The sequence below is a fragment of the Hydra viridissima genome, unplaced genomic scaffold (genome assembly GCF_058129835.1).
Source record: "Hydra viridissima isolate aposymbiotic clone 2 unplaced genomic scaffold, HvirCarnegie_v1 scaffold_7, whole genome shotgun sequence".
Classification (NCBI taxonomy): domain Eukaryota; kingdom Metazoa; phylum Cnidaria; class Hydrozoa; order Anthoathecata; family Hydridae; genus Hydra; species Hydra viridissima.
The window spans coordinates 13,975,428-14,040,144 of record NW_028324306.1 but is presented as its reverse complement, the minus strand read 5'-3'; the positions used below and the strand labels follow the sequence as shown (position 1 = coordinate 14,040,144).

The window sequence follows — 64,717 nt, the reverse complement described above, 5'->3', positions numbered from 1 at the left end:
TTAGTAGCGTAGTTAATTCAGACTCAACCTTCCATCTATTATAGTAACATCAACTCTGTGAAGAACAGTTAAATTTAAAGACTTTGGCACAGCCGTTTTAATTAAGTTCGCATTAGCATTTTACAAATTTTTTTGCGCTGCATTAAACACATTTATTTTCTATTTATGAACCTAAACCGCACAATCTGGCAGTATTATGTTGATGATAGGTGTGTAATTTTTCAAATTATTTTCTTAACTTCACCAGAGAATCCAGCCAACTCAAGTCGTACAAAGCAGGTAAGACACAAACTATTCTCTTGAACAAAGCTTCTGTTTTCCAACTCATCAGAACTTTTGTATAAATGATTTGCCCTTTTGACCCATTATAGCCAACTTAGGATTGCATAAAACACCTATCAAAAGCTATTGAGTTTACAATACCATGTTGTACTTTCAACAGACGAAACACAGTGTAATCAATCAAAGCCTGGAAATTGACTGCAGCAGAGTAATCTGTTGCCATCCATGTTTTACGGCTCGGCAAAAACCCTTTTTTTACCTGACGTAAAAGATTTTATGGTGGATATAAATTGCAGTGTTTGTCTTTTACATTATTTCTTAAGTACTGGTATAATCATTTGCTCATCTCAATATCTGACAAAAAAGTAAATCCTTCATCTGATGTAATGGCACTGTGACCTAGTTCAGTATTTTGGTTATTAGCGATCCTCTTTACTATTTTAGTATCTTTTCTTTTACCATCTTTCCAGAGGTGTGTGCCACCATCATGCAAAAGTTCACTTGAATTTGAAGCTGACAAAGATGTAAGTTTTCTTTTCTTCGTTTGTTGTGATGAATCTTCAAATGATATGTAGGCCTGCCAAGTTGCTTATTATTCTTCTCCTCTTTTGATATGTAAATAAAATCATTTTCCAGTTATGTTGAATTATTCTGAATAAACTTTTCGTTAAACTCATCAACATGAAATTTCAGATCTTGTTCTTTAATAAAACTATGCACTAGTATACGGTCCTCTTTTTTACATATTAGTAGATTGTTGAGGCTAATAAATTAATGAGTTATACATCTTGGGACACTCATTTATTAACTAAAACATAAAAACTGTAAACTAACAATTAACTCCTTGAAAAAATGTCATGTTTATAACAAATTAGGTCTACTTTTTAGTGTAGCATACTTAAGTTTAACAGAAATAAGACTCAGAGAAACAAAAAATTGTGCGCAGAATTAAAGACATTTTTCAGATTTCAGAATTAAAGTAAAAATGTAAAAAAAGTGATGGCCTGATGTTACTCCCAAATGGAAATAAAGAAAAAGAAACTGGCCCAACGAACAACGCACTATTGCAAAGCCGTCTGCGGCCGATAATAGATTTAAGGAAACTCTCAATTGGAAGTATTCATTTTCGGATGTTGAACGTAAGTTGCTCTCTAAGTATAATTCACAGCAAATATTAATTTACTTCATCTTTAAAGCAATGTTCTACAAATGGCTGAAACCAATCAGCCCAACACAACTTTCATCTTTTATTGGGAAAAACGTCATTCTAAAATCTGGAGAAGATTTTCATACGCATGATGAAATATGGAATGAATCATTTGAAGCAATTAAAACAGCTCTCGCTTGTTTGTTCAGATGCTGATGGCTTTTGAAAGCAACTGTCTCCGATATTATTTTATAAACAAAATATTTGTTATTGAGACCATAGATCCAGAAGCAAAAAAGAAGTTATAGAGAAAACTAAATGGATAATAGACAACATTCGAGAACACATACCATCAAATGCAAATGATGGTATCGTTTTTGTAGAGGATATGATTCAGAAGTTAACTTCTTTTGATGGGATTGTATCAAATGTGCGAGAAAAAAACTATTCGGACTTCTTAATGTAAAAATTCTTGAATCAAATTTAGACTTTCTTTTTGACAAATTCGATTTAAGTTTCCTTAAAGACTCAATGGAAATAAAAAAAGTCGAAGAAAGGATTTCCAATTATGTAACAGGAATTAAATCATTCTGAAGAATTTAAAATTGAAAATTATGTGTCCGAAAAATTAAAACTTTTTACAAACAAGTTAGCAACCGTGGTTGCCAATTTGGATCCTGCTGTCCCAAATGCAATTCATTAAACGTCTGCCTCTCGGATCCGTTTTCTCGAAATAAACCGGAGCAAGCGTAACGAGACGAGAAAATTCCCGGAAAAAGACAACGATACAAAAGAAAAGGTCCTGGAATAAAGTTAAAAAATCGGAAAATAAATTTTGTCTCGGAATTTAAAAATTGTGTCCCGGATAACTATAAAACGTTGCGAGAGAGATTAATGACATTAACAATATACCGTGGTGTGACCTAAGAAAGTCCAATGCTTTAAGAAAGTCCTAATTTAAGAAATGACAAATTTCGTATATATAAAATAAACATTTGGAGGAAATAACCAAGTTGTTTTAACTAAATATCTAGTTCGTTAAAATAACTAAATCATAAAATTAAAATAACTAAGTCATACAATTAAAAAACTCAAATTCAAGAAATACAAATGTCAATAAACCCATAAAAACCTTGTTTTCCACCATTTTTCACAGTAGTTCATTATATCAAAACAAATGAAAATGTTAAAAAACAAGGTTTTTATGGAAACATTGACATTTCTATTTCTTGTATTTGAGTTTTTTAATTGTATGACTTGTTTTAACATATCAACTATATTTTCAAGAAACATATTTCTGTCATCATATGCTACTTACAAATTTGTTAAAATGATTTTTTTTGAATAATGATTTATTATTCGAGAAGTACTATATATTTCAAATAGCATTACTGAACAATTTCAGTATTTCCTGCAATATACAAATAACATTATTTACTTAAATATTATGGGAAACTTTATGTAATATTTGTCAAAGAAATAATAACATAAAATTTTAAACTGTGTAAAGTGAAAAATTATATAAAGTACTCAAAAATGTTTCTAATATATATTAATAAAATTGAGATTAGATCTTATTCCGAATATCCGTGAGTAAGGAGTGGATAAATTTCGATTTTGGAAGGATTTATTTAACGAAATCATTTAAAACTGAAGAAATTAGCAAAGAGAACATAAATAAAGGCTATTTTAGATACATTTATTTCAAAAGTAAAAAAAACTAAAACAATATGGTAGAAATTATGATTCTTTAATAGAAAAAGAATGCAAATTGCTTCAAGAAAACTTTATGACCAACAAAAGTAGCCATTTTGGTTCTGGAAAACCCCACAAACAATCGGTCGTTTTTGGAGAGCAAAGCAAAAGAGAAAAAATAAATGTACTAGGTGTTGAACATCATGCTATATTTTTAATCTTCGCAAGAAGTACACTTTTTAAAATGAGTCAAATGTTTTATAGATTAAGAAAGTTAAAGATATTTTGGACGGTAGCGTATCTAGGGTAGGGCAGGCAGGGCACGTGCCATCGGCGCAAACCTGAAAGGGGCACAAATGAGGCTTGGCGTACATGCGGCTAAAGAAGAAGTAATGATGGTTAATTTTTTTGGAACCATCGCTGCGCTTTACGTTTTTTTCTCAAGATCAACTCAACGATGGCAAAAACTTAAAGATGCTGTGCCTATTACTTTGAAGTCCGATTCCGATACCAGGTGGAGCACCAAAACAGAATTAGTAAAACCTGTACACACCTAGATTGATGAAATAGTGGAAGTTCTTCAGAACTTAATGGTAGACGAAAGCACGTCAAATGAAACGAAAAGCGATGCAAAGCAGCTTTAAAATAAAATTTTAACGTATGACTTTCTCACATTGCTAGGGTTTTGGAACAAGATTCTTGGCCGAATTGACCGTGTTCAAAAGAGGTTGCAGGACCCTAAAATGAACTTTCATAATGCAGCTTTAGATTTGAAATCACTCCAAGATTATTTCCAATGTGAGAGAGAAGTCTTAGTTAATGACTCAATAAAAGAAGAAGTTCAAATTTGTAACAAATGGGGTGTTGAATTTGAAAGACGTCAAAGGAGAAAAAAAAGAATGGATGGCGAAGTGTATAGAGATGTTGGGTTAACAGCAAAAGAAGAAATGAAAAGGGTAATAAAAGGGACTGTCGACCGTCTTTTCAATGAAAACAAGAAGCGTTCGATTATTGGAAATTGATGAAAAATTTAGATTTCTTCTTGATGTGTATGGGTTGTGTTTCAATACGGAAATCAGTCACTTAGAAAATCGATGTAAAAAATTTGGCGAAGTCTAAAGTTCTGATGTGGATGGACGAGAACTGTACGAAGAAATTATGGACTGTAGAGTGCTGCTTGCTAGCCGTAAGGAAAAAATATCAAGTCCCGAGCAACTACTTATGTTTATAGTTGAATATGGAGACGAAGACGTTTTCCCTAAAATGCGTATAGCATTGCAATTATTGCTAACAATAGCTGTGTCTGTAGTTAGTTGTGAAAGATCATTCAGTAAACTTAAACTGATTAACTCTTACTTGAGAGCTTCGATGGGCCAAAGCCGTCTCTGTGATCTTGCTTTACTAAGCATAGAGCGAGAAATTACAGAAGAAATTGATTTTGACAATGTTATTAAGAAATTTGCAGCAATTAAAGCTAGAAAAATAAATTTGTAATATATGTTACATAAACAAATTGCTTATTTATAATGAATAATAAAGTTTTATTAAAATTTGTGTTATCATTTGTTAAAAAATTGTAATTAAGCACTTTATGTGAGGGAGGAGGGGCGCGAGATCGGTGTTTGCCCCAGGCGCTATTTACCCTAGGTACGCCATTGATTTTGGATAAAACCTTTCCTTTAACTACGAGTATAAAACAAACTCTTGCATTAAAAGTTAATACTGGCCTCAGCGGTAAACAATACCAAATGATCAGAAACTTAGCTCTGGGATGCATATTTATCCCCTTCTTGCACGACATTTTAGTGGAAAAAGTTAAATAGTATCCAAATACTACTTTTTTTCTCTGATTTCAGCTTCTACCATTAATATTGCTAAATAGCTGCTAATATTGCTACGTTTGTATAGATGGTATAACAATTTTAATTTCAGCAGCTGAAATAAATAATGGTGATTGAGCCAGAATTTCATTACTTAAATTTAACATTAAGGATTAACTAGTATGTGTCGTTATGTCTCGTTATGTCCCGTTAAAAAGATGTAAATTCCGGGAAATTGTAAAGCTCCTACTTTGTCCGGGACATCTCGTCTCTACTCGGTATCGTCCCGGATTTCGACTGAAAGTTGAAAATTGTCTCGATTTTTCTCGCTAATTAAGGGGTTAAACTTTTAGGATTGTCTCGTCTTGTTTCAAATAAAAAAATAACGAGACGCAGACGCTTATTGAAAACTTCTCATGGCCGCCATTTTAAAACAATAGGAAAGTGATTGCTGATAGTTAAATTTTTCAAATGAAATTAAATCTAGCTTTTGTTTATTCAATTCACGTCTGATAAAGGGGGGCTGAAACAACATTTCAATGTTATTTTTTTCAGACGATGACAGAATGTTTCCAAAACAAAATGAATAAAATTGAAAATGGAATGGTGCTAAAACATACTTATAGTAAGAACTTAGAAAAAAAATTTTTTTTTTGCATCATTTATGCATGCGCATTTGGTGCAAAAATACGCAAAGATCACAGCCCATCTATTTGCATACAGAACTGTACGTTAGGAGCTTTGAATAAAGTGTTTTACTGCACTTCATAACACCTGTTTGAAGATACTCCTTAATATAGCCTCAATTCTAAACTTTAACTCAGCACGACTAGTTTACTTGATAGAACAACAGTTTAACAGATTCTATAACTACAAAAGCAGTTGTAACTTATACAAACAGCGTGCGGAGTATTTGGTGGAGACAACCACTTTTTCTTTTTCAAGCTCCTTTTAGGTCGGCAAAACAATAAAGATTATTTTCAGGGAAATTTACTTCTGTATAAGAAGACCTAACACCCTAGTCATAGCTTATACGATTTATGCCAAATTTTTATAATTATATGAAGGTACTATATGCAGGTAAAATACCCAAGTAGCAACGTTTGTATGGCCCGACAATGGTCTGGTTCTGGCTGCGGAACATGAACGGGCCTGGCGTGCCAGACCTTGCGCAGTGCCGCCATGCACATTGACTTAATTATGGTCCAGGGCTGGCTAGCCGTTGCAGGCTATGGCGTTTCAACGGGCCACCACTGGCAAATGATTATAGGTCCTGTGCAAGCCCATAGATTAACCAGAGCTGAATCGCTGACGGGCCAAAAACAGTAAATCACTATTATTATAACGTTTCCCTTTATCAGTTTTATATATTGTATGTACATATCACTCAAATATGAAAACAAAGTTTTAGATTTCTAATTTATTTTAATTAAATTGTTAAAGCTTGCCATTTACATGCTCCTTGTTAATGGAATACAGAAAATAACATTAAGTTAAATCACTCTTTTTGATTTGTAGATTAAAAAAAAAAAATGAATATAAATTGCTTCATCAAAATAAAACCAAACTCAACAACAAATCCTATTTATAAACCTTATAAAGAAGAATTCGTTAACAAAAACAAACTATTTTTGACTTAATTATTATATTATACATAATGTAAATTATTAATATAATACATATGATGTAAATTATGACACAATTATAAAATATAATAAAAATTATTATATAAAAATATCAAAAAGATGTGATTTATATACATTTAAATTTCTTCAGAAATGTTTTATAAGGGTTTACTTATTTTACAATTTTTTTTAATAATTATTAATAAATTGTTTGTGTCATTATCAAATCCCTTTAAGAAACATTTAGAACTAAAATGCAAAATAAATCCATGTAAATAATTTAAGCCAGGTTGCAGTTGCAGCAATACTACCAACGATTGGTATTTAACAATGTTCAAAGCTATTTATCTCAGCAGACTTTTTTATGGCTCTTTGTTTTCTGCAACTGTTACGATCAGTTGCTCCTGCCAAATAGTGAACAATGGCTTTTTGGATGTCACTTTCGGATGGATCTTTGGCTGGACCATTTTTTCTTAATACTCCTGTGAACATACATCATCCTTCGTAATTGAATGAAACACATGATTGTCACTGGTGGAATTCAGCCGGTTTGCACCAGTACGGTAGAACCGGTTCCTAATATTTTTTGAGTTCGGTGAACCGGTTACAAACAAGTTAAAATTTAAAAATACCCGACATACTTCACTTATTGTAAACAAAAAATATGCATTTTTTTAAACTAATTAATAAACTGAACTATTATGTAACGAATGTAAATGTAACGAAAAGGTCTGATCTGATATTATTGTTATTTGTGTACTATATTATAAATATTTATATAATTCGTTTATTTTTGTTAATGTGTAATGTTCTGTTGCTGGAATTTTGGTCCGCAAACATTTTTTTATCCCTGACCAATATTATCGTTGAAATTTTTGGTCCGGCTGGATTAACTTTTGCGAAATATTTAAACCATCTACTGAACTTTTTTACTAATATTATATAGTGTTATACTTACTGTTATTCTTACTATTATTTGTGATTTCTGCACAAGCAATTAGTAAGTTACTATGTTGGCAGCTCCCAACAGCTGTAAGTTGGTTAGCAATTATCATTTTTAATGGCTTTGCAACATCTTCGCAAATGGCAGACGTGTTTTTTTAACGGCGAAGAAAAATAAAAAAGTTAAGTAGAAACTGATTAAGCTTTAATTAAAAAGTAGAAGATTGTTTGGAGAAAAAAAGATTATAAAAGAAAAGATCGTGTAAAGAAAAGAAAAAGGAAAGAGTAAAGAAAGTAAATAAGGTATTTCAAAAAGAACTTTTGTTTTAAAACGCTTCCGTGAAAATCTCAAAAATACCGGAATAAATATTTCTATTGCAAATCAAAAGATAAAATTGGCTGTAAGTTTAAAAATTAGAAGAGGAAGAGTAAAGGTATAAAACAAACAAGAAAATACACAAAAAACTGTTAAAATAGAAAAAATACAACTGCTATTAATGAAAAAGAAGTATGAAAAGTTTATCTAAAGATTGTATACTAGTTAAAATTATATCTTCTTATACAAACTTTGATAATAACTTATATATACATATTATACATATACTTTTTTCTTGATTTTCTTTTTTATGTTTAACTAACTTTTACAATAAGCAGTTAAGTACGAATAAAAATGATAGCTCTTGATCAAGAAGTAAATGTAATATATATATAACAAAATCAATACAAAGATCGCATGCTTTCGCTTCCCTATAATACAAGAAGCTGTTGCAAGAAACGCATTCTTCAAAAACAAAAAGCCATCACAAATAGTTCGTTGCATTAATAAGTAATGCAACACTGGCCCCCACTAAAGTGTCCTTATTCACTAAGGATATATTCTTTTCATCGATAAAGGTTTTATTTACATTGTTATTAATATCTGGAGCTTGAATAGGTTTATGTCCTTCTAATAGATATAATTTATTAAAAAAAGAAAACAATATTTTATATCTTACAATGACAGGATTTAAAAGTCCCAAAGGGTTGTAACAGCTAGCTATAAATTTTAGAATGTCTCTTTTTGTTGGGTTTAGAGTTAACAGTTGTAAGAAGTTCTTGAAACGAAAATATAAAGCAATCTTATGATTTATTCCATTTTAAGCCTAAAACTTATGATATATTGCGCGAAATAAAGTCATCCTCTTGAATCAAATCGCATAACTCTTTTGAGTTTGACTCAAACGTTCTCAGATTAAATCCACCTTCTTTTAAACATGATTTGGATTTTTTATAAAATCTAAGTCCTTCAGCAACAGAATCAGTACTTGTATTTAAATCATCTACATGAAGTGATTGAATAAGTTTTTTAACAAACTCAGGATCGCTATTTAGATAACGTTCTGCATGAGTTAGAAGTGTTGCAGACAATAAAAAGGGAGAAGATGTGACACCGAACAAAATTCTGCATAAACGATATGTACTTAATGCAGCTGAATTCAATTTAGTGTTATTTAAATCAAACACGTCATCATACCATATAAAACGTACAAAGTAACAGTGTTTTTTAGCAAATGATATGTTTAAAAATGCCTTTTCAATATCTGCAATGAAGGCAATTTGCTTTGAACGAAAACGTAATAACACTCCAAATAAAGTAGTTGTAAGAGATGGTCCAGAAAACAAACACTCATTCAATGAGGGACCAGTTATAGAAGAATTTGCATCAAAGACAATTCGAATTCTCGAAGTTTGTTTAAAATTACGAATAACTGGACGATGGGGTAAATAGTGAACATTACCAATATTGCTTTCAAATTTGAACACTCGTTCAATAATGCCCTTTGACAAATGATCTTTAATAATATGATTGTAAGATATAAATAAATTTGAATCTTTCATAAACTTTTTTTCTAATTCCAAAAACCTACTCTTGCTTAAATTGTAATTATCACCTAACACCGGATGATCTGATTTAAATGGTAACTCAACTTCGTACATTTGGCCATCAAACTTTACATTATTTTTAAACTGATCACCTATGACCTCATCAATTACATTAAACTTTGCATCGTCCCATAATGAATTAAACTCCTTTTTAATTGCTAATTGGCTATTGACAAATTCAGAGTCTATTTTTAAAGCATGTGTTGATAAAACAGTTGAATTATCTTCCCTATCCCTTTCAACAATCATAGGTCCACTAACAATGTATCCCACTTTTGATTTAATAGCTACTGGACCACTAATTCCTCTAATGACTTGATTTTCTATAAATTTCCAATAAAAATTAGCTCCAAGCAATATATCAACAGATAAAGTATCATTTAATTTATTATCATCAGCTAACCTTAGCCCTCTCAAATGGCTATAGTTACTAGAAGCAATACCAATGTGCTGTCCATTTAAAGGAGAGCAAATGTCTTTAACAAAGCATTCTATGACAGTGTAATCTTAATATAATTAGTACAGAAACGTTTAATGTTAAATGTTTAATGTCGTCGTATCGTCATTAGTTACTAGGCTTTGAAAGAGCGCGTTCTTAAAATGCACGCGGCCATCGGAGAGAGATCCATGAAGCGAGTTAAAACTTTCTTCCTTTTGGAATTTAATTATTAGTTTAGATATATTACATAAAGAATCATATGAAGATAAATAATAATTGCTAAGATCATCTTATAATTGAAGTAAGTATATAAAATAGTTATATATACATTTTTCTTAGATAAAGTAGAAAGGATTTGAATTTTTATTAGATAAAGTAGAAAGGATTTTAATTTTTAAATCGTTTATATTTTTTTTGTTTTAGTTTTTTTTTTTGCAGTTTTGTTTTTATTATCTTATTTTTTAGAAGGAAAATAGGGGTATGTATGTTATCTAAAGTTATACTAAAGCTGTTTCAATAAAATGGTTATTACTACATTGAAATTTCTGTGATGCTATTAACTATTTTTGTTCTTTTTTAAAAAATTTAGAAAAGTAAACTAAAATTTTGTGCCAACACTGACATGGCATGTCACATGTTATTGTATGTAAAGGTTAAATTTTGTTATGAGGTTTACTGTTCTTATGAAGAAAAAAAAGAAGGTAAAGAGTATTGTTTGTAAATATATATTTTGCATCTTTTTAAATTTTCTCGCATCATTTTTAAAATTTTTGTTTGCACACGTTTATTGTTTGCATATATGCTTTTTTGATATGTATGTGTATGTGGTAATAAGTGCTTTATAGTTGTTTTATCAATGTATTTTTATAATAATGTTTTTATAACAATGTAAAGTGTTTTTTTACTGTTTGTGTATGTTTTAATATGTGTTATATATTTGTTTTAAAAATGTATTTAAATATGTATATAAGGAATATATTTAACCTTATATACATATTTAAACACATTTATTGTGTTTATAGTTGGTACATATGTTTATATTATGTTGTTTCTGTGTTATCAAAGTGCTGTGACTTGGTAAACATCTACCTGAAAATCAATTATTGTATTTTAGAGAAGGAGCAGAACAAATGGCTTTAGATTGTGCAGCTCAACGTGATACACACTTAACGGAATAGTTTAAGTTAAATACTGAAAATGAAAGCGCACATTGCTATTCTTATGTAGACATTCCTTATCACTTTATATTTGATGATAAACATTGTAAATGGAAGGTTAGACAAAGGGGTGGTAATAAGGTGATAGTAAGGATGTATAAAGTTAATCCAACAGGAGAATTGTTTTTTCTCAAACTGTTACTTTTGCAAGCAAAAGGAGCAACATCTTGTGAGGATATGCTTACTGTTAATGGACTTGTCCTTGAAACTTTTCGTGAAGCATGTGTTTTGAAAGAATTGTTTTAAGATGACACTGAATGGCAGAATACTTTTTCTGAGGCGGTTTTAACACAGACGCCAAAGCAAATTAGACAGTTGTTTTCAATTATTTTGATCTTTTGTGAATCTGACAATCCTTTACATCTCTGGAATACATGCAAAGCTTTTATCATGGAAGATTTCATTCACCGCTCAATCCCATTTCTAATAGCTGAACAAGCTACTCCATCAAATTCCAAATATTAATCAAAGTGGTAAAATGCTGACTGATTACAATCTGCCTGCTATTGATGAGTTTATTGGCTTAAATCTAGAAAATTTTGATGAAAATGTTCAACAACTGAAATAGTAGAGTTGTGTATAAATACAACCAGCTGAAATAGTTAAATTGTGTGTAAAATGTTCTTTGCATTGGCAATTGGTGCAGAAGTTTTCATTAACTGAAAATATGAGAGTACAAGATGGGGAAGGTGAGTTTTCCCAATGGCTACTAAAACTTGGGAATGGAACAATACCTGTCAAAGAGGAGGATCCTTTTAAAGGATGCATTAAAATACCAAATCAGTGCATTATTAGAGAAAATGAATCAGTTGTTGAAAAGATTTTTGGAGATGCTGATCAAAATGATTATTCTAAACGCGTGATTTTAACACCAACTAATGTTTATTCATTATCAATCAATGAAGAAGTGTTTGAATGTCTGCCGGGTGAGGTCAAAATTTATTTAAGTGCTGATCAAATTGATACTGATGACCTTAATGAAAGAAATAATTTTCCTGTTGAGTTTTTGAACAGCTTAACTCCTTCAGGTATGCTACCTCATTGTTAAAAATTGAAAATTGGTTGTGTAATTTTGCTACTTAGAAATTTAGATCTCAAAGCTGGGTTATGTTATGGTACTCGGATGAAAGTTTTTGCTCTTAAAAATAATTATATTGATGCAGAGGTTTTGACAGGTGTTTCTGGTGGTAAATGGGTTTTTGTTCCTTGAATTCAGTTGGCTCCATCAGATTCTAATTTACCTTTTGTTCTAAAACATCGTCAGTTTCCAGTCAGATTGACTTATTCAATGACAATTAATAAGAGTCAAGGTCAAACATTTGATAGAGTTGGGGTATATCTCAAAAAACCGTGTTTCTCTCATGGTCAACTATATGTTGTATGTTCAAGAACTTAGGCATTTAATAGTTTGTTTTTCAAAATTGATAAACATCTCATTCAAGGTATTGTAGGTGAAAAGTGTTACAGAAATAATGTTATATTTTTTTTTTTATTACTTTAATATTTTTTTCATAGTTTTTGAAAAATATACCTGTCATTTAATATGTTTATATGTGTTATATGAAACCATATTTGTTTATAGCTGTATATATGATTAAATTATATTGTTGTTTCCATGTTTTCAAAGTGGTGTGAGTTGGCATTATATTGAGCAAGATTGATAACCTTGCCAGCCAGGCGGTGTACTTATAGCAGAGGTGTGACTTGGCAGCATTTAGTGTCAGGCGCTTTTACTGCTTTAGAGCTAGATTGTGTTGTCTCGCCTTTTTTAACTATTCTGGAAACACAATAATGTCTGTTAATGTTTAGCATAATGTGTATCGGAGAGTATGCAACCTTGATCTTTAAATCTAGGGTGTTTTAATGTCCTAAATTTGAAGTAATTGAATAACTAATATTGAATATAAAAATAAATATACTTTTATGTAGTTATATATTTAGTAAAAAGATAAATATATAGTTAACTTTAAATTGGTTTTCTAATTTTGCCTTTCATATTTTAATTTGGTTTGTTATTTTCGCCGGATTTTAGGATCAAGGGTGTAAATATTCTATTGTTATGTGTTGTTGTTGTGATGTTTTGTGTTTATAGACTGCTTGGCTTACCTTCACGTTGGTCTCTATTGTTAAAAATAAATAATAGGTAGTTTCATTATTGGAACTTACTGCTTTTATTTATTTACTAAAAGCCAACATTATGCTAAAAATGCAGTTTATATGTTAATTTGATTTTTTTTTTTTTTTTTTAATTTATTTTAGTATTGTTAATTCTTTGCACTTCGAAACGGATTTTATAGTTACATTTTCGATAAATGTTTATATTAACTGCCATGTCAAAATATGTTACTATAAATACGTAAATCGATTTTCAGTTTTTATGTGGTTTTTTTTCTTTTTTTTAAGATTTACGATTGACGCATTTATAAGATTTATAAAAAGAAAACCTAATTACCTTTTGTTTTAGATTTTTGTCAGTTAAAATGATATAAATAGATGCAATTAGTTCAATTTTTTTTTAATTTTCTCTATTTTATGCGTAATAATATTTGTTGTACGTAACTTAGGGGATCTTTTGTAAACGGGGGGTGAATATTGTAGTTTTGTGCATTTGTCAAATATCGAGTTACTTAAATTTTATAAGGTGTTTAACTAATTAATTAGCTTAGTTTTGAGGAAAGAAAAATTCTTATATATGTTAAATTCTTAAATCATTGTTTCACAATTTATTATTCTGGTAAAAGGTCTTCATCAAAAACTTGATTACTCTTAATAAAAATAGCTCTATTCTCCTGACCACCATTAAAGCAAAAACGGGGAAGGGAGGTCCTTTATTATTGTCAAAATATTTAAGAGAATTTAATTTCGAGTAACAAAACGAACTTTTAATAAATGGTAGCAAATTACCGTTTGTTAAAAACTGTTTAAACAAAGAGGCCATATATAAAAATGGTCAGATAAGTGCCATAAATAGTAATGGTTAAATGTTCAGTTATTTTTAATTTATTTAGTTGTGTGCATTTAACGTTTTAAAGACAATTTTCTTTTTTAAAGAAACATGTATCAAGGGGATACCAAAAAATTAATAAATCATGTATATTTAATATTACTCTTATTAATTAAAGCTTTATATTACTCTTATTAATTAAAGTTTATGTTATAAAAATATAACAAAAATATAGCTTTTTTCGTCAATTTAAAGCATGATGAAGTGTTATCATTTTCTGTCAGTAACTAAAAACGTATTGTTTTGAACTTAGTAATGTTGAGGAAAATGGTTCTGCCTTACACTGATATGACATATCTCAGTTTTAAATTACTCAATGTTATGTCATTGATAAATTATTTTACCTCCGCATACTTTTTTTTTTTAATTATACAGATGGTTTAATTTTTTCAATTTGAAGGCGTTTTTCTAAAAGGGTAATAGTAATGGTTTCGAAACTTTAAATTGTGGAAAACAGCCACCAAAAATTAATAGACCAACCATAACCCGTATTACGGGTTGCTTTTTGCTAGTAACTATAAATACTTTTGACACACAACCTAACTCTGTCTAAGACCTCTGAAATGCTACCATGTCCAAAAGTCTTGATATGGATTTCTTTTTTGCACAATTTAAGTTTGGGACATGCTGATGTAGAAATATAGCTGAGCTGCGAACAATTATCAAACAGGAGTCGACAGGTTGCAGATTGGGAGCGGTCTTCATTTTCAACCAATACTAATGCAGTTTGCAGCAAAACAGCTTCAGTCTGAAGTATAGAAGCACTGGCAACCGAGGTTAAATTTGTATTTTGTTTTTCATTGTTAGATTTTGCATAATCCTTTCGATTTTCATGATCACAAATTGAAATATGATGTAAACCACCACATTTAAAACATTTAAAGGAAGAAGGGCATTGATGACTAAAATTTCCATCACAAAGGCAACAAAAGCATCGCCTTTTCTCGCTCAAAATCTTCTTTCGAGTTGTAACATTTGTAATAACTTGACATTGATGTGACTTGTGGTTATTATTGCAGAAAATATATGAAAGTTGAGTAGCAGTAGAATCATTTTTATTAAAGGATATATTATTAACATGATAATTATTTCTTACAAAATAGATTGATCGCCTTTTATTTGATGCTCCAGTAGAATGAAAAGTACTGGTTGTGATTGGTAAACTAGAAGGTTCTGAAGAATTGCTACTCTGTTCACGTGCTCTTAACTCAGATTTTAGTACTTTAAGGGGGAAGTACCCCATAAATTTAGCAAAAATTGAAAAAAATTTTTTTGTTTATTTTGGAAGCAAAAATTTATGAAGAACACAATAAAATAAAGAGATCTTGTAAACAATGTCAGAAAAGTGGAGTAATTTCAATTTTTTGAAACATACTCATCACGTTTAACCATAGCAACGCACATAGCAACGAAAAAGCTTCTGCTTTTCTGCTTATTTCAGAGGCTCACATAAAGTTATAAACCTGCCTATAAAAAAAGTTTTATCTACTTTGTTTTTACTTTATTTATCTACTCTGCTTAAATTAAATTTGACTCGGTTGCCTCTAATTATTAAAGTTTTTAACATTCCTAAAATGCAAATATTTACTTTGTTTATATAAGTTGTTAAGTGTAATAAGGACATATTTTATCAAATTTTATTTAAAATTAATCTTAATTATGGGAAGAAAAGATAGAGTCAAGCAAAGAACTAGAGTTACTGGAAAGAAAAGATTGTTTTGTGGTAACCAAAACACTTTATCATCACCAACATTAATTGCAAACTCAAAAAAAGATTCAGACATTGATACTAGTTCTTCAAGATCAGCCAGCAAGGTTAAATGTATGAGAATTGATATTCCTAATAAAAATGATGAAAAAATAAATCGTTACAGAATAATTGATGTTGAAATTTTAAACACAATATTTGAATCTTTATGTTGTTCACAGTGTATTAACGATTATAGCTTGGTATTAAAAGAAAATTTTGTGAAAAAAAAGGATATGCTTCAAATTTAATATGTTGCTGCAGTGTTTGTGGATATAGAAAAGGTTTCTATACATCTAAAGTTTGTAACCGCACTTATGATAATAATTTTCGTATTGTATATAGAATGAGATCAATTGGGCAAGGGTATTCAGGACTTGAAAAGTTTTCTGCATTAATGAACCTCCCAAGTCTGACGAGTAAAAAAAATTACAATGGTTCTGTAAAGCTTATTACTGATGCTGTTACTACAGTTACTAAAGAAACAATGCTTGAGGCTGCAAAAGAAATAAAAGGTAATAGCAACAACATTGTTGATACTGGAGTTTCAACTGATGGAACTTGGAAACGTAGAGGATACAGTTCACTAAACGGAGTTGTGACAACATTGTCAATGGATAATAGAAAAGTGTTAGATGTTGAGTCAGAACAGTTAACCAAGCACCAGGGAAATATACATCAAGTTTGTGCGATAATCAAAATCAAAAACGTATTTTTTTAGCTGGATATAAAAATCTAAAGTCATCCAAGAATCGGCGAAAGATTCTATGAGGGTTGTCAAATGCATCAAAGGACAAATATGAAAACTTTGAATGAAGTCAGTATGCTCCTGGGTCATTCTGAAACTTTATTTTAAACATAATTTAGTTATATTTGATATTTTTTGTGAAATTTAAAATTTTTTTTCTTCTGTTTTTTCGTTTTTCTCAAAATAAGGTTTTTAAATGCCCCGGCTGTGATAACTTTGGAACCGCTTGGTGTTTAATGATAAAATTTTCAGTAATTGTCCTATTTTATACCTTCTGTGATTTGAACCTCCACTTTTATGAAATACTTGACAGAACACGTTCTACGTCTATTTCAGTTGCCTAATTTTGACCAAAATTCATTAAATGACGATATATTTGCCCCCTTAAAAAACTAACTGTCATATTTTTCATAAAATTTTAGGTTCAGATCACAGTTCAAAGTATTAGTTAAAGGGAATATGTAGTTCTTCGGATAAGTTAGCCGGGGCATTAACTGTTTTTTGGTTATTTTTTCAATATTATCTAGGTTACCATGGCAGCAAAAAACAATTTTTAAAAATTTTCATTCTGAAATATAAAATTTTGACATTATATATTGTTTAGAATCAATTTTACTGTTTCAGCATGAGTTTTAACATTTTTGGGGTACTTCCCCCTTAAGCACATTTCTTATTTCCCAAGTTTCATTATCATTTAATTTACGACTGATAATTAGGTTAAGTTCATCAGGTAAATTCTCGAGTAATACTGGGATCAACAAAGGACCATACATTGAGGAATCAATTCCAAGGTTTTTTAAACTACGAACCTGGATTTCAATAATATCTAAAATTCTTCTTAAAGAATTGACATTTTTTATGTTGATTACACGCTCTAGAGATAAAAGCTTTTTCATGTGAGAAGATATCAATGTTTGTTTATTTGAAAAACGATCTTTCAAACTATCTAATGCAATTACATAATTATCATTGGAAAGTGATAATCCTTTAATTGCAGATAATGCTTGGCCTTAGACTAAGTTTCGTAAATATGTCATTTTTTGAATATTAGACAGTTCTTCATTTTGGTTAAAAGTACAGTTAAAGTTTTCAAAAAATGAATACCAATTTTCTGCTTTGCCATCAAATGGTTCAATATATAAGGAAAAGCGGGTTCTAGCGCATTGATACTTTTCCATACTTAATGATGCTAAAAAAGGTTAACATTTCATATCGGGTTCTGGCGCATTGATACTTTTCCATACTTAAGGATGCTAAAAATGGTTAACATTTCATATCGGGTTCTAGCGCATTGATACTTTCCCATACTTAAGGTTGCAAACATTGATGCATTAGTGAACATTTCGTGTTTTGAGGACAAACTTAAGATGCTAACGTTTTTCATGTTGTGTATTGGTCATAGTTAATAGGCAAGAAGAAGTATAAAAATAATCATGTTACTTCTATACCTTGATCTAGTAACGAAGTTCTTCAAGATGTCTATAGTGTTCAAGCTTAACCAGTCCTTGTTTTGTAGTGTCCAATGGCGAAGGTGCTGTGATCATTGAGTAGTATTCTTTTATCGTCGTTAGCGCTGAGTGCAACTTTGTTGATTTCTTCAGTGTAGACGTCATGATGATGAGATCTGAAAACGTTCATGTTTGCAAGTTGTTCATTTCCGCTCAATAAGCATACGTAGTAATGTTACCACAAGGTGTTAATAATGCTTTGAAAGTCAAGACCTTCATTCAATTTTTTCAAGACGTAAAGACACAAGTGACCGCAATAAGAGGTATTACCAAACTGCACTTTTTCGCTGTTGTAATAAACGGGACTCTTCAAATAGTCAACCAGTTCAACAAGAGGAGGTTGAGCGTAAGAATCAAAGCTGTATTTTTTATCACCGTCTTTATACCAGCACACCCAATGAAATCCTCCAGTGCTTGAATCACCTGTGTTTGCAATACCGCATTCTTTACTTCTTGGTTTTTTCGGTAACTCGTCTCTTACATGAACACCTCTAAAGTTTTTTAATTTTAACTGTTTAGCAGCCTTTATCAGTTGAAAGTTGGTTAAGGCCTCGTTGGGTAAAACAATTCCTTCTACGTTGATCATTTTTTAAAATTTGTTAAAAAGTTTAAATTAGAGAATGGAGCCTAAAATGGGTATGCTATTGAAGGGTAAATTGGGACCGAGAAGTAAACCAGAACCGGAAACAAGAGTGCTTACAAGCGTACCGAGCAAGGGGAGTAGAGCGCCGATGAAACCTCCTGTTATTTTATGTCCTTTTCCAGTTTTAACAAAGAGTCCTTTTCCAGTTTTAATGAAGAGTCCATCGCCTTGGGTATTTCCAATCCAAGGTTTTAAGAATAATCCAGAGCCAAATTTGGCTATTTTTATGCCTTTTCCATCTTTGCTCAAGTAAAATGTTTTGGGTTTATTAGTTTTAGTTGCAGAATCTTTGCTTGTGCGATTGACACCTCGTCCAGCAATAGAATCAACCATAGCTGAACCGGCAGATGAAGCGAGTCCACCCAATAAACCTTTTGCAAGTACTGGAGCTGCACGAGATGCAAGGTAAAAGAGCCCCGATGAATCTTCCTTCTACTTTTGCGTTGTGTATGAGTCGTTTTTTGCTGAGTTTAAGCGTGACACCTTTTCCGTTGATGTAGGCTTTTCTAATTTGATCGAGTTGTGTGTTAGTGACAGCGAGAACATATTTGCTGTTCAAGTCTTGATGAGTGAGTTTAATGCTAGCAGCAGTTTTGTCTTGAATGGCTTTTTTAATTTTGTCAGCTTGTCCTTGCGAGATGTTAAGTTTAATGTTTTAATACATTTTTAAGTGTTGGAAAATTATTTATTTCACTTCTCGAATGTGATAACGGATCGTAATGTCCTCACCGCGAAAATCGATTAAATCTCCATTTTGATCAATGATGCGAGTAACCATTGTTGATATTTCGAGAAGTTTAACAGGAAGATAAATTAAATGCGTAGGTCCTTCGATGATTTTGTAACCAGGGTTAACATTTGGGTAAAAGGAGTAGATGCAATTGAGTTGGGTTCCATTAATATAGGATGATCCGATAACGTTGTTAACAATTCTGATGGTGTTGGAGCTTAAAATTTTAGCAATATGATCAGACTCGTATTCAGAATTGGAGTTTAATTTTCTTTTAGTAAACCCTAAAACTGAAGCGATGCTGTTCTCCACGTCAAAGTCAATCAGATAATTCATACCAAGTTTAATGGTTGATTTTAAAGTATTAATGTTGATTCCAATTTGAAGGCTGTTTGGAGAGTAGTTAATTTTATTTGCAATGATATAACTTCCACGTTGAGCTGTTTTTATCGTGTTTAAAATTTTCTTTTGCAGATAGTCGTTGATGTCTTTAATTTCATAGCTTCCATCAGGAACGATGATGTTTTCCCAATGAGCTCCATTGTTCATACTGTATTTGAAAGAATTGTTTTTACTGTTTACATTTGGAATGCTATTGTACGTTTCCAAGCCGAGAAAAGCCATTTCGTAACTTTTTCCTTTCTCGAAAACGATTTTGTCTAAAAAATCAGTCGTGATAACACTTGATTTGCCATCTCCATCGATTATAATACCAGACATTTTTTTATGTCGTGAAATTTTTTTAGATCCTTTTGGATCAGTGGAAATCTACGATTTTTTAAATTAGAAAAAGGCAAATTCGTCAAACCCTCTTCGGTATTCTCCACCGCCCTTTTTGGAGGATAGATCAATGACAGCAAATCCGTGATCCTCCTTCCAGCAATCTCTTAAAAAATCTTTGAACTCTTCTATTTTCATGTCGCGAGAAGCGTAGAATCGATAAATGAAATTGACAATATTATCGTCTTGAGGAAAGAGACAAATAAAGTTGGCATTTTTTCGTATGGTCTGTCCTGGGAGCATGAAATAATTTTGAGCGAGGTAAAAGCAGTCAACGTTGGAGTGTCTTCCTCGCATATAATATGTTTCGCATTTGTTTTGCATAGCATCTAGCAAGTCGTCAAAGATCATCAAATTGTTTTTAGCCTCATCGAGATCTGCAGGGTCAGGCACATCATCATCCGTTTCTAAAAAACGGCATTCTATTTCTTCGAAATCATTTTTTGATCCGTGGAAATTCTTCGAAATTTTTGAAAAACCGTCAATAACATCATCATGGTTTAAATTAAATTTTATCATTTCTTTTTGCGGCTCGGTCTTGAGCAGATTGAGAATGTTTTCTTTTGACAATTTCTTATTAAAGGCGCTTTTGATTATTTGGTATTCGGGTTGAAAAAGAGATTTGCCAAAAAATTGCAAGTGGTTGTAATCTAACCATCCAGGCTTGAGCAGCAAATTGAGAAGCACCGTTGTTTTTCCACACCCAGAATTTCCAACGATGATTCCTCGAATGCTTCTTGGTAAAAGCTTGTTGTTGTTTCTTTTAGGTTTTTCAGTAATACATTCCAAATTATCAATATCCATTTTATTAAAACTTTTACATTTATATGTTAAAATGTACTGCGTTAAATGCAAAAGAGAAACTGAAACCATTCACTTGAAAAATGAGATGACAAAAAACAACAGGCCTATGTTGAAAGGAACTTGTGACTCTTGCGGAACGACCAAATGCCAATTTGTTTCTTCGCATGCGCTCGATGGATCATCTTCTTCGAGATCATCTTCTACAAAAGGAGGTGATTTGGTGGAATTGGTCAAAAAGCTGCCGAGCAAAGTGAAGCTTCCGTGGGCAAAATTTCCAGGAGAAATGCATATTCCAGGGATGAACTTTGCAGGGCCTGGATCCAATTTAGACAAGCGACTGACATCTACGGACATGTATCAAGATTGGAGCAAGACGGTAGACAGAGTGGACAATGCAGCATACCACCATGATTCGGCTTATAAATATTTCAATGACCGACAAAGCAGAAATTTAGCAGATCAGATGATGCTTGAGGAGATGAATTCGATTCCCAATCCCACTCAAAGAGAGATCAACGAAAGAAAGCTCATTACTCCTGTGATTAAAGCCAAAGCTAAATTTGGATTGGGTGTGAGTGATTTGAAATGGACGGATCAGCTTGCAGAGGAGCTTCATAAACCAGTCATTCATCATTTTAAAAGAAGAAGGGTGATTGTGAACGACATTGATGAGATATGGGCTGCAGATTTGGTAGACATGCAATCGTTTTCAAAGTTTAACAATGGCGTAAAATATTTGCTCATGGTGATTGACGCGTTTTCAAAGTATGGATGGATCGTTCCGTTAAAAAGCAAAACAGGCTTTGAAGTAGCTGAAGCGTTGAAAAAGATTTTCGGTGAAAGAAAATGCATCAAATTGTGGGTGGATAAAGGAAAAGAATTTTACAACAAGCACGTGAGAGCGTTAGGTGTTCAATTGCATTCCACTGAAAACGAGGAAAAAAGCTGTGTCGTTGAGCGATGGAACAGAACGATGAAAGAGAGAATGTTTAAATATTTTTCAGCCAACAATACTAATAAATACATTGACGTTTTGGATGGTGAAAAATTACAACAACACAAATCACTCTTCCATCAAAATGACTCCAGTGGAAGCCAGTGATGAAAAGAAAAAAGGTAGGGTATGGTGGAATCTGTATGGCAAACAGAGAGAAAGAGCAAAACCAAAATTTTCCATCAAGTGCGAATCGTAAAAAAGAACTCTCATTTTGAAAAAGGGTATACACCGAGATGGACTAAAGAGGTTTTTGCCGTGTCAAAAGTTCAGTATACGGATCCTCCCACGTATAAAATCGCTGATGCTAACGGTGAAGAAATTCAAGGCACTTTTTACGAGAAGGAGATGCAAAAGACGCATCAGGACATACTCAGGATTGAAAAAATCGTTCGCAAAACCAAGAGCAGATCATTGGTGAAATGGTTGGGTTATCCAGACTCGTTTAATTTATGGGTGGACAATAAAGAATTGATAAGTTTGCAAAAATGATCTAAAAATTATTTTAAATATTTTAAAAATGCATGCTCCTCACAAGTTTTTTAGAAAGTTGCCTCAGCAGAAGTTCACAATTTGGAATTGCAATTAAGGTTTTTAGAAGAGAGGATCAGAGAGTTGGAGGAAAGAAGACCGAGTAACATTATTGTGTCGGGAAAATCGTTGGATCATCCACCCTATTACAACACGAACGGACAGTATGAGATTTTTGCTAAGAAAGACATTAAATTTGTTGCTCTCTCCCATACAACGATATCTTTATCCATTGGACTGAATTTGGAGAAAGGTGTTGCAGTGGTGACATTAATGAATAAAATCACTGAGCAGTTGAATTATAGAAAGAACGAAGTTATTATTTCAGAGTCTGTAGAGAACGTTATTATGGACGTGAACAGCAACAGCAAAGAGGATGTGATTGTTAAAAAAAGCGAAAAGCTCTGCATGATTACGCACATTGATTTAAAATAATCTTTCTTAATGAAAAAATGGAGATATTGAATGAAAAACTTTATCCAGCTCTTCCAACGGCTCCAGTAGATGAAGGACATGTTTATCGTCTTCAGAAGATCGGAGAGATTCAGAAAGAAATAGAAACTGAAAAAGCAAAGCGAGTTCATCTCAGCAAAAAGTACCATCGCGTTTTCAGAATCTTTTTGAATGTGGACAATACGATGCAAGGTTTATGCATAGCATTGGGTGCAACTGGAATAGGGCTTTTGTCAACGATTATTGCAAGTCCAGTAGCGATTGCGTTTGAAGGGGTGGCTATTGGAATGGGTTTTTTTATCGATTATTGGCAGTCAAGTGAATAAAAAGATAGCATTGAAAGCGTAAAAGCATGAAAAGATAAAAGTGTTGGCAGAGTCAAAATTGAACACGATCAGCGAGCACATTTACAAAGCGTCGGTGGATGGAAGAATAAGCGATTCAGAATTTCAGTTGATTTTAGAAGAGCTTCAAAAGTTTAAGACCATGATGGGAGAAACACGAACCAAAGTCAAAAATGGAATAGATGAAGTGACTAAAGAAAACTTGATCCAAAAAGGCCGAGAAGACGCGATTCAAGCGTTCAACAATATGTTTAAGAAATCGTAGATTTCCCACGGATCCAAAGGATATAAAAAACATTAATGTGAAAACTGATTTAGAATTTTATGTTTGCGTATTCTAAAAAGATGTTTTTCTTTAAAATACAAGACCCGGATAAAAGAAATGAAATTGTGAGAGAGATTAATGACAGAAGAAAGAGGATTTACCAAGGCAGCATTGACAACAACATTTCAGAGTCAAATTTTCAAGCTAATGCGATAAAGCTGTTTAAACCTCTCATCGAAAGCAACGAGAAGAACGAAAAGAAAAGATTTGTATCCAAAATGCCTTTTGAAGTGAATAAAGTTGAAGATAAAATGTTCATTGGTAACATGGAGGTTGAAATGGATGGAGATGACATTATTGTTGGCGATGAAAGGTATGAAAGAACAAAAGGTCTTTGGGATCTCATGACTAAATATGAAATACCGAGCGAGTATACGGATGAAGATTTCCAAAATTATGAAAAAATTTTAATGGACAGTGATGCTATACGATCTGATACGAAGCCGAATAAACCGAAAGCTTCAAGAAGACCAAAGTATCAGAAACTTATTGCTCCCATTTGGGAAAAAATGATGCGTATTGAAAAAGGGAAAAAAGGTCATGGAGTGATCATTCTTCCTAGCGATCCGAATGCGCTGGTGGAAAAGCTTGAATTGAGTATTGCTTCCTGGCATGCTGGGAATAAGGGATCAAGAAATGTAGCTGTGAGCATTTGCGATGAGCTGTTGAGACAAGGGGAGATTAATAAAGCGGAATACAAATCGATAATGAAGACAATTGATAAAATTTAGTCATCAAGGGATTTTAAAATCGAAGATTTCCAAGGATCATGAGATGATTTAAAAAAGAAAATGTTTATTTAAAAATGCTCATTGTGAACAAAAGAAGATATGCGAAAAAGAACGTTGTTGGAGGAGGTGATATTCTAGACTTGATTAAAAATTTCATTAAAAGAGCAGCTGCTTCAAGTATGTCAAAAGCAACAATGAATATGCTAAAAAATGCTGCATCAAGCAAAATTGGACAAGAAGCGATTACAGCTGCAAAATCTGCTGGCACAGAGTTGGCTCTTTCTGCCATTTCTGCTGCTAAAGATGTGGCTGTTGATAAAGGTAAAAAGACCATTGTGAAATTAAAGACTGGTTCATCCATTCAAACTAGGAAAATGTCAAAACAGAATGCGATTCGAATCCAAGATCTAGTGAAGATGGGAAGAGGACTTAAAATCGCCTAATTTTAAGTGATCGCTTGAAATGATTTAAAAAAATTTTTCTTTCCATAAAATGATAACTACCGATCGATTAAGACTGACTGATAAACCAGAGTATGACACTGGCATTGAAAAATTGGATTTTTTTGAGTACCTTCCAACCAATCTTGATTTAAATTCTTCAGGCACGATCACTTTTGAAATCGACTGTCAATCTATTAAAACACTGCCCTCAGAGGCTTACATTTTTATTGAAGGAGTGTTGAAAAAGAGTGATGGAACTTTTTATGAAGCCACAGACAAAATCGCCTTGGTGAAAAATGCTTTGATGTATTTGTTTAACGACGTGACTTATGACTTGTCTGGAGAGCAAGTGGAAAGAGTTATTTATCCAGGTCATGCCACTACCATTCTTGGAATGGTGAAATACCCTCACGGATTTCAGATTACAGATGGTATGAAGCAAATGTGGTTTATGGACACATCAAATCTTGTTGAAAATGAAGGATTTAAAGTTAGACGAGACCATTTGTTTGCAGACACTACATCCGTTGGCGCTTTTTCGTTCAGGATCCCTTTAAAACACGTTTTTGCTTTTTGCGAAACCTATGATAGAGTTGTTTATGGGTTCAGACACACCATCACCTTTACAAAGAAAGAATGCGATGATGCGATTTACAGAGCGGAGAGCTCCAGTATAGGAATGATTGATCTTAAAAAATTCAGGCTTTATATGCCACGCGCTGATTTGAGTGTTTCGAGAAATGCTGAATTCATGAGTTTAATAGCTCAAAAGATACCTATCGAAGTACCTTATAAATCAAACAAATGCGAAAGACAGCTTATTCCTGCTGGCCAAACGGAATTTACCTGGTCGCTTGGAAGAATCACTGACAAAAGCGTTCCGATGTTTGTTTTGTTTGGACTTCAGACGAACAGGCCCTCTAGTCAAACTGTTAATCCGTCACTATTTGACCATTGCGATATTAGCAATTTTTACGTGACCGTTAATGGAATAAAGTACCCAAATTATAATTACGACTTGAATTTTAGCGAAAAGAAAGTGGTCATGGCTTATGCAGATACGTTTTCTTTTGATGAAAAATATTACGGCACAAACGAACTTATTTGTCAATCTGGGTTGTCCTTGTTTCAATATATAAAACTGTATCCTTTGTTCTTTGTTGATATCAGCTAGCAAAAAGAAAGAGTGGCTTCAGAAACAGCTGAATTGGTGATCAACCTTAAATTTCGAACTTCAACTGTTGCAAATACCGTTATCTTTGCCGTGGTGATCTCTGATAAAATGCTTCATTTTGTTTCAGATAGAACTCACATGACTGCTGTTTATTAGATCTTTCAGATCCGTGGAAATTCTTTGAATTTTTTAACTTTTTTAAAAAAAATTGAATTGGCTTAAAAAATTTTCTTTCCCTTAATAAAATGAGGTATACAACTTCGTATTTGAAAAATTTGTTAAGGGAAAATGGTGTTACCAAAACATCAAACAATTTAATGGGGTTGATGATGCTCGCTGTTGAAAATAATTTGATCAGTAAAGATTCGCTTTTGGAAAGTGTAAAAGAATACAAGCCAGTAGGTCGACCAAGAATTCATGAACAAAAGAAAAGAATGATGATCCAAAATGGGACTGGCTTCGTTCAGTTAAAAAAAAGCCTGCCACTATAAGAATGACCAACATTGAAACGGGTGAGGTGAATGAATAAAAGTCTCTTTATAAAGCGATGAAAGAGACGGGACGTGGATGGAGATATTTTAAGAGACGAGATGGCAAGGTGGACGATTAGAGATGTGAGTCGTTTTTTTGGTTCTTGTTTTTTTGCAAAAAAACCGGTTTTTTTGGCCAAAAAAACCAACTGCTTCGTTTTTTGGTTTTTTTGGTTGTTTTTTTTAAACTACTCTTTTTCTTTTTTTAAACACTGAAATAATTTTAAAAATTTGTTTTTAAGTGTTATTTACTAAAAGAGAATATTCATTCCTTTATTTAACATAAGATTTTGTTATTATTGCCTTTAAAGTTCATAAAGTAGCAGATCCCCACAAATTTTTTTTTTTTGTATTTTTTTAACTAATTACTTTAACACCTTAAACATTTAAATAAATATCACCTCAAAAGTGTGTTTATGGGTGATATTAAAACACTTTGTCATTCTCTTATTTAACATACCATTTATCTGTCTTGTTTTACAAGCTCTTCAAATGTTTATCAAATAACATTAATTATTATCAGCAGATTAATTATTATTGTTTTTCAATGACTTACTTATGATAAGCTAAACAAAAACTGAAAAAATTATTTGAAGAAACATTTTTCTTGTAAAATACAGAGACATAAGTAAAGGAGATTTGTCTTTTTTGTTTGTTTTTTTATGTAGATATGTTTTTTGAGTTCGAAACAGTTTTTCTTCAACATTAAAAACAAATTTTTCAACAGAATGAGCGAGTTTTTGTAATTTGTAAAATGAATGAGACCTTTTTTAATTTATGTTTTTTAATTTATAAATAAAATAACACTGCATTGCAAAATGTATATGTATTGTATAAGTTTGCATAGTTTTAATTTTTTCAAATTTTGCTATCTTATTTTATGCTTTTTGTTTTTTATCTTTATTTCTGCAATTGCAAATAAGTTAAATTTGCCATTATTTAATTTCAGAAAGTGGAAATAGTACTTTAAATCATGTTATAAATGTTGCATAAGTGTGTTGTAGTATTTTTATTTTTTAATTTTCCCTTTCATAATTTGTAGTAAAGTAAATTTTTAGTAATACAATTATTATTATTATTTTTTTTGATAGTATAACTGAATTATGAAAATATTTTAGAATATAGCCTTTATAAGGTATTGTAAGCATTAAGCAGATTTCTAATCAAAATAATCCCATCATTTTGATTAAAACACAGTAATGAGTAGTAATAAAAGAGTAGTCTGTGGCCACACTGGGGGTAGAAAGAAAACATCTGTGAGCATTTTGTTTAAGCCAGCAAGCCAGGTGAGCAAAATGGAAAGAGTTCAATGTTCTTTTTGCAATGATGTTATGTCAAAAAGTGGAACACGTATGGCCATGCATATTAAGAAATGTAAAAAATGTCCAGTTGAAGTCAAATACAAACTTTTAAATGATGACACAATCATGTCAAAAAAAATCACGACAGAAAAAATACAAAGAAAAGCAACATGTAAATTTAAAAACCTTATTTCAAGTAATAGTACAAATGTCACAAGCATTATTTCAGACCCTTTAAAAAATTCTGAACCAATTTCTAAAAGTGGTAAATCCTGTTCAATGTTTGATAGCATGAAACAATATGAAAAGGTATCAGCATTTTTTTTTTTTTTTTGTATAGCATATTTGTTTTTAATTGTTTATCTAAGATTATTATTGTCATAGGAATCAATTGATGCACATCTATCTAGAGCTATTTACGCAAGTGGGTCACCCATGAGTTTAGTTGATAATAAATACTGGAAAACCTTTTTGAAAAACTTACGCCCAGCTTATCAGCTCCCATCAACGTATGAAGTGTCAAACACACTTTTGGATAAAGAATTCAATAGAATATCAAGCAATGTTAAAGAATCAATTGCAATAGCAGATTCTGTAGGACTTATGTGTGATGGATGGAGTAATATTAGGTTGGTACTTGTTTAATAAATTTATACAAAAATACTAATGTATTGTTTATGCAAATAATTTAAAAATTAAAACTTGAAAACTATTTACATTTTGCAGAAATGAAGCAATTATTAACTTTGTGTTGACATTGCCTTCATCATTGCCTATTTTATGGAAATCACTACCTTCAGGTAAAATTTACATAAATTTATATTTATTTTTAAGAATAAATAATAAATACATTTTTTAAAAAAATTGTTTTTAACTCTCTCCCAAATCGTAACTTATTTCTTCATGCTCAAAACTTTTAATTTTATAACTGAACAGTTTGTAAAGTATTTACATGAAAGTAATAATTTTCAGGTTCATCAAGTCATTCTGGGGAATACATAGCAGATGAAATAAGGAGGGTATTAGAAGAAATTAATCCTAAAAAAGTTATGGGAATAGTAACAGACAATGCAGCGAACATGAAAAAGGCATGGAAACTATTAAAAATCAGCTATCCTCTTCTAAATTGCTATGGATGTATATCTCATGGTCTCAATTTGCTTTTTAATGATTTTATAAAAATACCTACTCTTTGTGTGTTAATGTCACAAGCAACAGATATTGTAAAGGAAATCAAAAACTCTCACATAATAGGTGCAATATTTAAAGAAATTCAAAAATCAACTGTTAATTCAAACATTTCATTAAAACTACCGATAAAGACCAGGTAATTATTATTTTTATACAATTAATTAAAACGTAGTTTTATATAGTAATCTATTTTATTTCTAATTTTATATTATTAAATTAGGATATGTGATTAAAATCTATTCATTAATAGATGGGGTTCCACTGTGGCGTGTCTTGAGAGTACACAGAAAAATAAACAGTCTTTAATATCTTTGGCCATCTCTGAGCGATGTGTATTGAATTCTACAACAAAAAATAGCTTGTTATCAGATATTTTTAGGGATAATGTTCAAGGATTTTTAAAGCTGCTAGTACCAATAACTGATGCAATCAAGATAACAGAAGCTGACAGCCCAATGTTGTCATCTATAGTTGAAATCTTTTATAATTTAGAAAATAATATTACTCAAAACATAGTAACCAGTCCTTTAACAAAAAAAGAGGAAGTAGAAATGAAAGAACTATTTGCTAAAAGAAAAAAATTTTGCTTAACAAAAGTTCATATGGCTGCTAATCTACTTGACCCCAAATATCAAGGAAGATATTTAAATGGGGAAAAAAAGGTTAAATTATTAGTAACTTTTGTTTATTTTTATTAAACCAAGTAAAACCATTAATTCATATCAAAATTTTTTTAACAGATTGATGCATGTGAAGTGATATATTCAATTGCTGTAAACTCACCTAATATCAAAATAGATATTTTGATGGCTGATTTAGCAAATTATCAATGTAAAGGAGGAGTTTTTTCAAAAACTTTTATATGGACAGCTGTTGACTTAACGTTCGGTCCAAACTGGTGGAAGGGATTATGTTCATCTACTGAATTAGCAAAAGTAGCAGCAAAAATTCTTCAGCTTCCTGCTACAAGTGCTGCTTGCGAAAGAAGTTTTAGCAGTTATGCAAATATTCACAGTGCCAAAAGGAACAGATTAACTAATGAAAGAGCAGCAAAATTAGTGTTTGTATCGCAAAATTTAAAACTGGAAGCAATAGATATGCGTGCAACACAACAACCAATTCTGCCTAAAGAACCAATAAATAATTCAGATAAATTTCACGAATCAATAAATGTTTCAGATGAAGAGTCACCTGAACAAGAATTTGAGTCATTTGACCAAGAATCAGAGTTTTCTAGTCAAGATTCTTCTGTAGATGAGTTTTAGTTTAAAAAAAAACAACTTAAAATAACATTGTTTTTTTATCAATTTTTGAATTCAAATTTTGAAAAGAACAAATAGTTTGTTAACTATTTTAGCAATAAAAAAATCATTAATTTAACTCTTTTGTGAACTCTGTTCACGCTTTAATAAAAATAGATTAATTTTAATATAATTTGATATAGAATCTAAAATACTCAAACAAAACAAAACATTTTATATAAGTTAAAAAAAAATTAAAAGTAAGTAAACAAAAAAACTAAAAAGAGCTGTAAAAGCCAAAAAAACTCCAAAAAAACCAAAAAAACCCCAAAAAAACCAAAAAAACACGTTTTTTTGGGTGAAAAAAACATGACAGCAAAAAAACACGTTTTTTTGCATCTCTATGGACGATGGATTGAAGATTGATTATTTTAAAGCATGATTTTTTAACACGGTAAAAGTTAAAAAATTGAATTGGCTTTTTAAAAAATCTTAGTGTTAAATAAAGATGGCAATCATGCGAAGGGATGATCTTTTGAATGCTCTTAATGGTATGTTTGTGTTAACTCCTGATACGATTAAATCGAAAAGTTTGGATAAATTTTTAAAAAACGTTCGAAAGCTTCCAAAGGAACATCAAACGATTTTCAAGGAAATGGTTGAAGTTGCACCTTTAAAAGAAGTGGTCCTGCTTATAAAAGAAGATATCGACCTTCGTAATAAATTCTTTATCGGCACCAATTGGAAATTAAATGCTAGTGGTCGTAATAATTGTCGCAAAATCACTGAGCAGATTAGAGAGATTAAAAATATGTATTCCTCTTAATTTTTTAGATTCTTTGAATCCGTGGAAATCACAAGTTATTTTTTAACTTTTGCTGAAAAAAATTGAATTCGAGTATAATAATTGACGACGATTAAAACAGATGGATAACATGCAAAGCACACTTATTGACAAGCTCAGACAGTCTGGAAAAATGCTTGAAAAAATTTACAAACTTGAACTTAAAGTTTATTTGAAACTGAGTAGACCGTTGATGAATGATGCGTTTGAAAAGAACTACATGCCAATTCACGAAATGATTCAAGACCTTCACAGAAGTCAGCTGCTTGATGAAATCATGAGGAGTGATTTGAGTAAAACAGACATATACAAAATAAAAAGGCTTTTTAAACACGATATTTATCATCTAAAATGGATATTGGGTAAACAAAGTGAAATGTTAATGATGCGGCTTATGAAGGAGATATAGTCCATGCCCTTGATGGAGAACATTACCAAATGATCCAACTCTTTGGTGATGAGGAACTGCTGATGGAAGACTATGACTCTCTAAAAGAGATGAAAAATCAAATCGACCTCGCCATTTTATTATTTGAATTGGATGAAATAAGGCTTTAAAATCACCCTTTTTGATTCTTTTTGAAGAATTAAAAATTGAAATCGATTAAGATAAATGACAACGAATAAAAAAGATGGAGAGGAAGTATGTGATTGAATTTGATACCATGGGTCGTGCACATTTGTTTGATGAAGACAAAGAAATTCATGCGGCTGGATGCGAATTTACTGCACATGACGAGTGGGGAAGAAAGTATACGATTAGATTTGATGAAATGGCTCAAGCGCATGTATACGACTCAATAAGCGAAATTTTTGCCAACTATCTTGTTTCATAAGATGATTTTTTAATTCTTTTCACGCGAGAATTAAAATATGCTGACAGTGTGTTAAGATTGAAAAAAAATTGAATTGGCTTAAAGAAAATCTTACCGGAAATAAAATGAGTCTCCAATCTTCAGAAAAATCTATCGCTAAAGAGCGAAAAGTTGAAAGCATCAAAAAAAATTTTCCTTCCCTTAATAAAATGGGTGATAAAGCATTGAAAAAAGTCTCAATGGCATCTGTCATAAACATTTATTAAACCACGCGATGACGTCAAGTATTTTTACAGTAATTAATATATGGTATGAAGTTGGTAATTATTATCTTATTTTTAGTTACGAATAATTGTCTACTATGTCAGATTTAGTATAAATAACGCTGTTTTCTTAATAAGAATATATATAAACAAGTTTCAAAAAAGGCGTTGAGTCAATCTTCCTTAGTCAGTTAAAAACAAAGAAATATTCACAACACAAAGTGGCGACCCTGCCAGGACACTGGAATCTACGGAACACTCTTCAAGCTATCAACTGACGTAAGGAATCAAAGATTACAATAGAATTTAAAATGCCTCCGAAGCAACGCGAAGATCCAATCGCTACACTATCAAAGGAAATTGGAACTAACATTAACAAAAGTTGAGCGACTTGGTCTGGAAGTACGCATATCATTGAACAATAACGATATACACACACTAGATAGATTAGAACCAACCATCAAAGCAAAACTGTCGGAGACTTTTAACTTAATCCAAAACATAGAAGAATTAAAAAGAGACGAAGAAAACGCCGACAATCAAGAAATCGACAACTGGTACGAACAACAGAACAACTTAATTAAACAGCAAAGCGAACTTCTGACCTCGCTGGAAGAATACCGCGTAGAAAGAGAAATTACGAAAAAGAAGAAATTGCACGAAGAAATTGCTCGTGTAAAAGAAGAACTAAATGAACAAATACAAGAAACAACTCAAAGCATGCACAGTGCACACACAAATGATTGTAAAGCAAAACTTCCCAGACTACAAATTTCAAAATTTGATGGGACTATTGTGGATTGGGTGCGGTTCTGGGAACAATTCAGCACAGAAATTGACAACAGAAGCTATCCTCCAGTAACTAAATTATCGTACTTACGTGAACTATTATCAAACACGCCAAAAGAGGAAATTGCTGGACTCCCTTTTAATGCAAATGGTTATGAAAAAGCAAAAATGATTCTAAATCAAAAATATGGAATCACTTCTGAAATTATACGCCAGCATGGTCGTGATATCATGGATCTTCCCTACATAAAAAATACCGATGTGGATCAAATACATCATTTTTACAGAAAATTAAATGTAAGCATAAACTCGTTGAAAACTTTAAACAAATTGGAAACAGCAGAAATACTGGTACGTGAAACTCTCGACAAACTGGGCCCTGTTAAAGCTGATATTACTCGAACAGATCCAAAATGGCAGGAATGGGGCTTTGAACAGCTAATTGAAGCTCTACGTGAATATACCTTACGAAACCCAGAATCATCTATTGGACGAACAAGAAATAATATCAGAAAAGAAAATTCAAAACCCCACAATAATTGGGAGCACAAAAATCAAATGGAAAAACACTTCCAACATAAAGAAACTAAAAACATTGGCTGTGTCTACTGCAGTTCGCAAAATCATCGTAGTCACGAATGTACGAAACTTCATTCAACACAGCAAAGGAAACAATATCTTAAAGAAAACCATCGCTGCTTCAACTGCACGTCAACAAACCACACAGTATCCAGCTGTCGTAGCAAACGTTCTTGCTACCATTGTCAAGGAAGGCATCATTCATCTATATGCACTGGGGTTAATAAAGACGAATCAAAAAAGGGTATCCTTATGGCTGGATACGAAGGACAAACTTGTCATCCCACAGTCGTTGTGAACGTGGGCAAATATAAAGTGAGAGCACTCTTGGATACAGGAGCTGGTAGTTCGTATGCTTCATCTACGCTAATCAAGTACCTAAAGTTAGAGCCAAATAATTGGGAATCGAAAAACATTGAAACAATGACTGGATCAGTACATCAAAACCTTCCGTTGTTCTACACAACTCTATATTCAATAAACGGACGCAACAGCCTTGATATTAAACTCTGCAAGCTAGAAAGGAAAGTGCTTACAGTACTACAAAATCCGAGGATATCCGTCCTAAAAAAGAAATTCAAACACTTAGAGGGATTACATTTTCATAATGAAGATGACTACGATGATCATAAAATTCATCTTATAATTGGTGCTGGTGATATTGCAAGAATAAAGTTGAAAGGTTTCAGGACTGGAAATGATGGAGAAGCTATTGCAGAAGAAACCATATTTGGATGGACGGTTATGGGACCAGGACAAAGCACCTCGGACTGTTTATATTTTACAAAGTCAACCAACGACTGTTACAAAGAACTATATAGCTTGGATGTTCTTGGTCTAGAAGATCAAAGCAAAGGGAATCAAAATGAAGTATATGAAGAATTTAAAGAACAGCTACAACAAGACTCGACTGGTTCTTATCACACTGGATTACCATGGAAAGTAGAACATTCAAAACTAGCATCCTATTCAGATGGGAGTATCTCAAGGTTGCATAGCGTACTTAGAAAACTGGAAAAGAAACCAAATGATCTCATAAAATATAATGCTATTATTCAAGAACAACTCAAGGATGGGATAATTGAGTATGCACCAAACAAACCAACTGGCAAGAGAATATTCTACATGCCTCATCGAGCAGTGATAAAAGAGGACTCCGAAACAACCAAGCTAAGGATTGTTTTTGACGCGTCAGCTAAAGAGTACGGATCACCCTCACTTAACGACTGTTTACATATTGGTCCTCCATTACAACCCTTACTACTCAATGTTATTTTACAAAACAGATTACAACCTGTTTGTCTTACTGGAGACATTAAACAAGCGTTCCTACAAATAAGAGTTGATACTAAAGATCGTGATGTTTTCCGTTTCTATTGGATATTGGACTTGAAAAGTAAAGAAGTAATAACTCTAAGATTTACTCGAATCCCGTTTGGCTGTGCATCTAGTCCCTTTATTCTTGGGGGAGTAATCAATTAACATTTAATGACGTATGAAAAACATTATCCGCATAAAAAGAATGAAATTCAGATAATCAACAGGGGCATATATGTTGATGATATAATCACTGGGTGAGTTGACCTGGAATGTGTCGAAAAATTGAAACAAACAGCAATTCATCTGTTCGAAATGGGAGGATTCCAGCTTCACAAATGGCACTCGAATTTTCCTGCATTAGAAACCAATGATTCAAAAGAGAACAATCATGAAGTTACCATCAATGAACAAAATAAACGTTATTCAAAAATTCTTGGTTTGTTGTGGGACAAAAATGATGACACTTTATTAGTGGATTGCAGACCAACTCGCCAAACAAACATCATAACCAAAAGAGGAATTTTAGAAAGTTTGGCTAGAGTTTTTGATCCACTTGGTGTGATTTCCCCAATAACACTAACAGCAAAACTTATATATCGGCAAATTTGTGATTTAAAATTTGCTTGGGATAAAAAACTTTCACCTGAATTATCAAAGGAATGGATGCTTTGGAAATATACGTTACCAGACCTTACACCAATACCAAGAAGTATAACTGTTTTGAATCATATAATAAAAAAGATTGAAATCCATGGATTTGGTGATGCAAGCAAAGATGGCTGCTGCAGTGCAATATACGTAGTAGTACATCAAGGAAACAAAGTAACTCAAGGATTGTTTACAGCCAAATCACGCATATCAAAACGAGGTTGTTCTATTCCCAGACTTGAATTGATTTCTGGACACATGGTAGCTAATGCTCTTACAAACGTTAAATTGGCACTTGAAGGATACCCAGTTATGGAAATATACGGTTGGCTTGATAGTTCAGTAGCACTGCATTGGATCCTTAATGACAATCGTAAATGGAAGCAGTTTGTATCAAATCGTGTCAAAGAAATCAATAAACGAAGTTGGATTATCTGGCGTCTTTGTCCAACCAATCAGAACCCAGCTGATATTGGAAGTAGAGGAACTAAAAATGGAAAAATTCCACAAATATGGTTCAACGGTCCAACATGGCTTACCAAAAAGAATGAGTGGCCAACCAATATAGTTCATACACAAATGGATGAAGTAATGAAAGAAGTTAATCCAACAAAAATACATAACCTTGCCACAGCAGAGACGTTTAACTACTTTGATGAACTTATGAACAAGTATCAACTACCAAAAGTTATAAGAATAATGGCATGGATCTTAAGAATCATTATCAATCTCAAAAGTAAAAGAAAATGTCGAGGTGTGCTATCAGCTACTGAAAGGAGCAACGCAATGCAGAAGCTGATGAAAATTGCTCAATACGAATTTGAAAAATCCGAACAATTTAAAGAAGCTTCAGAAAGATTGCGATTACATAGAAATCACGATGGGCTTTTAGTTTGCATGGGTCGTATACAAGGTGAGCACCCAATATTTTTACCTCGCAAGCATCCCTTTACAAACTTGGTTATTCAAAGAGCACATGCACAGACTCACCATGGGATGGTTGGTCTGACAATGTCCAAGTTTCGTGAGCATTATTGGACAGATACCTTACGTAGCCAAGTCAAAACAATTATATACGATTGCAATTGGTGTAAAAGATTCAGGTGCAAACCATTACTAGCTCCATTAACAGCTGATTTGCCCAAGTATCGAACTAAAAGCAAATACCCCTTTGAAACTATTGGTTTGGATTTCGCTGGCCCAATCGAATATAAAGTAAGCAAAGAGTGTTACAAAAAATCATACATTGTACTTTATACTTGTGCAACTTCAAGAGCAATCCGTTTGGATCTACTAAAAACAATGGAAAATGAAGAATTCCGTCGAAGTATAAAAGAAATGATTGCAAGAAGGGGCACACCTGCACTCATAATAAGCGACAATGCCAAAACATTTGTAAGTACTGCAAGGTGGATCCGACGATTGCAGAAAGACCCGCTGATAAACAATTACTTAGGTGAAATGAACATAAAATGGAAGTTTAATTTAGCAAGAAGCCCATGGTGGGGAGGTTTCTTTGAAAGAATGGTGGGTTTGGTAAAAAGATCATTACACAAAGCAACTGGAAGGATTCGTCTGACTTTCGAACGACTTAAAGAAATTTTGATTGATATTGAAAATACTTTGAATAACCGACCATTAGGATATATCGAGAACGATATTCAACTTCCGATATTAACACCAAACATGATTTTACATGGGAAAGGTATTACGATCCCTTCCGAAAATGCAGAAGATGACGATGATGAAGATTTTAACAACAAATCGACTACACGAGCAATGCGGTATATCACGAAATGCAAGAACTTAGCGTGGAAAAGGTGGACAAACGAGTACTTAAGATCATTACGAGAAAATCATCAGCGCAAAGGAGGCTATAATCAAAAGGACGTAGCAGTGGGAGAGATTTTCTTGCTTAAAGGAGAAGAAAAGAATAGAGGTGAGTGGAAAATTGGTATGGTAACGAAACTTGTACGCGGAGAAGATAATATAATCCGCGGTGTTAAATTAAGAACGGGAAATAATCAAGTAGTGGAAAGACCGATTCAGATGCTTTATCCGATGGAAATTTGCCAAGATCCTACTAAGATCGAGGAATTCTTAAACGATTCTAAACCTTGCGAAAACATATCAGCAGAGCAAACAAAAACTCTGAAACAAAGACCTTCACGAATGGCGAAATCAAAGGCTAAGGAACTTATTAAAATAACAGCCCTTGATGAACATTTTGATGAGAATTTGTAGATGTTCTCTACAAATTGGGGGAGTGTGTCATAAACATTTATTAAACCACGCGATGACGTCAAGTATTTTTACAGTAATTAATATATGGTATGAAGTTGGTAATTATCTTATTTTTAGTTAAGAATAATTGTCAACTATGTCAGATTTAGTATAAATAACGCTGTTTTCTTAATAAGAATATATATAAACAAGTTACAAAAAAGGCGTTGAGTTGATCTTCCTTAGTCAGTTAAAAACAAAGAAATATTCATAACAGCATCATTACGAAGAGATGCTAACGAAAGGGCTATCAAAGGCTATACCAAAATTACAAGGGAACAGCTCGTTGAAGCTATAAGAACAACAAAACCTGTCATTGGTCAAAAGTCTGTCAAAGAGCCTGTTAATGATCGAAAAGATCGAAACTATTCCAAAATGACTGTGAAAGAATTAAGAGAGATGGCTAAAGGCCAAGGAGTCAAAGGCATCTCAAGACTAAGAAAAGCCGATCTCATTGAGGCTATACAAAATCCTGTCATTGGACGTGGACCTGCTCCTCAACATGTAGCTCGTAGACGGACGACTGAGGCAAGACCGCTTCCGATTGCTCCAAGTCCTGCACCTGTTGCTGATCCTATTGCTCCGGTTATTACTCCACCTGTTGCTGATTCAACAAACGTTATTGCGCCAAAACCAGGATGGTTTTCAAGAATGTTAACATCTGTCTCTAACTGTTTTAACCAACTTAATGATATTGTTGATTCATACGTTCCAACCTCGGTGAAAAATGCAGTAAGCAGCGTGAGAAATAAAGTGGAAAAAACGATCAAGTCAATCAAAGACGTTGCATTTGGTGCTCCGGTTCCAACACCGTCTTCTACAAGTCCGGTTCCTGCTTCAAGGTCTACAGGTGGTCCATATACAGTAAAGTTTAATATGACTAAGCATTCAGCAGAACGTTCTGTTAGACTATTTTCATATGAGCCGTCTTCTTGATACCAAGACATTGTTTCTTTTTTAAACTTGGTGAGAGAGTCTGCTATTCAAACCATGGAAGAGAAAGAAACACAAAGGTAAGAATTGTTTTAGCCTGTGAAATGACTCGCGTAAGCATCTTAACAGGTGAGGAAACTACTCAGACAGCTAACTTTTCATCCTATGCGAAAGGATTATTGGAGGGTGATGATGTACGAACGTTAATGACCGAAATGGAAGAAAAAATCTTGGAACGTAGTGCTAATTACAACAAGATGGGATCCAGTTGCGTCTTGTCAAAGATTTTAAGAATGGATATAAGCTTTGTCGATTATGAACCTTTCAAGGGCTCTTCCTACATGGAGCTACCTGCCAAGTTGAAAAACAAAAAAGCCATCACCAACATGGAAAACAACGACAATGAATGTTTCAAGTGGTGCGTTACCAGAGCTCTTAACATGAAAAATAGAGACAACAAAAGAATTGATGAAGACTTGGTTTTAAAATCTAAAGAGCTCAATTGGGAAGGAATGGATTTTCCTGTAAAGGTAATTCAAATCAAAAAGTTTGAGAAAAATAATCTGGATATTAGCGTGAACGTCTTTCACTATGAAACGAATAAACCTCAGCCTATGCATATATCCAAATTTCATGATCAAAAGCACTGTGTTGATTTGCTGTATATTTCAAACAAAGACAACAGCCATTATTGCCTCATTAAAAATTTCAGTGGGTTTGCTGGCTCCTCAACAACAAAAGGAAAAAGAAAGCTTCATTTTTGCAGAAATTGTATGCATGGTTATGACCTTGAAGAAAAGCTTCAAATCCACAGAGAATACTGTTATAATAACGCTCCAATGAGAATCGATCTTCCAAAAGAAGAGTCAACCCTTGAGTTTAAAAACTACAACAATAGTATGAGAGTTCCGTACTGTGTCTATGCCGACTTTGAAAGTTTCATCAAGCCCATCGATGACAGCACTGAATATGATAGTAAAGAGTCGTACACCAAACAATATTAAAAGCATGTTCCAAGCTCCTTCTGTTATTACATCGTAGGACCTGATGGCTTTAAAAGTAAATCTGAGTACACAGCAGAAAGCGATTAGGACGACGTAGGTAAAAAGTTTGTTACCATGCTTGAAGCAGACTTTATAAAGATTTGTGACGATAGTTATTCACGACAAGAACAATGGAAGGAAAAGAAACTCAAGACTGATGAGGATGAAAAGAAGTTTGAAGATGCAATCAAATGCCACATTTGCAAAAAAGATCTTAACGGTGATAAAGTATGGGATCACTGTCATTTGACTGGAAAGTACCGTGGTGCTGCTCATGATGCTTGCAATAACAAATATCGAATTCCAAAATTTATTCCTGTTGTCTTTCATAACTTGTCTGGCTATGACAGCCATTTGTTCATCAAGAGATTAGGCGGAAAAAAACGGAAAACTCAATTGCATACCCAACAGCGAAGAAAAATACATCAGCTTCTCAAAAAGCATCAAAGTGAGAGATTCGACTGATAAGAAAGGCAAACCGAAAAAAGTGTATAGAGATTTGAGGTTCGTTGACAGCTACAGGTTCATGTCAAGCTCGTTAGAAGATTTGACTGACAACCTTGTTAAAGATTTGTGTGAGGAGTGCTCCAAATTAGACCCTAAGACATGCAAAAAGGACTGTCTTGATAAGAAAGGAAAAAAATGCAAGTACAAAGCCAATTGTAAAGATTGCGCTTCTAGAAGATCTAAAAAAGGAGACATTATATGCAAACATCTAAATTCATTCTACAGCGGAGAACAAAGAGATTTGCTACTAAGAAAAGGAGTTCACCCCTATGAATGGATGGACTCTATTGAAAAATTCTCTGAAACGCAATTGCCGCCAAAAGAAGCCTTTTACTCCAGACTAGACGATAAACACATCAGCGATGAAGACTACGCGCATGCGCGAAAAGTTTGGATTGTATTTGGATGCAAAACCTTTAGAGATTACCACGAGCTATACAACAAGTCCGACGTGCTGAATCTAGCAGATGTCTTTGAAAGTTTTAGAGACACTTGCATAGAATATTATGTTCTCGACCCTCTTTGGTATTACACCTCTCCTGGTTTGGCTTGGGACGCCATGTTAAAAGAAACTAAAATTAAATTGGATTTGATAACCGATATCGATATGCTCAACATGATCCAAAAAGGAATACGCGGTGGAATCTGCATGATTTCAAACCGACTTGGAACTGCTAATAACAAATACATGCAAGACTATGACCCTTCAAAACCATCTACATTCATTCAGTACTTAGACGCCAACAATTTGTACGGATGGGCCATGAGCAAACCTCTTCCCGTTAGAGGATTCAGATGGATGAATGATGAAGAGCTAAAAAATTGGAAATCTATGCCATGCATTCTCGAAGTTGATTTGAGCTATCCTGAAGAGCTTCACGATTTACACAACGATTACCCTTTAGCTCCTGAAAGATTAACAATTGGAAATGTAGCCAAACTCGTTCCCAATTTAAACAATAAAGAAAAATACGTCGTTCACCATGAAAACTTAAAACTCTATGAACGATTAGGTCTAGTCATCACCAAAATTCACAGAGGAATCACCTTTGAAGAAGAACCTTTCATGAAATCATACATCGATGGCAACACAAAAAAGAGAACAAAAGCTCAAAACGACTTTGAAAAAGAATTTTTTAAACTTATGAACAACTCTGTCTTTGGAATAACCATGGAAAATATTCTAAAGCACGTTGATATTAAACTTGTCACCACAAGAAAAGTAGTCTTAAAATTATCTAAAAGTCCTCGTTATGATCGAAACACCATTTTTGATGAAAAATTAATCGCGATTCACATGAAGAAAACACAAGTCACTTACGACAAACCCGTTTTTTTAGGAATGAGCATCCTTGACATCAGCAATACTCTCATGTTTGAGCATCACTATGACTACATCAAGCCTAAATACGGTGATAAAGCCAAGCTGCTCATGACCGACACTGACTCGCTCATTTACGAAATTGAAACAGAAGATTTCTATAAAGACATTGCTGATGATGTAAAAAGCAAATTTGACACGAGCGACTTTCCAAAAGACTATCCTGTTATTCAAAACGTTGGCTTCAAAGTAGGTGAAAATAAAAAGGTTATTGGCAAGTTCAAGGATGAGACCGGTGGTAAACAAATCACACATTTTGTCTGGCTTAGACCCAAGCTCTACTCTTACTACATCCCTGAAGAAAAAGAAGAACATAAAAAATGCAAAGGAGTTAAAAAGAACGTGGTTAAAAATCATCTCACTCATCAAGACTACTATGACTGCTTGAAGGATAAACAAGAACAGCTTGCAACCATGAACGTTTTCCGATCACATCATCATGACGTCTACACTGAAGAAATCAACAAAGTTGCACTCAGCGCTAACGATGATAAAAGAATACTACTCAATGATCACAGCACCTTCACCATTGGACACTACAAAACAAGGACTGGTTAAGCTTGAACACTTTAGACACCTTGAAGAACTTCGTTACTAGATCAAGGTATAGAAGTAACATGATTATTTTTATACTTCTTCTTGCCTATTAACTATGACCAATACACAACATGAAAAACGTTAGCATCTTAAGTTTGTCCTCAAAACACGAAATGTTCACTAATGCATCAATGTTTGCAACCTTAAGTATGGGAAAGTATCAATGCGCTAGAACCCGATATGAAATGTTAACCATTTTTAGCATCCTTAAGTATGGAAAAGTATCAATGCGCCAGAACCCGATATGAAATGTTAACCATTTTTAGCATCATTAAGTATGGAAAAGTATCAATGCGCTAGAACCCGCTTTTCCTTATATATGGTTCAAGGTTTAATGCAGGAAGTTTAACCACCTTTTTAGTTTTAAATGTAGCAACGGAACTGGATTCATTACTTTTTGAATCAAATTGTTTTAAGAAAGTAATAATTTTCAAAATCTCACGTTTATAGTTAAGTGTAAATTGAGTAGCATTGTCATCATCAAGTTGTAACTCATCAACATCTTCAATTAAAACAGAAATCTCTTCATCTAACATTTTGATTTTTTCAAATTTATCTGCAGCAGTATCTCGTAAGGTTATAAGTTCATTTGAAACTTCTATGTGATTATCAGCTCTTATAAGTTCATTAGTTTGATTAAATATTTTCATAACTGAATTTATGTTCATTGTACGAACTCTGCGTTTAGTAGAAAGATTGGAAATGGTTCAAATCTAGAATCTCACAGAGTAATATTTAAAAAAAAAATAAGGGAATAATGATATTAATGAGTTTATACACCACTCTTTAAGATGAATGCAAGTGTTGATAGTAGTTAAGATGAAATATGTTAGACAAATAATTAAGATAAAAATGAATCTCAAATGATTGTACTTAAGAACAATTATAACAATTAAAATCTGCACGTAAAATGAAATTTCCTTTTAGTCAACGTAAAGCACATTAGGACTGCCTATCAGCAACCACATTAACTTAAATGTTTTTAATGAAAGCAAGTCCTAAATAGCAGAAAATTTTAAATAAATTTTAAATTCAGACCAATTTAAAATGTACTTCGAATAATAACAGTACTTGTCTTTCGAAATATAATTACTCCAAATAGAGACAACGTATTTAACATTAAAATATTACAGAAGAAAAATAATAACAACTTAGCTGCAACTCACTTAGATTTTTACACTCAGATTTTTTTTTTTTTATTTTTCATTTATTTATTTATTTTTTTTTTACTGAACTTTTTTCTGTAACTTTTTAATGATGGTAGTGATACAACCTTGTAGTATATGTTTTAAAGCGGTAGCTAAAAATCACTCAGCTATCAAATGTGACAATTGGATACACATAAAATGTAATCGAGTTGACAAACTGACATATAAAAAATTCAAAACTTTAAATATCTGGTACTGCCTAATCTTTACAAAAACATTTCTTCCTTTCTCTAATATTTCTGATCTTGAGTTATCTACCACACTTGCAGGAAAGTCGATGGTATTTAACCTCATTAAAAATCTAACTAATAATCCAAATTTGAAAAACCTTTTTTGGGAGGACCTCAGTGACTCATCTTACACTTCAATCAACTGCAAATATGTAGATGTTCCTAGGTACAATGAGTTATTCCGAAATTCTGTAACTTCTCCCCATATAAATATATCTTCACTAGCATATCATATTGACGATTTTAAAATACTATTAGCATCCTTTAATAATATGCCTGATATTTTGGATTAACTTTCTCTAACCTGCATGATAAAGATGTGTCTATAACTAATGTTGATTTAGACGGATATATAATTGTTCATACGCCAACTAAAGCTAAAAAGGGTGGTGGTTTAATGTATACTAAGTATAGTTTAAACTTTAAAATTAGAACTGACTTGATCCTCGTTAAAAGTAAACAACTCGAATCAATATTTATTAAAGTAATAAATGCTAAAAAAAGCGACTTCATAGTTGGTTGTTTATATCGTCATCCAACAATGTGTTCGTTTGAATTTGTTGATCATTACCTAAATTTTCTTCTTCAGAAAATTAACTTATACAAAAATAAGTTTATATTAATGGGAGATTTCAATTTTTACTAGCTCAAATACAATACATCCGATGAAGTTTCACATTTTTTAGAATAAATGGTTTCAAATTCTCTTTTTCCTTTTATCATACAGCCTACACGCATAACCACTCATTCTGAAACGGTGATTGATAATATTTTTTTAAGTTTTTATTCTTCTGATATAATCTCAGACAATCTTACCGCTTAATATCTGTTCATCTTGCTCAGTTTATAATAATGCCGCATTCCAAAACGCAAACTTTACTTGAACCTATTTTTAGGTTCAAGTAAAGATTGCGTTTTAGGTTCAAACCGTCAGTCTTTCTAAAATCGTTTCGCTTCAAAATAGAGCAATACGAATAAATCATTTCCGTCCAATAGACTTCTCTACTGACATCCTGCATCTTACATCCAAATTTCTTCTTCTCTATGATTTAATCCAGTTTCTAAATTGTTCATTTGTCTGGGATCAGTAACACGGCCTCTTTCCTTCCATATTTTGTAGCTACTTTAATAGTAGGACAGCGTGTGGGCATAACCTAAGATCAGTCACTTTTAACAACTTAACCATCCCACAAAAACAGACAACTAAACATGGAATAAATTTCAGTACATACCAGTGTATCCTTTCTTGGAACACCCTTCCGTACACCCTAAAAACAGATTTTATCCTTAGATCCAAGAATCTGTTCTTAAAGTCACTCCATCTTTTTTACTTAAAAAGTTACGCATAACTTTATTCTTTACTTCGATAACTTTTTTCTTTATGTTTATGTACATTTTATAACTTCTTATATGTGTATATTCGTATATATGTATGTATATGTGAATAGTATTCACATATACATACATATATACGAATATACACATTATAATGTATTACAATGTATTCACTGAATACATTATAATAACTATTTGACCTATATTTTATCTCTTTTAAAAGTCTGTTTTATAAATGTTGCTTATGAATTTTTGTAAAGCTGTACTTTTGCTATGTGACTTGTTTATTTTTTGTGTTTCTCTTGTCTTTTCTTTATGTTATTTAGATCATTGCGTTTTATTAGTGAATTACTATTTGCAATAAACTGTGTTTTTTGATTCATTGATTTTAGATTCATTGTTTTTTGATTCATTGATTTTAGACCTATATAATAACTAGGTTTCTCAATTTAAAATTTAGATTCTTCACTACTAATTAACAATGAAATTTAAACATACTAAAAATAAAAATTATACTTATTCTTACTAAGAACTTGTACCTTATTTTATCATACTTATTCTAAAAAACGAAAAACAGAAAAGGTAACATACAACAAATTATTGTAAGAATATGTTTTGTTAACCAAAAAATATATATTTATATTTGAAATTTACGCAAATATTTTTGCGAAAAAAACGTTAGGTTAAACAAAAAAATAGATTTTTATTTAAAACATATTTATCAATATTTGAACTCAAGATATAAAACTTCATTACAATCAGTTTTATAATTTTCATATTGTCGTTCGTTTAATCCGTCGTCATTTTGAGAGTCCAAACAGGCTTCAAAAAAATTGTCGTTTACGCTATTCAGTTATGTTTTAGAGCAGTGGTCCAGTTGTGGCTAACCGGCTCTGGCGTGCCATCTGTGTATATGTATCGGCCCGTTATTGGATATCCAGGACAGGGATGCCGCAAAAAGACCATATGATAGTTGCTATCTGGCTAACCAGCTCTTGTGAATCTTTTACGGTACAACAATGGTTCACATCGGCTCCGGCATGTCATTCATAGAACTTTAATGACCCGTAAATAGATCGGCAGAACTGGCATAGCTGGTACTGGCCCATACAAGTGCTGCTACTTGGGTAACAGCTGGTGCATCTAGCCCAACCCAATATGATTGCCTAATTCAAGGTCTGGGTGCGCAAATTGCGCCTAAACTGTGATTGAAGCATACATATTTGAAGAGATTTGGTAACATTTTTTAAATGAATAAGTTTGTTTTTTCACAACAAAAGGTTGTTCTAATCAATTACTTATCACAAAACTGTTTGTCCCGGATACTTCAGTGCTGTGCAGACGTAAGACTTGCGTATCAATTAGTTTCTTAGGAAATGAGACAACTTAATTCATCATCTTTTAATAGTTCATTAAATGTTCAATGGTTAACATAGATGCAAAATACAAAAAAAGGGGTAAAAGTTAGTTAAAGAAAAATTAATTGATGTCTCTGTTTCTTGTATAAATTTGTGTAAGCAAAAACTGCTTATATAACGGTTTTTTAGATATTTTTGTTAGTATTCAACCGTTGAAGTACATCAAAAATTATACAAAAAGTTTTATAAATATATAAAAACCGTTTCACTTTAGCCGCCACAGGGTGTACCAAATTTTATGCAAGGTAGAGGGAGGATACAAAAATAAAATATATTTATGCTTGTTTACCTGTTAGCTATCACGAGCAGTACATCTCGAGATAATTTACCCTATAATTTAGAAACAAATTCATTCCTCGATGCCATGTTTTGAATAGTGAAATGAAGAGGATTATTACTGGAAGCTTTGATGGACAATGGAACAAATTTTGTTGGCGGATCTCGTGAACTAAAAGAACTTGTCAATGGCTTACATAAGAATAAAGTTACCAACTCTACAGCTAATAAAAGAATCAAGTGGCACTTCAACGCTCCACTTGGAGCTCATCTTGGTGGTGCGTTCGAAATAATGATCAAGGCTACAAAACGTGCAGTATCTGGAATACTGATGAAGAACTCTATACGGCCTTTACGGGTGCTGAGAGTTTTTTGAACTCTCGCTCATTAACGTATCAGAGTGCTGATATTAGGGTTTCCCAAAATTTCAAAAGAATTTTACTTGGTGTTTTTTCCCATTCTACTTGATATCCTGATTCTAAAAATGTAATATTTTTAAATTTTACTCTTGTAAAAGTGATAGATGTAAAAATTGAAAATTTTGAAAACTTGATAACTACTTGTAAAACTCCAATTGTTGTTACAATATGCATATTAATCCTCGTAAGAAAGCTTGTGGTCATTACATTTAATATTTTTTTGTGCTTTTTTACTGTATACACAAGTGTACACAGTTTATAGTGCAAGTGTACGCAGTTTACAGTACGAGTGTACGCAGTTTGCAATATCCAGTCTAGTGCATGCTGAGATTCCAAATTAGAGCTGTGTTTGTTCTCAACGGTTTTTGTTTAAGATTTAAAAAAACGTATTATGAAATAATATTTAGCAACTTCATTTAATTTGTATTAGCTTAAGTATTATTAAATACGATTTTGATAAAATTGGAAGAACTAAATGTAAAAGAAAAGCAAGTGGAGAAAAGAGGAAGAATTCTATACTGACAAATCCAAGAAGGCTGATTTACCTTCTTGAATACCCACTGAATGAGCTTCCACAGAATCAACTTCCAAGTGTTGGCAGTGTGTTGAGACATCTGGAGTAAGTCCGATCAACAAGGTGACAGAAGAACAAAAGAATTGAATTTTCGTTTGCTTGCCTTTTTAAAATCTAGCTCATGTTTTTTGTTTATTTTAGATCTGCAAGTTTCAAACCAACCAAGCAACTGGTTGCATGTCCGCAAGCTTATTTTGGATTAAATTTACTTTGTAGAGATGTAACTTGTTCTACAACAAGTAAAAGATGCATTTCTTCATCTGTATTAGAAATCTGGAAAAAAGCTGGTTTGGGTGATTTCATTTTGAAGGGAGCTTCTGTAAGAGAAAAGATTCTAAAGCTGGATCAGAAGTATAAAAAGGTGCGAAAATTACACAATTTAAATTGGGATTCAAGTCATGATAGATTTAAAAAGATGCAATTGGATTTTGTTGAGGAAAGTAACTGTCTCTTCGATATTTCTGTTCCTAAAATTGAGAATAAGGTTGCTTCTGACCGTCTTCGTGCTAAGAATGCATAAGATTTGCTTTTCTACAAAGAACAAAAGGGTGAATTGAAACAATACATTTTAGAAGAATTAGACATAATCTATCAAAAAGCTAAGATTAACAAGGAACAAAGATATCAGAGACTGTAGAGGATAAAAGAAACAGAGAAACAGAAAATCAATACAAACTTTGCTCCAGCAGAAAGGCATGAACAGGAAAATTCCTTTGAGTATGAAAGTTCTGACCCCGAATCTGATAATGAATCATCCTCTGAAGAAGATTCTGATAAGGAAAATATTCGAAACAAATCTAAAACCAAGGTTTTGATACATATCTGTCCTGAAGAACTGATAGAATGCACACCTGCAGCTGCTGCAAGATATAATGTTGGCATAAGACCTCAAACTTTAATAGTAGCAGCTAAATGTAAAAAAGGTAGTGTGAATCTGGATGAAATCAACTTATCAAGAAGCGCAGTCTATAGAAAAAGGTTTGAACAAATTGAAGGACAAGGTGATCATATAAGGCAGGACATATTTGACTCATTGAAAGGAAAGAGACTTTGTCTTCTTTTTGATGGAATACAAGTGAAGCAGATAGAAGAACAGCTGAACATAACTGTTACAGTTGAAAAAATAGCAGTTATTGTCACTTCCCCAGACAGATGATACAAATGACATACTCTTGGGAGTGGTTCAAGCCAACAGCTGCAGAGGTTATGATCAAGTTGAAGTTATCCTTAACATGCTTGAATACTATGCTATTGCAGATCAAGTTTATATTATATGTTGTGTCACTACACAATTAAATACTGGGATATTTTCAGGAGCCGTTGCCATTCTTGCCTCCAGTCTAGATGTTCCACTTTTATGGTTTATGTGAAGGCATATATTGGAAGTCCATATTTAACACTTCACGGAGGCTTTGACAGGTGAAAAAACAAAAGGTCCAAGAAGAGGTTTGTACACAAGACTGCAAAAGGATGGCAAGATGTTAAGAATCTGTGAATATATATGATTTAGTGAAACTTGATTGAAGTAAAGTAGAAACTGGTTCTCCTCTACATACCACACTTAGAATAGCCATAGAGTACGGAGAGCAAGCTATTACGTTGGGTAATTTTTCAAGAGGTGATTACAAAGAGCTATGTGAGTTAGTGGTATTTTACCTTGGTGGAGAAGTTCCTAACTTCTCTCTTCACCAACCAGGAGCCTGCCATGAAGCAAGATTCATGGCAGCTGCATTTTATCTTCTTAAACTCACAACAACTTCAAAGATATCTAAAGTCATGAATGAAGAAGAGAAAACCATGGTGGAAACTGCTTCTTTCTTTGTTGCAATCTGCTATACTCCATGGTTTTTAAAAGCATGTCTTTTAAACAATGCTCCAAACAATGATCTTAATGATTTTAAAGAAGTATTTCATATTAAAGAGCAATATCCAGAGCTGGGACATGCTCTACACAAAAGTATGCAAAGACACACATGGTATCTTATTGAAGAGCTGGTTTTATTGGCTCTTGCTGATACTAATTTAGACTATGAAGTAAAGGTAAAGATGTTGAGTAGACTGTAGCAGTTTGATGTGCCAAAAAAGTTCAAGGTCGGCAAACCCCAATTTCCAACAATACAAGAATTATCTGAGCTGTTTGATCTTGTTAGGCCTCAGAGTTGGTTTCTATTGAAGGTTGCCGACATAGATACCACTGAAGTGGAGAGTTGGGTTGAGGACTAAAACACCCCTAGTCTTGAAAGTTTTATATCATTTGCAAAAAGCGGTATGTGCGTCAATAATTTTGTTTAGCGAAATATTCGGTTTATTCAAGATTTTAAGAACTCACACAAATGTGAGGGCATGAAGCAAAATGTAATGCTAGTTGCAAGAGACAACAGAAAAAAGCTCACAAAGGAGATGACGAAGAAACAATTTAAAACTGTGCTAATCACTTGTTAAATAAATATTTTATTCCACTAAATATTATTTGCTTGATTTCTGTCAAAAACCAATATTTACATTTATCTGTTTAAATGCAGATGCAAAAATGTTTTTGTGATTTTTGGACTTCTAGGGTAAAGGAGAAATTCAAATATTTTTGAAATTTTAGGACACCCTAGCGGATATAAAAGTAATGTTCTATTGACTCCTAATCGTTTTTTAACAAGACAAGTGAGAGGATAATTCACTCCTGACTCAAGTCAATCAAAAATTTATCATCCTAACACACGCTAGCGTCGAGTACAAGAACTATTACATCAATTTTGGAAAAGATGGTTGCGAGAATGGCTTCCCTCTTTATTAAAACGGAATTTTTAAACGGAATCAAGATAGCCGCAAAATGAAAATAGATGACATTGTATTAGTCATTTCTCCGGATACAGTAAGGGAACATTAGCCGCTTGGTAGAATAACAGAAGTATTTGAAGGAAAAGATGGACGTGTAAGAGTTGTAAAAGTTAAAATTGGCGAAAGAGAATTTATACAACCAATTACAAGATTTTGTCATATTGAGTTCAATAATTGAAAAGGATTGATAGACTGGAGTCTATCAAAGAAGGGAAGAATGATCGGAAAAATTAAGTCAAAATTATTTTGTTGTAACTTGACATTTGAAGGGACATGCAGGTCTTATAATTATGCGTGGTTGAGGGGTCTAGGTGTTTTTATGCGACAAGTTACCATAAGTCTGCCATATATAGCACATTTATAGCGACAATAAAAACTAATTTATCTATTTTTAACGGCTTTAACTTGTATAAATTAAATCAAAATTTTATTTGGAACCTGTTGATTTAAAAGTAACAAAGGTAAACGGTGTTGATCTTCAAAATATAATCTATAATACAATATCGGTGTTATTTGTGTTCACCTTTGGATCACTTACCTATATCATGACATAAAAATTAACTCTATTAAACGGCACTGTAAGTCTGTAATAACACACACTTACTTAGGTAAAAATGGTAGTAAAAGCAGGGATACATTTAGGCTAAAAGTTTAGTTTGATATTGTAAAGCTGAGGGTCTCATTTTGTGAAATCTTTTTTTATTCAAATATAATAGTTGCAATAAGCAAGTTGACAAATTTATGTCAATAAAAGCAAATTTTATACTTTTTTATTCACTTAAGTTTGTTTAATAATGATGTAGTAAAAACCATATATAATAGATTATTAGGATTAGACGTTAAAAACTGAACCTCTTTTGTTTTTGTTGATAATTGAAAAATGAAGTAAGGCACATTTAATTATCAATATGGTTCATTGATTTCATTTTCTTAAAAGGTTTAAGCTAATCGCACCTGTGGGACGCTCAGCAGCTCACCGAAATGTAGATATTATTTGTTTCGTTGTTTTTTAAAACGGATTTTCAAATTAGTCATATGCAGTAAACAAACGACATTAACATAGAAACTCTGTGTTTAGAAATAGAAAACAAATATAAAAGAGAATTCAGCAAGAAAATTTTACTTATTTTTCATTAAATTAGAATAGATTAACGCTTTGCTGTTAAACATATTTCAGGGACGTTGAGCGTATACTAAAAAAAACAAGACTGGTGATAGTTGGGGGCCCCAAAAGCTCGGGGGTCCGGTTTCTTGAACACTCTAAAACCCCTAATGCTATGTCAGTCTATTATCAATAATGTAAAAAGTTCAGATATTGCCTTATTCACGGTTTGGATGCAATTTTTACACACAGACTGTAAATAAGTCATTATTTCTAATCATATTTGATGAGAGTTAGCTACAACTTTTGTTTGAATAAGTTTATTTTTCACAACAAAAAATAGTACTGGTTGCTTGTTTTTTAAAAAGCTTTTTGTCCCGGATACATCAGTGCTATGTGGATGTAAGACTAGCACATTAACTAGTTTTGTAGAAAAATCATTTATCATCTTGTTATAGTAACTAAATCAAATTCTAAATGACTAATTTCAAAGGAAAATACAAATCAAAGTTGTAAAAGTTATTAAAAGGAAAATCAATTGATAACCCAGAAATTTGCATATTTTTATGTAAGATAATTCACAACCGTTGTAGTCGAATACTAATAAAAATATACTAAAACCAAAACATTCGGGCGACCTCAGGATGTTCCAACTTTAGTTGCATATAAATAAATGACGATAATAAAATATGCTAATATAATTTTGTTGAAATTTAAATTTCAAAATAACTTTTGCTTCAAAGCAAACTTCAATTCAATTTGTGAATGCAAATAAAAAGCTAAAAAACTTTTCCAACCAATCGGTTTTAACTTTCTATGGCTGTTTGAGCTTTTATTGTGTTTATTGCTTTTTAATTATCTGTTGTTGTTCATATCTTTTAAATGCTGCGGCTTTACCTCGATAGCTCGACAACTAAAAAAAACCTAACAATTTAGAGTAAATTTAAATTTTTTACACTTAATGTTATTGAAACGCATCCGAAATCACAATCCTATTTTTATCATCATTAGATCTACGGTATAAATTATAGTAAATTTTCGTTAAAGATATTAGGCATCGGCGTTATGTTAATCCGTTAACAACGAATGATAAAGAATAAAGAAAAAAAACTTCTAAATCACTCATTTGAAACAAATTGAATTTAAAATATTAAAAAGGTAAAGCAGCATAAAGGATTAAAAAGTTTATCCTATTGCAATTTACCACTTAATTGCACAGATAAAAGCATACTGCTTTTTGCAATCGGATTTATGAATGATGTTGGAGTAAACGAGAAAGTCTCCCGTAACAATGTCACGAACTAAGTAAAGACAAAGGGAGTGTTTATGTTGAAATAAAAAGTATAAGGGAAAAGCGAAATTTGAATAGAAAACTGAGATCGAAACAACATATGATGATACAAATGGTAATCAGAATAGGTTGAAGCTATTCCATTTCCTTGGACTGTTTGCTAAATAAATTGGTAATAATGAAAGATGGAAAAAGCTTTAAAATCAGAAGGTTAATTTTCTCTTTATAATGTATTTTTCATTTTCTGCTTTTCTAAACTTATTTGCGTAATATAGAAATTGATCAACTTTGGTTTTTAAAAACTGTTAAACATTTGACGATGCAGGTTTACATAAAACACATTTTAAGAACACCTAAAACTGTTTTGAGTCGCATTATCGTTGATTTTTTTCTAATAAATAGTATGAGATTAAGGATGTATTATTTACAACGTGCTGCTATGTTAACTTTAAGGTTGTCAAGGATGAAACTTGTAAATAAAGATATTGCAAACTTCAACAAAAAGTCTTCTCTGGTTAAAACTTATTCAGCGAATTATTTCATTTTTCCATAACAGAACTTAGTCTTAGACTAGTAAAACTTAGTGTTAAGAATAATTAAAGTTTTCCTTGTATTCACTTAAATGTTAGCTTTTTTGAGTATTAACCCTCAATTAAATTTGTTCTGTACTGGATTTTTAATGAAGATTTTAATCATTAGAAACATTTATTACAGTATCGTTCATTAAATGTTAAATAATATTTTCATTAATCTTTTAAACAACATTAGGTAGCTTTTTTAACTCGGAGTATTTATTAAAAAGAAAAATTAACTAGCTGGATTAATATAATTAGTTTTGTTCAAACTTTTGTAAATACTGTCGCCCCATTTGTCTTCGCGTTAAAGATTGTTTTCCAATATTTTAAAATAAAATTTTAAATATTATTAAAAAAATTTCCTCAACAAGTGTTAACAGAAAGGGTTTAACTTTGGATTTTTCATATTCGACTGCATACTTTTTGGCATAAAATGCTTTCACTATGACAGGTTAATGTGACTTTATGTATGGAATGAAATGCCAGTATTCTAATGTAAGTCTTGCTGTTTTGAGCAAAATTTACATACTTAGAAAATCACTTTTTCTATATCACATTACATTTTATTATTTGATGTAATGCATTTTGTCAAAATGTTTGGCTATTGAAAAAATAAACTTTCACAAAAAAGAATATAGTCAAAGAAGGCTTCAAAAACTTCAGAAGAAAATGATGAAATGAAATAAAGTTGATTCTTAATATAACAGATGAATATTGTGATTTGTTTAATAATATTTACGAAATAAGTAAAAAACTGCCTTAAATTGTCTATTATCAAAACATTTTGTTATGATAAATAATTTATCAAAACATTCTGTAATGATAAATAATTTATCAAAACATTCTGTAATGATAATTCGTTTACCAACTATAATCAGCAACATCAACTGCCTTTTAATTTGAACAGTCCATCCTCACTCAACACTTACTGAGGCAAGCATCATCAAATGTTTTATATTGCTTTTGCATTTGTAAGATTTGGTTAGATTATGTCATTGCTTCATAGTTGATATTTTCAGCTAACCAACAAAAAAATTTTGTGACAATATGTGTGCTTGCCAAATCTGACGAAAATAGACATTTTCTATCGCCGTGTTACTTATTTTAATGTTTTTCTTTAATTCTTGAAAATTAAAATACATTTCTATTTGCAGTTTTAAATTACATTACTAAGCAATTAATTCATGATTTAATTAAAAATGAATTGGTCCATGTGTTTTCAAAGCATGGCAAAAAAAAGCAACGACGTTTCTTACTAAAGGTTTTTACTGCTTTGGTGAGATCAATAGTGTTCTTACTCTTTTTAATTGCTTGTTTTTATTTGAATAGCAGATTCCTTCGATGAAAAATTTGAGAAATTCAAAAAACTAAAAGGACTTGACGAGCAGATTTGCGACAAAGGATACTCGTTATTGAAGTCGATATTATCATTTCGTAAAGCATGGTTCTCTGAAAATCAAGCAAATGCATCAAAAATTATAGGGATAGCAGGAAGTACTTCTGAAGGTTCTGCAAGTGCTCGTATTTTTAAACCCAATAATGAGTTTGACGATGGATTAAACAGGGAGCTTGAGATTGATGTAGAATTTATTCTCCTAGAGATTCCCCTTGAACTCAAAAACTACGTCGAAGACATCCCAGACAAACTTGGCTATGTCAATGTTTGCATCCATCCTGAGATTTTAAAGTTAAAAAATAATGAAGATTTGGGTGTTTCAAAAGCACATGTGGAGGAATATTTATCAACTGTTAGTGCAGAAGGTTATGCAAGTCCATACAATATTAAAACTTTTTTACTAGATAAGTTTAAGCTCCAAGAGAATCGAAAAGTATTTGAAATAGCTTTTGCAGTAGTTTTTGATGAAAAAATTTCTAATATATCTCTTACAAAAGCTGAGAAAGTTACAAATGCATCAGTTGGTTCCGAATATACAGTCCAAATTAAAAACAAAAACGCACTTAAACTTTCCATTGACTTAGTCAACTTGATTCGAATTTATTGGTGGCCTGATGTTGCCTCTGAATGGAAAGAGAGAAAAAGAAACTGGCCCGATGTCCGTACCATTGATGATCTCACGCAGACATGTCATATAATTGCAAAACCATCTGCAACTGAAAAAGGTAACACGGAAACTCTCGATTGGAAGTATTCATTTTCAGATGTTGAACGCAAGCTGATTTCTATGTATAATCCACAGCAAAAGTTAGTTTACTTCATCTTTAAAGCGATGTTTTACAAATGGCTGAAACCAATTAGCCCAACTCAACTTTCCTCTTTTATTGGAAAAAACATTATGTTGAAAACTGCAGAAGATTTTCCTCCGCATGATGAAATATGGAAGGAAACGTCTGAAGCACTTAAAACAGCTCTCGGTTATTTGTTTGTTCAGATGCAGAAAGCTTTTGAAAGCAACTGTCTACCATATTATTTCATGAACAAAATAAATGTTATTGAGACCATAGACCCAGAAGTGCAAAAAGAAGTTTTAAAGAAAACTGAATGGATAATAGACAACATTGAAGAACGCATACCATTAAATGTAAATGATGTTATAGTTTTTGTAGAGGATATGATTCAGAAGTTAACCTATTTTGACAGAATTTTATCAAAGTTGCTTGAAAAAAATTATTCAGATTTTTTTAATCTAAAGTTTCTTGTGTTAAATGTAGACACTATTTTTAATGAAATCGTCTTAAGTTCGCTCAAAGACACAACAGAAATAAAGAACGTCCAAGAAAGGATTTCGGATTTTGTTACAGAAATTAAATCAGTCGTTCCTAGTGAAGAAATTAAAAGTGAAAATGTGAATGAAAAAATAAAACTTATCGTAGATAAGTTAGTAACCGGGGTTTCCAAATTTGATCAAGATCTCCCAAATGCAATTCATGAAGAAGCATTAAGATTGGAAGCAGATTTATTTGAGGACGGAAGACAATTTGCTGATCGGGTTGTAAACAAGGTAGCAAATGTGGTAGATATTGGAAAAAGTTTCCTAGATATTTTTCGATTTTAATATTTTTTGAATTTCTTGTTTTATATCATTTCAAGTGATAAGAATTATGCAAATATTTCTTGGTCAAACTAAATATCAGAAAACTATGGATTAGTGCGATGAAAACCGTATTTTCTAAACTAGTTAAATGATCTTGAATGAGCCAAGCAACAATGAGATGATTTTCTGGGCACGAGGCTGAGATTATTGTGACTTTAAGGCAATTCTTTTTAAAAAAAACTTCTTTATTCAAAGATTTAGATAAATTTGTACGTAGATTTCAGGAGAAAAATATTTTTCTAATGTCAGCACTGAAGAGGAAAAGTTGAGAAGCAAAACCTAATTAGTTCTAATTGATTAACACGTTTTCCTTTCAAATTCATTGATGCGGTGATTCCCAGCTTTTTAGACTTAAAATCGATTTTAAAAATTTACTCAACCCAATCAAAGTGCAAAACTGTTGACTATTCTCGATTTTTAAATATCGTCAACTTCTCTCGATATTTGTACACTTGATGGATGATTTTATGCAATAATGTGGTTATCATACTTCAGCCTCATTTTGAGATAACTCACATTGAAGTTTAGCGCTTTATTGTATATAGAAGTTTATTTTCTAAAATTTAACTGTTAAGTTCTTATTTAGTGAAAAAGCCTTTTAAATGTTTAATGTTAAGACCATGTAAAGTTTACATTCTCTATAAATAGAGGGGATGGAAAACTTTTCATCGTCGCCATTTTAAAACAAAGAGAAAGTGATTGATGTTAGTTAAATTTTTCAAATGAAGTGAAATCTAGCCTTTGTTTATTCGATTCACATTTGAGAAAGGGGGGACCCAAACAATATTGCAATCTTATTTTTTTCCAACGACGATAGAATTCTTTCAAAATCTAGATTAAAATTGAAAATGGAAGGGTGGTTTTGAAGTTGAACACCGTTTCCGGTGTTCAATTTCAAAACCACCCTTGCATTTTTCTACATATAAACTATGTTCGCTTTGATAAGAACGTCTTGTTTCCAATGATTTACTATACCTAGAATGCTGAAATCACATACTCTATCTTGCTGTTACATGAAACATTCGCTAATATTTGTATTACCCAATGCTGAAATCAATGCGAAATATATGTATTTTTTTGCCTCTCAAAAAGTTTCTCACTATGTTATGCAAAAACTGGAGGGTTATTTAGAACAGCAACGAGCTAGACATTTAATACCTACACAAACAGTAACTTTTTAAGATTTTATCACCGACGTAATGTGAAGCATCAAGGGGTAATGTGGGTCTTTTTAATTACAAATCCAGCATTCTTTGGTCTAAAATATTAATCAAAACTTCCCTTAAACAAAAAGACCCTTATTTACAATACACTGATTACTGAAACCAAAACTTAAATAAATAGTTTAACATGAACTTAGACCTCTCCTGATTCTTTCATGCTTTCTCCATAAAATACCAATTAATGGTTACCGTTGTAATACCATTGCAGTTGTGTCGATTTACAATAAGTAAAGCTTTGAGGAATTTTTTCAAAATATTTTTTATGGTATAGAGTTGCCTGTGGATTAAAAAAGATTAAAAAGCTTTTACTCGCTTAAAAATAGTTTAGTTGCTTTTAAAAAAGTGACTCAAGTTATAATCGTTTCTCTTTTTAAAAATAACGAATATTGCTTTCGTTGAAAGGTTGAAAAAAACATATTTTTACTATAGTTTAAATAAGTTTGTTTATACTAGTTCATTAAACTTTTTATTACACTAAATTAACACCTTTAGTGTAGATAATTAAAGCTCAACACCTTTCTTAAGGGTTATTTTCTGAATCTTCACACAATTTCAGATTTTATCTGAATTAGAAACCTTTCATCCTTCTCGAAGGGGTTTATAAAGACGGTTTAAAAAATAATATTTGTTCTTTTCTAACCTATCGCCTATTCAAACAAATATTTACTGACATATTTCTTGAGAGATTGAAAACTTTTTCTTGTTGAACAAACATTGCAAAACGGCACGTTTTTGAACAAAACGTTTTTTAAATGAAAGTTCTTGTTAACAGTATTGTTATATTTTTAATTACTTTATCAGAAAAATTTCTTTGTGAAAATGAGGTAGTTAAAATATAAGCTTCCAACGTTTTCAATAGAGTATTCAAAAGAGCTTTCTAATGAATCTTAAAAAGAGTTTTTAAAAGGGCTTACTATAGAATCTTCAAAAGAGTTTTCAAAAGGGCTTTCTATATAACCTTCAAAAGAGTCTTCAGGATAATCTTCAAGTTGAAACGAAATTTTTTAGATTCATTCTTGTTTTTAACATTTTTAATTAGTTCAGCTTGGAAATCTCATATGATAGAAGCGGTGTTTACTGTCTTTAGTGTGCAAACATAGACTTCTACATCGCCATTATGAAAAAAAAAAGTAAATTTACCTTACCTCACCTTCTTAGAGAACTTTTGTTATAAAAAAATAGCGAGTAAAAAAGCTTAAAAAAACTTAGCTTGGCTTGTATTATCCAGCACAAAATTTACAATTAAAAAGGAATGCAGGGTGTTCAAATAGACTTGCCCTCGACAAAATTGCTTGTAAAAGAACACCTTGTTAAGGTATTTTAGAGAGAAAATATTGGAAAAAAATAGGAAAGATTATTATAAAAATACAATTCCATAAAATTAGCGAAGACTAAATAATTATTTGGATTCGTTTGTCTCATTATATTGGTTTAAACATATGTATGTCTATCGTAGATCAAAATGTATTTATGACACATGTAGTATTGCCACATAAAAAAAAAGGAACTCAGATAATAAAAATGCTCTTTACGCTTAAGTAATTTGCGCTTAAATAATTAAAAAGTTTAATGAGTTTTTGTCATTATGCAACGATATTAACATCAGCGAAAAGTTTCTATTGTATCGAAAACTAGCATCAAAATGTAAATGTAAAGTGCAATAACTCTATAAAAAAAAAATACATTCATTTTATTTTTTCATTACTCTTTTTTAAAAGTTCAATAGTTTTCGTAAAGTATTTTCAAATAAATAGGTTGTTGAGCTCTGAATGATTACCTATTATTTCCAGAACTTGGAGTAAATACATCGATTTGTTTTCATTATTATCTTAGAAGTTTATTTTGAGTCACAAAATTTTCAACTAAAGTTACAAATGTTTCATCTTTCAAATTTAATTCAGAAAAAATGTAAAAATGATTTGTAATATTTTGAATTTTTATTCAGAAGGTTAGTCTGCGCAAGAAGTAAAAAGGATGATTTTCTGAAGTATGTTTCTCTAAGGAAGAGCAAGTTGAAACGTGAGTAGCGCGATATCTTTTTCACCATATCACATATGACTTAAAAAGTTTTAAAGAATTTATTTGTGTTTTTATATAGAATAAAAAGTGTGATTTATCGACGATTGCTTGTAAGATTGGTTATGGCTTGAGGTAGACATTAATGGAGATCGGCATGACATCAAAGTTAAGATAAAAATCTGAATACTTCAACCCTAAACTTTTTCCCCCTCTAGATCGTACGGATAAAAATTTATACCATAATAGATTATATTTCTATAAAAAAGTAAGTGTTCGGATATTCAAGTGTGTTAAAACGGATTGTTTTTAAAATTATTCCGACCAATTGAAAAAGGCATACAAAAGAAACACACGAATAAACCAATTTGAATCTAATCATTATACAAGTATTAATATTATCAAGAGCTACACTAAGATTATAGAAAAGTTAGAAGAACTTAGAAAAATTGTTTTATATAATCAGTATTTATCCCCATTTATCTTTAAAGTGACAGCAAAGCCTTTTTGTTTTCCCTGCATTTTTTTATTTTTTGTCATCATTTTGTCATGCGCATTTTTTCTAAAACACGGAAAGATTACTGCCTTTCCATTTGCGAACAGAACTGTACGTAAGGAGCTGTGAATAAAGTGCTTTACTGCACTCCATAACACCTGTTTTAAGATATTCCTTAATATGGTTTCAACTCCAGACTTTCACTCAGCAAGACTTGTTTACCTGTTAGAACAAGGGTGTAATAGGTTCCATAACTAAAAATGCTAGTCGTAACAGATACAAACAATCTGCGGAGTATTTAGAGACAACCACTTTTTCTTTTTCAAGCTCATTTTTGATCGACAAAGCAATAGATAGAAATTATTTTCAGTGAAATTTACTTCTAGATAAGAAGACTCTTTCACGCTTGTCACAGCTTATACAACTCATGCCAAATAGTTAGAAATATATGAAGGTACAATATGCAGGTGAAATAACAGCTGATGCATCTAGTCCAACCCGATATGATTGCCTTATTCAATGCCTGGGTGCGCAAATCGCGCTCAAACTGTGATTGAGGCAATCATGTTTAAAGAGATTTGGTATTATTTTTTAAATGAATAAGTTTGTTTTTTCACAACACAAGATAGTTTTAATGAATTATTTATCACAAAACTGTTGTCCCGGATACTTCAGTGCTGTGAAGACGTAAGACTTGCGCATCAATCAGTTTTGTAGAAAATGAGACAACTTAATTCGTCATCATTTAATAGTTCAATAAATGTTCAACGGTTAATTTAAATGCCAAATACAAAAAAGTGTCATATGTTAGTTAAAGGAAAATCAATTGATGTCTGTAAATTGTATAAATTTGTGTGAGCAAATTCTTCTTATATAACGGTTTTTATATATTTTTATTAGTATTCAACCGCTGAAGTATACAATCAAAATATATAAAAATTTATATAAATATATAAAAACCAATTTACTTTGACCACCTTAGGATGTACCATATTTAGTTACAGGAAATTAAAGAAAGATTGAATAATACATTTATGTAACTTTGTTGCATTGCCAAATGATTTCGAGCTATTACTTTCCTTAGATTAAAAAAAACAAAAAATATTTCCAACTACTCAGTTTATACTTTTAAAAATTGTTTGTAGGGGAGAACGGGGTGAGATGGGAAAAAAAAATTTACTTGCGTGCTGCGCTTTAAATTTTCTACAAAAACCATACAAATCGGTTTAAAACTATAGTCCAATGAATTGTCATGTTAAATTATTGCAAAACCCATTATTTAACCATCAAATTAAGTTCAAGGGCTTGGTTTTTTAAAGTGATACTGTTTGTCCCATGTCACCTCATTTTGGGGTAAAATGGGACAATCGTTGGGGTGAAGTGGGACAACAATAGAAACAAGTAATTTTAATCATTATTTTATTGTTTATTCTACGCCTTATAAAACATAACAATACACAAAATTTTTTTATGTTTAACAAAAATAAAATACCATTCTAAATGCATTTGTAACTTTGTTCAACAGGTTGCTTGATGTTTAAATTGAGTCAAAATTATGTTGATGTCTGAGGGGGTAACTTTTTTTTCTTTTTCTTACCTTTATCTTCTTTTTTTCTTTTACATTCTGATAAACTTTCAACTGGTTCATTTCTTGTTGGTATATTAGTTAATACCAGAGACCTAGAACATTTTCTTTTTGCACTTTTTCTCTTTGCCACCCTTTCACCTGCTTTTGGAAATGGCCTTATATCTTCTGCTGTCCAATGGGAGGCAGATGCTGATTTGCTGTTTCTTTCCATTAATAACTTCAGATACAATACACAGTGATGTGGGGATTGTTTGTTTGTCGGAATTGTCATTTGCTAGAATTGGTCGATAAGATACTTAACAGCATAAAAAGTCGACATCACTGAAAACATATGGATTGTATGGGAAAATGCCAGCTTCTTCAAAACCATTTTTAATGTTTTGGGAAGTAAAGGCTCTCGCGTAAACTATTCCTAAATTTTCAAAAATGTCAGATATTGTCATAGGAGTATTTGGATGTGCCTTTAACCATGAATCACATGCTGAATTGTAAAATTTCTTTAATTGCCAAAATACTGATCCGTTAAGTGGTTGGAGTTTGTGGCTGCAATGGGGTGGCAATGTCAAGAGCACAATATTGCTTTTCTTAGCTTTATCCATCAGTTCAATCGATATATGAGTTTTGTGGTTGTCCATTATTAAAAGTAATGGATGATCCTTGCTAGGATGTCCATACTCCACAAAATGATCAAAACATTTCAAAAATATTTCTGTATCTATCCATCCACTACGATTAGCATCACCTTTTGTACCTGTTGGTGCACCGTTAAGCATATGGCTACGAAAGTGGACACGAGGAAATATCAAAAACGGTGGAATAAAATTTCCGAGGGCATTAATGCAACCCACCATTGTGACTAGGGTTCCCCTTTCAACAGAAGTTACCTGTCCTACTTGCTTTACTCTTTTACCAGCAATTACTTTCACTGGCTTATGAACAGTTGTCAGACCTGTTTCATCAATATTGTAAATGCAATCAGCAGAAAAGTTATAGCGCTTCTGCACACTGTCATGGTTTTTGAATAAAGTATCTACATTTGTGCGATTGAAATTAGTTGTTCGACTGAGGCTGGTAGCTTCTGGCGTAAGAATAGATAATTTTGTACAATTGAAGAATAAATAAAATCATTCAGTTCCATCTGTTTCATTCTTCTTCCAGTTTTCTGGTATTTTAATGTCATTTTCAATTGCATATTGATATGCAAGTTGCTTTCTTTCTCTAACATCAAGTCCATAATGCATATTAGATGCTTGACTAGGATATATTGAAAGTTCATCTTCTTGTGTCTTATCAAAAATATATTTCTGTTGTTCATCAAAGTATAAGTTACTGTAAGAAGTTTCTTTATTAACCTTTATTTTCCGCGGTAAACTTGATTTTGAAATTGTATAGTCTTCTGCAGCTGCTCGTAGTGTTATACTGCTAGATTCGACAGACATCACAGCAGCTTTTATTGTATTAGCATCAGGCTTTAACCGACTTGTCACTCGTTTGTACTTTCTTTGCATCTGAAAAATTATTACTCATGTTACTCACTGCATTATTAAAAAAAATAATGCTCTTTTTAATTGCATTAACCAAAATCCAGATTAGGCTATAAATTTTAAATTTATTTTAATGAAAATAAAATAGTATCACAACCCTATAAAACTTGTAATGAGATTAAATTCAATAAGGCTAATAGTGAAGAACTTTATTTAAACTGAATTTAAAATACAAAAATGATTGGCATTAAAACAATACTTACTGTGAAAGATGTCTTCTGGACAAACTAACAAAGAAATCCGATATAACTATTATTATCTTCTATGATAAAAAACACTTTACTATAAAGTAAACATTGAAATCTTATCATAAACATAAACATAATTTTCTGTTCACTTGCTTTTTTACAAAAATATTGATTATAAAAGTTAAAGTACAAAAAATTAAAAAAATGATAAAATTGAACAGTGTCCCATTTCACCCCAATTCTCCTGTCCCAAGTCACCCCATTACTAGTAGGTGTGAGAAAACCTTTATTTTATATAGTTCTCGTAGCCATATGCTAATCATATTTCTTCAGTCGTTAAATAAAATAATTGTTAATAATTAAAAACCATAAACATAAAAATATATGCAAACAACACATAAATATTTAATGTTTATGATGTCTTCAAAATCCAGGAAAATTGTTAGATTTTTACATATTCGCAAATAATCCGAAAAAAAAATACTTCTGAAACTTAATAAACACAATAATATGAAGAAGCTATTGCAAACTTATAACATATATAAAAAACTTTTGCTTTATTAAATTTTTCACTGAGATATTGCCAAGTCCCATCTCACCCCATGTCCCATCTCACCCCGTTTTCCCCTACTATTATTGTGTTTGTTGCACTTTTACTAAGTGTTTTATCTTTAAAACACTTCGGCTTTACTTCGATAGCTCAACACTTATAAATAACCTTACGACTTCGAGTAAACTTAACACAATATTTAAGTAACATTTAAAAAACTTTTCTTATATGTTGCTTATATGTTGTGTTTAGTTTTTTAACTTTTTGTTTTTCAAAAGATTGTAAAATCTTAATTTGAAAACAATTATTTCTCTAATTCACAATACAAAAAAAGCAGAAGTAAGTCAATATTCTAAACCGAGTTTATTGATTTCGTTTACAATTTTTAACTCATGGTACTATCAAGATTTGTCTCGCCAGATCATTCGAATTAAAAATACAACTTTTATCATCATTTAATTTAGAGCATTAGTTATATTCAATCA

At 31.9% G+C, this 64,717-nt stretch overlaps 6 protein-coding genes and 1 pseudogene across 7 annotated transcripts; 5 read left to right on the top strand and 2 right to left on the bottom strand.

The window, feature by feature from the left end:
- Positions 1-8,660: 8,660 nt before the first annotated feature.
- Positions 8,661-15,337, bottom strand: LOC149886254 (uncharacterized). The gene is made up of 2 exons (XM_090094351.1): positions 14,620-15,337; positions 8,661-9,940 (listed from the first exon to the last, which is right to left on the bottom strand). The coding sequence occupies exons 1-2, from the start codon at positions 15,335-15,337 to the stop codon at positions 8,661-8,663; spliced, it is 1,998 nt and encodes a 665-aa protein (XP_089950477.1).
- A 12,245-nt stretch (positions 15,338-27,582) lies between these two features.
- LOC149886253 (uncharacterized) lies at positions 27,583-29,878 on the top strand. The gene is made up of 6 exons (XM_090094350.1): positions 27,583-28,189; positions 28,265-28,509; positions 28,607-28,680; positions 28,853-29,207; positions 29,322-29,733; positions 29,870-29,878. The coding sequence occupies exons 1-6, from the start codon at positions 27,779-27,781 to the stop codon at positions 29,876-29,878; spliced, it is 1,506 nt and encodes a 501-aa protein (XP_089950476.1). The 5' UTR covers positions 27,583-27,778.
- On the top strand, positions 29,598-30,383 carry LOC149886252 (uncharacterized). The gene has a single exon (XM_090094205.1). The coding sequence runs from the start codon at positions 29,878-29,880 to the stop codon at positions 30,334-30,336; it is 459 nt and encodes a 152-aa protein (XP_089950331.1). The 5' UTR covers positions 29,598-29,877; the 3' UTR covers positions 30,337-30,383.
- Positions 30,384-31,821: 1,438 nt separating this feature from the next.
- LOC149886251 (uncharacterized) lies at positions 31,822-35,084 on the top strand. Its single transcript, XM_090094349.1, has 2 exons — positions 31,822-31,907; positions 32,558-35,084. The coding sequence occupies exons 1-2, from the start codon at positions 31,822-31,824 to the stop codon at positions 35,082-35,084; spliced, it is 2,613 nt and encodes an 870-aa protein (XP_089950475.1).
- Positions 35,085-35,234: 150 nt separating this feature from the next.
- Positions 35,235-37,814, top strand: LOC149886250 (uncharacterized). The gene has a single exon (XM_090094348.1). The coding sequence runs from the start codon at positions 35,235-35,237 to the stop codon at positions 37,812-37,814; it is 2,580 nt and encodes an 859-aa protein (XP_089950474.1).
- Positions 37,815-52,925: 15,111 nt separating this feature from the next.
- On the top strand, positions 52,926-57,362 carry LOC149886249 (uncharacterized). 2 transcript variants are annotated; one of them, XM_090092153.1, is made up of 2 exons: positions 52,926-53,209; positions 54,904-57,362. In XM_090092153.1, the coding sequence occupies exons 1-2, from the start codon at positions 53,185-53,187 to the stop codon at positions 56,586-56,588; spliced, it is 1,710 nt and encodes a 569-aa protein (XP_089948279.1). In that variant the 5' UTR covers positions 52,926-53,184; the 3' UTR covers positions 56,589-57,362. The 2 variants fall into 2 exon arrangements, with proteins under 2 accessions (XP_089948279.1, XP_089948280.1); XM_090092154.1 differs by having other exon boundaries at positions 52,949-53,209; positions 54,907-57,362.
- Positions 57,363-61,899: 4,537 nt separating this feature from the next.
- On the bottom strand, positions 61,900-63,389 carry LOC145183102 (uncharacterized; annotated as a pseudogene).
- Between the last annotated feature and the right edge of the window lie 1,328 nt (positions 63,390-64,717).

What these genes read in the sequence shown, in the direction of transcription:
- LOC149886254 (XM_090094351.1), bottom strand. Translation starts at nt 15,337, where the DNA reads ATGGGGTACTTCCCCCTTAAAGTACTAAAATCTGAGTTAAGAGCACGT. An exon ending in AGTTAGGTTGTGTGTCAAAA is followed by an intron (nt 9,941 to 14,619) that starts GTATTTATAGTT and finishes AATTATATTAAG; the next exon opens with ATTACACTGTCATAGAATGC.
- LOC149886253 (XM_090094350.1), top strand. Translation starts at nt 27,779, where the DNA reads ATGAGTAGTAATAAAAGAGTAGTCTGTGGCCACACTGGGGGTAGAAAG. An exon ending in GCATGAAACAATATGAAAAG is followed by an intron (nt 28,190 to 28,264) that starts GTATCAGCATTT and finishes TTATTGTCATAG; the next exon opens with GAATCAATTGATGCACATCT. An exon ending in GATGGATGGAGTAATATTAG is followed by an intron (nt 28,510 to 28,606) that starts GTTGGTACTTGT and finishes TACATTTTGCAG; the next exon opens with AAATGAAGCAATTATTAACT.
- LOC149886252 (XM_090094205.1), top strand. Translation starts at nt 29,878, where the DNA reads ATGGCTGATTTAGCAAATTATCAATGTAAAGGAGGAGTTTTTTCAAAA.
- LOC149886251 (XM_090094349.1), top strand. Translation starts at nt 31,822, where the DNA reads ATGGGTCGTGCACATTTGTTTGATGAAGACAAAGAAATTCATGCGGCT. An exon ending in CATGACGAGTGGGGAAGAAA is followed by an intron (nt 31,908 to 32,557) that starts GTATACGATTAG and finishes ATGCCTCCGAAG; the next exon opens with CAACGCGAAGATCCAATCGC.
- LOC149886250 (XM_090094348.1), top strand. Translation starts at nt 35,235, where the DNA reads ATGGGAGGATTCCAGCTTCACAAATGGCACTCGAATTTTCCTGCATTA.
- LOC149886249 (XM_090092153.1), top strand. Translation starts at nt 53,185, where the DNA reads ATGGAAAAAGCTTTAAAATCAGAAG. An exon ending in AAAAGCTTTAAAATCAGAAG is followed by an intron (nt 53,210 to 54,903) that starts GTTAATTTTCTC and finishes TTATTTGAATAG; the next exon opens with CAGATTCCTTCGATGAAAAA.